Here is a 72,089-nt window from a genome sequence, read left to right as displayed (position 1 = left end):
GGAGTCACAGAGATCTCCAGGCAGCCCTGAGGGCTGCTTAGCCCCAGACCAGCCCATTTCTCCTGAGGCGTTGATCTTAACGAGGGTGCAGAGCAGGGCCATCCCACGTCTCACCCAGAATCTGGCAAGGCTGTCAGCCCTGCTGGGAGAGGGGTAATAGATCAGACTGTAGAAAGCATACATGCTTGGGAAGCATCCTAGTTCAGGACATGCACAAGGTACACGAGGGACATACAATCCTGGACGCTTTGAGATTACTCAATACTCAAGAGTGAAAACCATATTAAAGTACCTAAATTAGTGTCCTGATTTCCAGAGGTGCTGTGTCTCTCACTGAGGACATCAGTTTTAGAGTTTAAGTGATGGAAAATCTACCCCATCCTGAGGCAAATTGCTCCAATGGTCAATTACCCTCACTGTTAAATACATGCCACTTAGTTCTAAGCTGAATTTGTCCACTTTCAGCTGTCAGCCATGGGTTCTCAGTACTGTTCTTCTCTGCTTAAAAAGCTGCCCGCCATCAGAAAGCGCTTTCCCATGTGCACATGGAGACAGTGATGAAGCCACCTCTTCAACAGATGAAATAGATTGTACTGTCTCACTCTAAGGCATGTTTTACAGACCTTATGTGATGCTTATAGCTTTTTTCAAAACCAGGCATGCACAAACAGGGGTCATGACCCCTCAGAGGGACATGGGGTTTTTATGTGGACAGGTCACGGTCTATCTTCCTTTACCCACAAAACCCACTTCACCACCAGCATTTATAATAGTGATAAATATTTTAAAGGTGTTTTTAATTTATAAATGGAGACATGCTCAGACATGCTATGTTCAAGGGGTCACCAGTGTAAATATTTGAGAACCACTGTTCTATACTGTTTCCAATTTTTCAACACCCTTTTCCAAGTTTGGAGGCAGGATTCAAGTACTGGTCCTACCAACATGATATATGGCAGTAAAGCAATCATGTAGCACTTTAAAGACAAACAAAATAATTTATTAGGTAATGAGCTTTCATGGAACAGACCCACTTCTTCAGATCATAGCCATACCAGAACAGACTCAATATATAAAGCACAGAGGTCCAAAAATTGTTACCAAGGTTGGCAAATCAGAAGAGCAGAGGGACAGGGGTGGGAGGTGGGGTAGGGAAGTTAACAGCAAAGTATGTAAAACAGTCCTAATAATAAGTCAGGTAATTATTGTTCCTGTTCAAACCACATGTTAATGTGTTGAATTTTAGTATGAATGTTAGTTCTGAGCAGACGAATACCCAGAAACCAACTACTCCAAGATAGGCCCCACAAAGCCAATAACAGAACACCTACAGCCTCCAACTCAAACCAGTGCAACACATCATCAAAGACCTACAACCTATCCTAAATCATGATGCCACACTACAGAAGACCCTAGGTAACAGGCCTATTCTTTTCTACAGACAACCTCTCAATGTTATGAGGATTCTTACTAGCAACCACAGGCTGTACCACAGTAATAATAATCCTTGAATTTTGCCTTGCAACAAGCCCCATTGCCAACTTTGTCCACATATCTATTCTGGATATATCATCATTGGACCTAACCACGTTAATTACAGCGTCATGAGCACGTTCTCCTGTTCCTCAACTAATATCATATATGCCATCATGTGCCGACAATGCCCACACACCATGTATGTAGGACAGACTGCAAACACTCTATGACAAAGAATGAATAGACATAGAACAGACATCAAAAATCTCCAAATACACAAACCTGTCAGACAGCACTTTAGTGGACTGGGCCGTTCTGTTAAAGACCTGGAAGTCTGTGGTCTACTGAAAAGCGACTTTAACAACCATCTACAGAGGGAATGCTCAGAACTACCACTCGTATTCAAATTCAACACATCACCTCATGGTTTGAACAGGGATAGCAATTACCTGACCCATTATAAGACTCTTTTACATACTTTGATGTTTTATCTAACTCTTAACTTCCCCCCACAGCACCAACACCCCTCTCCCATCCCTCTGCTCTTCTGATTTGCCAACCTTGACAACAATTTTTCTGATTTGTCAACATTGATAACAATTTTTGGACCTCTGTGATTTCTATATTGAGTCTGTTCTGGTAAGGCTATGATCTGAAGAAGTGGATCTGTCCCACAAAAGCTCCTCATGTAATAAATTATTTTGTTAGTCTTTAAAGTGCTATATGACTGCTTTTTTGTTTTGAAAGAATACAGACTAACATGGCCCTCTCTCTGTTACTATATATACTGGTGATGCCCCTTCCCTGCTGCCAGTCAATCTGCCCCACTTATGATATTCCACTGATATTCAAGTCACCTATTTAAGGGCTGAGCTTTATGAACGCGAGTGTGACTGTTTCAGTTTTACTGCCTTTTGGGATTTGTGCAGATGTCATATTAAAGTAGCTACTGGTAATGTTCTATCAAAGTTGTATAAACCATGACTCATATCTGTTACCTCAGCTGACCACAAAATGGTAATTAACACAGGCTTAATCTCTCAGAAACATAAAAGCATACAAAAGCAAGAAAGGCTGGAATCCAGCCCCAGTGGAAGGATTATATAAGGAAGATGCTCTTCTGACCCTGTCTGCAACTCCACACTAGTGTCTTGAAAGAATTGTATATATGATAAATTGATTTGTGCCTTAATTATGCTCATGCCAAAGTATTCCTTCTACGAAGACTAAATAACCATTGTTCAAGATATGTAATCCATCGCCTCTACTGGATTCTCCATAAACGTTAGGCGTCTACTACTACTATTGGACTACGTCTACCCTATTGCTTATGTCGGCATGATGTATGTTGTTCAGGGATTTGAAACTCTCCCCCCCCCCCCGAGTGCCATAGTTACAGTGATATAAGCACCAATGAGGACACTGATATGTTGATCAGAGACCTTCCCCCAACAATACAGCTATTATCATTCATGGTGGCAGTTTTATTATGCCAGTGGGAGAGCTCTCTCCTGTTGGAATAGAATGACTCACCAGAGATGTTGCAGCTGCAGCACTGCAGCATTTCATGCATGGACATGTCCTGCCCAAGAAGGATTTACTTCTTTATCTTAAGAGGCACTGAGTTATATGATTTATTTACCGGAGGACAAGAGGTTTAATCTGCTCCCATGAGGATGCACCACAGCAGTCATTTGACATAGTATAAGATCCAACCAAAGCACCACATCCTGGCCCATACTCTCCTGTCCAGCAGCCCTGTGTCCCCCTCTTACAGGGCAGCACAAAACTGTAAATACAATGTGTTGCTTCAATTTCCACCGACCAGGGACAGCACGCTACAGGGCAGGCAAGCAGCCATCCCCATATCAGCAAAAGCACAATGGAAACATGAATTAATGATAGACAAAGAAGTTACAGTTGTCATGGCTTAATACAAGGTCCATGAGAAGACCATGACCTCACTCATATTTGATACAGGACGTTTGCATTGAATACAGGACACGCTTACAATTCAGTCAAGGAGACTCTAAGTTTCAGAAATGCTGAGCACATTGTGAGCACATGTACTGAGCACCACAACTCTGCCTGGACTTTCCCTGAAGTTTTGTGCATGCTCATTGTCTCTGAAAATCTGCTTTTAGGGGCCCTGCATGTGCTAAAGCTGTGCTCTTCCTGTGGCAGCACTCTTCAGAGTTCAGGAGCCAAATTAGCAATTAACAGTGCCTCAAAAAGCCACAGTCATATAAACAGACTGTTTCACTTACTATTGCACAACATTTCATATTGAAATAGTAGGATGGGAAATATTTAATGGGTCTATCATTTCATGGCAAAAATGATGGATAAAGTATTATTTTATCAACTACAATTGGTTAACAACAGCTTGATTGGTTGATAATTAAATCACATATTTTATTATCATCATGTTTTGCAAATAGATGCAGGAGACATATGTAAAAGCTATTTGCATCTCAAGAGCCAACGTACGAGTATCACTGGCCCTCATTCATGGGGTATAGATGCTTTTCAGCATGGGTGGAGAGGTTGATTATATTTTGCATTCATGGGCTTTGCACAAGGAATCAGGATTTGTCTACAAGGCAGTAAATCTATTTCTTTCTTTCTTTCCTTCCTAAATCTTTCACTATTTCGGTCTATTCAAGCAATAATGTAAGAGCATACAGTTTACAGGCCTTTAAGAAATTAGCTTGAGCACATTTTTATATTTAGTTAGGTGTGAGTATGTAGAAATTGTCACCCCTCGTAACCAGTATAGTTTAACTGCAAGGGAGTCAGCATGCTGACATAGAAGGCAACATTATCTTGTGTTATAAATGAAGGTACCAAAACCACAATGGTCCTGACATACTGGATGTCCTGATTTACCGTAAAGTAGGGGAGAGGTTCATCATGCGGTACTTCTTGGCAGTCGAAGCACAGATGCCCATTTTAGGAATTTGTCCACAAGGTCATGAGGTGATAATTCATGCATATTCAAAAGGATGTCTTAGTCTAATTCTCCAAACACATATATATACCTCAAAATCTTAGGATGCGGAAATCTAATTTTGGTTTTGAAAGGGCTGGCTGTAGAGACGCCAGAAGGCCTATGACACCCCACAGTAGAGAGTGTAAAGAGTAGAACAGTCAGTCTTCTTCCTCAAAGAGAAGATTTTCTTTCTCAAGCTCTTCTTTATCTTTTCTGGTAACAAGTACTAGTACAGGTTGAATGTCTTTCATCTGGCACCATCGGGACCTGACTGGTGCCAGGCAAGAGAACTGGCGAGACCACAGGAGGTCAATATTGCCTAGCACATTACCAACACTTCCACTGCTTACTGGGCTCTTAGAGTACTTTTACAGGTAAATTGCAGCTAAATAACAGAACACTGAGGGCCAGGACTGATAGCTGTAGACAAACTTTATGGGACCACAGGAAACTTGTCCACACCCATGAAAAGTGGTCGTCTGGCTAAATAAAATCATACCAGATTACAGATGTTGCCAGATGAGAGTATTCCGGATTAGAGAGGTTCAACCCGTACCTCTTCACATTTTTCTGTTTCCTCTGTTTTAACAATTTTTTGCCTATCACCATCAGTGGAGTGAGGCTGCTCCTTCAGCTCCTCGAGTCTTCAGCAGGGAGCACAACTCTAGTGTTATACTAGGCCTTTGCAGTTGTATGCTTAGGTTGCACTTATGCTACCAACAGCAGGGACTGGATCCATTTATGTGTTCATCCCCCTTGGCATACTATTGTGTGTAATTTTAATATGAAATGCAATAAAAATTGTACTGCACTTGTACCACTCACTATGTATGATTGCCACAGGTGTGAGACCTACCTCCCAACACAGCAGTCTTGTAACTCTTAATATCTGCAGTGCAGGGTGGAGGATGAACCAAGAGATTCTCAGGTCAGATTGGCAAGCCTTCACGTAAGGAAGGGAATGAGAGGAAGGCCTGTCAGTGCAGGGGTTAAACAGAGCCTGGTGGCCCAATTAGGCCCACCCCATTTCACCTGCAGCCAGTGTCAGGCCTGGAGGGAAGGTAAAAGGAGGGAAGTTAGCCCATTTCAGGGCTGATCTGCAAGGAGGCAGGAGCTGGCTCGGAAACCCACAGAGACTGAGCCGGAGCTGCCCCTGGGTTAGCCACAGGAGGACACATCCTCAAAACCCTCCCACAGGCTTCTAGGGGGAGAACCCCCTGTAAACGATCATCAAGAAACAGCACTTGCAACATACTCTAGGTGGGCCAAGACTTAGGCTCCTTGAGATGTTCACCCAACCTAGACTCAGCTAGTGAAAGACACAGGAAAAATATAATCTGGCTTTAAACATATTAGTTGTTCCCTGTGAATTCCCCCAACAAAGCAAGCAAAATGGGTGTGTGCATCATCATCAGCAGGTTCATAAGTAACCATATAGTATTCCAGAGCTTCTATAGTCTATTTGTTTGACATGATCACAACCTGAGCAAGCTTCTATTGTTGACCAGATGCCGTTTATATTTAGTTCAAATTGGCTTGGAATCTTTGAAAATATTAGATCGAACAGTGACCTGGCACAGTTCCAAGGTTGGCCCTCAAAAATTATCGTTCCTAATTTAAGTAAAAAAAAAGAATAGAGCTTGGTTTGCTTTCATGAACACTGAGAGAGCGTCTTTTGTATGTTACTTTATGGAAACTAAAATAAAGGATAGTAACAAAGAGGAAGCCGTGCTAGTCTATACGCTATCAAAACAAAAAGCAGTCAAGTAGCACTTGTTTTGCTAGTCTTTAAAATAAAGGAGCATCCTTAAATGAAATGGCTAGGCTGGTAAAATATATATATATATATATATATAGAGGGAGAGAGAGAGGGAGAGAGAGAGAGAGAGATTGTGTAAGGCGCAATCTAAGGGCGTTGGCTGCACTGGAGGGATTACTCTTGAAGATCCTTGCTTTGCTGTGTAAAGGGTTCATGAGAACAGTGAGCTCTAGGAGCAAGTTCGAACTTGTGTGCTGTAAAGCACAGGCCAAAAATCACAAAGAAGGGAAATGATTTGCAGAGCTGGGCAAATTTTTTAAACCAAAGCTCTTTTCAGTTTAAAATAATGTGCAGCAACACCAAAACATTTCAAGAATTCATGTGGCTTTCGTTAAAATTTGCACTTAAAAGTCTGATATAAGGTTGTCTTGATATTTTTGAAATGAAACTACTGGTTCCACCTCCCAAAACTGGAATTGTCTCGTTCAGCAGCATCCATAGCCCAGCATGACCATGGATGTCACTGAACCAAAGACCCAGGTTGGGAGACTATTATAGGAAGGGTCAGCCAGTACCTAGTGATAGGGCAGCCCAGCCACCCTGGACAGAGGAGCCCAGTAGGGCTTGTGTCTCTGGCCAGAGCCTGTCTCTGGGGGACTGGGGCCACACCAGCTGCCTGACCCTGGTGTCCACTGGGCTGTGGCTGTGCTGACAGTCCAATCAGGGTCACAGTCCTCTCCAGTGGCCAGGATAGGGCTGGAGTTGGTACCCTGGTCGGAGCTGGAACTGGCCTCAACAGCGTCAGGGCTGGAGCTGCACCAGTGGCACGCACAGAGCTATGGCCATGGCTATGACTAGTACCCATGGGGCCAGGGTCACACTGGCAGCCCAGGTAGGGTCAGAAAAAGCCTCCAGGTCTGGATCCAGTGCTTGCATGGCTGGTAAACCCAGCAGGGCTTGTTTCACAACCAAAGTCAGCCTCCATAGGGCTGTGGCCACACCAGCAGCCTGGCCAGAACTGACCTGGTGCCTGCTGGGCCAGGATTATGTCGGCAGTTCAACTGGGGTATAGCCAGCTCCAGTGGCTGGGCTGGGGCTGGAGCCAGTGCCTCAGACAGGGCTGGATCTGACTTCCCCTGGGCTGAAGCCAGGGCTGCACTGGCAGTGGCCATGGGCTGGGGCTGTGCCAGAAGTCCAGTTGGGACCAAAGTCCGGCCATAGCTAGTTTCCACAGGCCAGGGCCAGAGCCAGCAACTGTGGGGCTGTGGCCATGTCAGACACTAGTGGGTTCAGGGCTGGAGCCAGCAGCAGTGCCAGCAAGGCCATGTCCAGCAGCTGGGCTGGAGTCAGCCTCCATCACCCCAAGCTTGAGCTGGGTGGTGTGAGTCAGCCTAAGGTCTGGGCAGGAGGTAAGGGGGCCATGGGGCTGGAATGGGAGAGCAAAAGTGGAACCAGCAGCAGGGAGGAGCAAATTCCCTCATTTGGGATCAGTCAGGTCCTAAGGATGCCGGCTGAGGGAGCTGCAACCTGTATTTGATTTTTTGTTTGTTTGTTTGAGATTATTTTTTGTGCCAAAGTTTCCTCTTTTGTTGTTGTTTTAACTTTTTATTCTGGCAGAGTTGTAATAAAACATGAGCATATTACACCACCCACTACTTATTACATATTCAGGCTCAGATAACATTTAAGTTTGAATCTGAGCTAATCTTTTCTGCCTAACATACTCCTCCTCTGATTATGATGAAAAGGGTGACCAAGTTTCTTGATGCTTATCCCATTTTTGCCACTTTTCTTGTGCATATTCTTGGTATGAAAGCTTTGCTGTTATCAGGACGTCCATATTTTATTACACTACAATTTCATGGGAGGAGAAGTCACATTTATCAAGGATGATAAGGCAATCGCAGAGAAACTAAATGATTTCTTTGCATCAGTCTTCACAGCTGAGGATGTGAGGGAGATTCCCAAACCTGAAGAATTCTTTTCAGGTAACAAATCTGATAAACTATCTCAAATTGAGGTGTCATTAAAAGAGGTATTGGAACAAATTGATAAACGAAACAGTAAATAAGTCACCAGAGCCAGATGGTATTCAACCAAGAGTTCTGAAGGAACTCAAAAGTAAAATTGCAGAATTACTAACTAGTTTGTAACCTGTCATTTAAATCAGCTTCTGTTCCAGATGACTGGAAGATAGCTAATGTGACGCCAATCTTTAAAAAGGGCTCCAGAGGTGATCCTGGCAACTACAGGCCAGTCAGTCTGACTTCAATACCAAGCAAACTGGTTGAAATTCTAGTAAGGAATAGAATTGTCAGACACATTGATGAACATAATTTGTTGGGGAAGAGTCAACATGGCTTTTGTAAAGTGAAGTTGTGCCTCACCAGTCTATAAGAATTTTTTGAAAGAGTCTATAAGCATGTGGACAGGGGTATCCTGTGGATGTAGTGTACTTAGATTTTCAGAAAGCCTTTCACAAGGTCACTTATCAAAGGCTCTGAAGCAACTACTGTAATGGGATAAGAGGGAAGGTCCTCTCTTGGATTGATAACTGGTTAAAAGATTGGAAATAAAGGGTAGGAATAAATGGTCAGTTTTCAGAATGGAGAGATGTAAATAGTGGTGTCCCCCAGGGGTCTGTGCTGGGACCAGTCCTGTTCAAAATATTTATAAATGATCTTCAAAAAGGGAGAAAGGGTAAGGTGGCAAAATTTGAAGATGACACAAAACTACTTCAAATAGTTAGGTCCCAAGCAGACTGTGAAGAGCTACAAAAGGATCTTAATAAATTGGGTGGTTGGGCAACAAAATGGCAGATGAAAATTCAATGTTCATAAATACAAAGTAATGCACTTTGGAAAATATAATCCCAGTTATACATATAAAATGATGGGGTCTGATTTCGCTGTTTCCACTCAAGAAAGAGATATTGGAGTCATTGTGGATAGTTCTCTGAAGACATACGCTCAGTGTGCAGTGGCAGTCAAAAAAGCTAACAAAATGTTGGGAAATATTAAGAAAGGAATAGATAATAAGACAGAAAATGTCATATTAACTTTACATAAATCTCTAGTACGTCCACATCTAACCATGTACAAATGTGGTTGCACCATCTCAGAAAAAATATATTGGAATTGGAAAAGGTTCAGAAAAGGGCAACCAAAATGATTAGGGGTATGGAGCCTCTGCCATATGAGGAGAGATTATTAAGATTGGGACTTTTTTAGCTTGGAAAAAAGACAAGGGGGAATATGATGGAGGTATATAAAATCATGACTGGAGTGGAGAAAATAGATAAGGAATTATTATTTACTCCTTCTCACAACACAAGAACTAGGGGTCACCAAATGAAATTAATAGGCAGCAGGTTTAAAACAAACAATAGGAAATATTTTTTTCACACAACGCATAGTTAACCTGTGGAACTCCTTGCCAGAGAATGTTGTGAAGGCCAAAACTATAGTAAAGTTCAACAAAGAACTAGATAAATTAATGGGGGTTAGGTCCATCAATGGTTATTAGCCAGGATGGGCATGGAGGGTGTCCCTAGCCTCTGTTTGCAGAAGACTGACAATGGGCGACAGGAAATTGATCACTTGATGATTAGCTGTTCTGTTCATTCCCTCTGGGGCACCTGGCATTGGCCACTGTCAGAAAAAAGGATACTGGGCTTGATGGGCCTATGGTCTGACCCAATATGGCTGTTCTTATGTTCTTCTTATCTACTAATGTGCAGTGAAAACTCTAGATACTAAAAGTAAAAATGAAATTTCTTGGCTGTTCTGTTTACAATGTACGTCCTTTACTGAAACACTTACTAGGCAGATCAGGGATCTCAGAGAAGCCAGCATTTTGCTAGAATATGAATCCCTTCATAGTTTTCTCCCAACATTGTCTAAGTTGTGAAAGTAGTCACCACATGTTCCAGTATATTTCTGCTTTTGCCTCATTCCCTCCAACGGACAGGTCCTGACTACCAGCAAAAATATGATTCATCTTAACTGAGTAAATATGGTTGAAATTGAAATAAATCATTTTGCTTACATCAAAACACTTCATTTGACTTTAAAAAATATTTCTGACTTTCAAAATGCTGAAAATTTCACTTTATTTTTGAAAATGGACACACACACACTCACACAAATTCCAGTTCCACATATTTGCTTAATGCAAAGGTTTGTGTTAGTGTGGAGGACACTACACATATCTTGTTCAAAATTAAAATGAAAAGGCTATAGAGATAAAGAGCTTAGTCATGCAAGCCTAAGAATTCTTTTGAAACATAAGAGAACAATTTTTAAAAGGTGATAGAAGGCTCCTTAGTCGCCGTCCCTGCCTACTGTCAGGCATGCGCTAACTACATGGAATATCCAAGAGTCAGGGGAACATGTGTGTCAAAGAGCATTGGAGCATTTTAGAGACTTTTTATATAGTATATGAAGGGCTGGATTCAGCAAGGGAAGAGCAAAAAGAAAAAGAGAGAGAGAGAGAAAAAAAAACAAAATATCTAACTTCCACAATGCAGGCACCCAAATAGAAATTGAGTATATCAAATTATTCAGGACCCCACAGCTTTGTTTAGGCTTCTGTATGGAAGCCAGCCATGGATTTTTGTTAAATCTGTCTCAAAATATTGAAGGTATCTTATTTTTCTCAGTTTGATATATTACACATCTTTTTGTAAGTGCCTCTCTCTGCTTACCATGCATTATAAACACAGGCTGCATCAACCATGGAAACATATTTCCTATAAGGTGCTTGCTGTAGTTTAGAGGCTTTACTTTAGCAAAGGGGAACTAATACTTCTTATAACTGCTGCAGCCCAATTAATGCTTCTTGTTCACACGAGGGAATATCATGTATATAATGAGCATTTACCATCCTCAAACGTCTGTACTGTTAGGGTAAAATTTTTGTTGTTTAGTGGTTACAGTATTTGAGCAGTCAGGGTTTTGTGGCTGATTTTGGCTGCTGCTGGACACAGCACAAAGCTCACCCTGGAACGCCTCCGTGTAGTCTGTCCAGGAAGAGTGGACACACTTTTGGCATGTGCTGTCATGGCTGAATGTGGTGTGAGAGCTCTGGTTATGACCCCCAACCGACAGTCACTCCACAGGGATTGTGTCCTTCTTTCCACCCAACTTAGTTTTTCTGGCCAATCATACTTCATTCCATCCCTTCAAGCATACCAGGAGGTCCAGCTGCTTCCCAATTCTCAGCCCCATGGTTCTCATACCTTTCCAGCAGAGCTTTAAATCTCCCTTATCCCCTTATGTTATGAGGCAGTGCATCACCTTCCCAGTAGCTAGTAGGGGACTACAAGCTCTTCTGCTGCACTGGGCTCCAGCTCAGGGACTCTACAATAGGCAACTGAAGTCTGTCCCATCAGACACCATGCTGCTGCCTCTTAGATTTGTTCCTACCATTAGCCTTTCCTCAGGCCTTTCCTCCAGCAGCCTCTTCCTGGACTCTTTGTAAGTCTCAATGCTACCCAGGCTTCTGCCCCAGAAACCCGCTCCTGACTTTGTGTTAGGTTTCATCCCATAGGTCATTTCAATGCTGTGCCTTACAGCTATCCTCACCCCTAGTGGCTACCTCCTCCTTGTTTCCACCACGTCTCTGCACTCTCTGCTCCCCAGACAGCAAGGGAAGAGTTTGTGCCTCTGTTCCTGCAGCCCACTCATGTCCCAGACTTCCTCTTTGTAGCATCACCCAGAGCCTCCCAAATGGGGCTTTATCTCTAACTAAGCCAAGCCTATCTGTCAGGTGTGGCCAGGTGTTTTAATTGCCCTCTCAGGCCCCACTGACTCTTTCATCACCTCTGTGTGTGCAAATACACCACCACAACATGCAGACTCCAAGTAATCAAAAATCTGGAGTCCAGCCCCCCAAATGATCAGTGATTGGTTTGAAAATCATGTGCTTGTTAAAAAAACCTATACTTGAATTTATTTTGTCCATCTTCTGATTTCCAGGGTCTGTCATTTCCCTCCACACCTGTTTCCAAATTCTTCTCTGCAGACGTAGGAAGCTAGAAACATTAATTTAAAAAAACACAGAGCAGCAAAGATTCCTAAGAGCCCCTTGCACCAAACAACAGGGGCTTTAGGCCAAAGCTGGTGATCACCCATTGCAGATTCCTCAGCAAGTTTACTTTGGGGGCAGGAGCCAACAGGAGAGGTGAAGGGAGCAACTGACCTGGGGCCCCATGATTCAAAAGGGTCTGGGGTGCCCAGCCGCTTATACCACTGCCAGAGGTCCACATGATGCACTCTGGAGAAGCTAGTTCCAGACAGCCCCATTCTGCCTGAGGCTCTGCCTCATCAAGGGGCATGGAAACACCCCCCACATCACCTTGCCCAGGGGCCCAGCAAGCCATCTGACACCACTCAGGGCCCCAAACACACATAATACAGGTTGAATGTCTCTGGTCTAGCATAGTCTATGGTCTGGCAGGATTTTGGTTATCTGGATGTCCACTTATCATGGACATGGCCAAGCTTTCTGCAGTCCCATCAAATTTATTTACAGGAAGGAGTCCTGGCTCTCAGTGTTCAATGCTGTAATTTAGCCCTAATTTATCCCTAAATGTCTTCTGTGAGCCCAGTAACAAGTGAAAGTGTTGGTAGTGTTGCTAGACTAGCCACCTCACTTGACCTGAGCAGGACCTTGAGCAATTGTTGAGTCTGCTTATATCTGGTGCCATCTCTGCTTTATCACACACCAAATATAGTTGGACTCATGATGAACTCATGAGAGCTGGCATCACAGAACTGCCTTTCACCTCTTCCTTCAGCAGTAACTGAAAGGGGATAATCAGAGCTTTCACTTACCAGTTAGGAATGTCCAGATATTTTCACTTGTAGGCAGAATTTTCTACAAGTGAAAACTGCAGATCAGGAGGCAGATTGTCTGGTCTGGTTCCACTATGCTGGACGCAGGATGGACCATGGAGCCAGCTTTATATATTCTAATGTTCATAGAGACCACAGCAGCGCCCAGCAGACTTATCCCTGACAGATTTGGTTGGTGAAATAATATCAACATGTGGTTGAAGGCCACAGTAGCCAGCAGGGGCTGGCATTAGAAACCACCCAGGACAGGGCTGTCCTCATGAAGAAAAGTTAGGGATGAGGGCTCAGCTACTGGAATGGTTGACGCTTTTCACCAGCCCTAACTTAATCCCTCTTTTAAAAAAATAAAAAATAACATACTGAAATAATGACTGAGCACAGTCATTGACTGTGCTGTCAGCAATGCAGAAGGGACTGAAGGAATGACACTAACCATTATGACTTTCCAAAGAAGCCAGGTCTTAGATTAAAACATACCAGGAAGATGAGAGTCCTGTAATGTTTCTCCAGCCTCTGTAATCTGGGAACTGAGGAAATACACAATGTTCTCTATACAAAAGGAGGGAATCCTACAATGTTTCATGTTTCCTGCCTGACTGGTAATTGGGTTCTGGCAGACACAGAGGCAAGTTAAAGAATCTGATTACACTCTCATCAGACATCTACATTACTACAAAACACACCAAAGAGGTTGTGTGTTAGAAAATAGCTTCCTAGTCACAACAAGAACAAGTTAAGGAACACGGGGCATTTTGTAAAGGAGTTCAGTATTAAAGGACACCAAAAGGAAGAGAAAAATGTTGTCTTAAACCTTAAGGAACTGCACACCACTTCATCACATACTGATGGCTGGCTTGCTGACAGGAAGGTAAAATCTCCAGATGGAGAAGGTGGGAGGAAATTAAACAGAGTGGTCCAGCTCACCCATTTCTTAAATCCTTGGTGGCACTTCATTCATGGTTTTTATCATTTCCTTTCACTTTCCATAAGCACAACTATCCGCTGCTATAAGAAGCTGAACCTTATAAATCTCAGTGTTAAAACAAAACAGAGTTCCATATTTCTTCTCCACTCTCATTTTCAGCTCAATTAGGATCCAATCCAAGTTCTTACAAACATCCTCCTGGTCTGCCATGACCTTTGGACAAAGCCCTCTCTGGACAATGAAGGGTAAATCAGAAAGATGAAAATCAGTTTCCTTCCAGAGTAAAATCTCCAAAGCACAAATGAAAATTAAAGGAGAGCCAACACCAGGAGGTTCTGAGTCCCTCCAATTGCTCTGAACTTGCACAGTGAAGTTCTCTTATTACAACAGGCTCATAGTTCTCCAACGAGCCTTCCCCCTGGCATCAGACCCCCAACAGTCACAGGTTCATCCCCCACAACCTCACTTTTCCACTCCCTTCTTCCAAGATCACTCCTGTGTGAAGGAGACTGAAGAGAATCTAACAGAGATGCAAATCCTAAAATCATTTCTCATCAAGGTGCAAAGACTCCCAAACCCATTGTAATAAATGGGCAACATCATGTGAGGCATTAATGAGAACCACTGTGGATGAAATTTCATTGCCCTACTGGGGGAATGCTGCCTAGCATGGGACCAGCTACGTAATTCAATACTGTGAGCACAAATGGACCTGGGGAGGAGGATTGATTTTAATGTAATACCATTTACTAATCAAAAGGAGCAAAGGATTAGGTTTGCTAGGAGACGTCTGCACATGCTTTCCCTGTTTATTGATAAAGATAGCTTTGTTTTAATTAAGATACAAAACGCTGATTCCAGGCCTAATATTGGCTACGTCTACACGTGCACCCAACTTCGAAATAGCTGATTTCGATGTTGCGACATCAAAATAGGCTATTTCGATGAATAACGTCTACACGTCCTCCAGGGCTGGCAACGTCGATGTTCAACTTCGACGTTGCTCAGCCCAACATCGAAATAGGCACAGCGAGGGAACGTCTACACGCCAAAGTAGCACACATCGAAATAAGGGAGCCAGGCACAGCTGCAGACAGGGTCACGGGGCGGACTCAACAGCAAGTCGCTCCCTTAAAGGGCCCCTCCCAGACACACTTTCATTAAACAGTGCAAGATACACAGAGCCAACAACTAGTTGCAGACCCTGTATATGCAGCACGGACCCCCAGCTGCAGCAGCAGCAGCCAGAAGCCCTGGGCTAAGGGCTGCTGCCCACGGTGACCACAGAGCCCCGCAAGGGCTGGAGAGAGAGTATCTCTCAACCCCCCAGCTGATGGCCGCCATGGAGGACCCCGCTATTTCGATGTTGCGGGACGCGGATCGTCTACACATCCCTACTTCGATGTTGAACGTCGAAGTAGGGCGCTATTCCCATCCCCTCATGGGGTTAGCGACTTCGACGTCTCGCCGCCTAACGTCGAAGTTAACTTCGAAATAGCGCCCGACGCGTGTAGACGCGACGGGCGCTATTTCGAAGTTGGTGCCGCTACTTCGAAGTAGCGTGCACGTGTAGACGCAGCCATTGGCTGCAAACAATCAGTTACTGACAGTGTACGGCAAAAGTTTTAATTCCCTTTCTGCAGCTCTCATTTCTCCAAACAGTCCAGTAGGAATGCCTTTCTCTCATATGTTCACCCATCTCATCCTGTGGCTCATGCCAAGCTGGAGATAAGTAGCGCAGAGGTGTACTATGATGATTTAGATGCCAAAGGATGAAATTTCAGTTTCTAGACCCGGGGGTTATTTGTGTGCCGTATATAGGGATGAAAGTTCCTTCATGCCTATCTTAGCTACAACTCATTCTGCCACTTAAGATCAGGATGCAAACATATTCTGAGGCACGGTACAGTCCTGATGCTAACCCAAAGACACAGACCAGACTCATAACCAATATAAAAAAAAATCACAAGGCAACAGCAGTTTTAAAAAGAAATACAACCTCGTCAACTGAGCAGTAAAAGCAGAAGCTGGATTCTGGCTCTCCTTTGAGATTTGGCTATAGAAGGGTTAATTCTGAGCCCTGCTGATGAAGTTAAATAACCAACACACCACCACCCCCCCACCCACCACCACCACACACACACACACACACACAACCTACAAAACTAACCCTGGTCTGTGCATGCAAGTTTTCAGACTCAGTCTCCAGCACAGAGCCCTCACACAGCACTTAAGCTGCTGGGGTGGTCACATGCCGGCACGAGAAAATGATCTGGATTCCCTCAGGCGAGAGCAGCACATGACACAGAAGTGGTTTGGCCCAGGAATCTCTCTCACTTTCCCAGGATGTTTACCAACATTTTCCCACAATAAGGTTAAATCAGTCCTGACTCATGGCCCCCCATCTTCTCCCTGGGCCACAGTTTCCTGCCACCACTCCTTGCATTGCTGGACTACGGTCACCCTGATTATCAAGCATTGTACATAGTGTAAAACTGTCACAGCAAGACAAAACTACCATACATATCTAGAGCTGGCTGGTGTTTCCAATGCCCAACCCTCACAAGCATAGAAGAGTGGAGTATAGGGAAGAGAAAGTCCTGACTGCACTGCACCAGATCTGTACCGCAAGAGTTTCAATGGGATTTGAGAGGGATGAGGATAGTTTTTGGACTCTGTGGGAAGACTTTCAAAGACCCAAAGAGCAACTGGATGCCCAAGTCCCACTTACATCAAACAGTGTGGTGGGGGGGGCACCATTTTGTGTGTGTCATGAATGAATGTCTGTAACGGGTTAAAACCAGAAATAATGGGTTTTCTTTTGGCAAGCAGCCAGGTGAGCCAATGGGAAGAAAGAGGGTGGTTTTGAACTGAAGCAGTTATCTGCTGGGAGACTGCAGACATAGACATGGTTTAAGCCTGAGACAGGCTTGGAGAATTCAATAAATATCCAAGCCTCAAAGTAATCTGGGCATACAGATATGTAAGCAGAAAGGAAATCTTTAGTCAGACACAGTTGGGTTATTTATGATTCAGGATTTGCTGTGGGACTTCTCAGGCTGCCTCATGTATCACCCTGAACCCTGTAACTTCGATACTGAATACCAGGGAAGTAATTCTCCCTGCTTTAATTAACCTGTTTTTAGTTGCTTTGTAACACCTAGCAGCCAAGTACGCTTTATCACATAGTCTTTTTGTTTTGTTAATAAACCACTTATTTCCAAGGCAATGATTTGATTCCTGTGTCCTGGAGAAGGGGCTGTGTATATCCAGGCCTAAGAATGAAAGGTCAGCTATCAGACTGCAGCTTAGCTTCCTCCTTTTTTCATTTTCAAGATCTCTGCTAAGGGAGGGTTAAGAGCTTGGGGTTACCCCATAGGGAGACATCCCAAGTGTGTCTTCCTGGGTTCGAAAGAGGGGTTTTCTCACTTGGGTGGTACTAGCTACCTCCCAAGTTCAGGAAATCTGTGACCTTGGAAGCTTTTAAGCAGAACCCTATAGTGGCAAGGTATTTTAAGGTCTCTTTCAGGACCCGATCTTCTACACCCAGCATGTCAAGAGTAGGGAACAGCCTTGACAGTGTGTCCTTCTCAGGCCTTGCATTCCTTGGAAGAAACTCTCAATGTGACTAGCCTCTATAGCCTTGTGCAATCATAGGTCTTCTGACCTCTTTGTGCCCCTGTGCTGGGCTAGCTGTAGTTTCAGCCATATGGGCGTTTATGTGTAATATTCCTGATACATGCATGTGTATTGTCTATGATGCATGCATGAAGAGAAAGGTACACACATGGCTTGTGAAGAATGGGTCCCTTGTGGGACAAAACATGGTACTATAAATCCCACACAATTGTGCAGGACGTGAACATCAAAAACATAGAAAAGGAAGTAGTATCTATACGGAATGCTCACGTTAGTACGGAAGAGAAGCTGAAGGAGTGGGACTTGGTTCTTAGTCATTAATAAATAACCCTGAAGGACACAGAGTGGCATAGAGAGCTCAGCCCATAAAGTGTAGAACAGGGGTTAGCAATGTCTCTGAGGCAGAGTACTGAAATTTGACCTTTTGACCTCTATGCATGGGCTGAGTGCCAGTAGTGTTTTTTAAAGTCATTAATAGTCCTACTTCCAACAGCTTCATTAATAAATTAAGATGCGGAGCTTTGCCATTTAGTTGGTGGTTAGAAGCATTAATTGGTCTTTTGTTAGTCCATAGGTGACATGGCTTTGAGCAAGCTCCCAGCGGCATGGGGGGACGAGGGGAAGGGCTGAGCTCCCATCTTGTATGCCAAAGAAAATTGGCTCACATGCCACTCCTGGCACCCGGTGTGCTGGGGGTTGCTGACACCTGGTGTAGAACATGCTATTGGTATTCGATTGGAAATCTGTAGCACCTTCCACCCGGGTGTCTCAAAATTCTTCACAAAAAATTAAGGAAGTCTCTCAATACCCCAGTAAAGTAAATGAGCACCATTATCCCTGCTTTACCAAAGGGGAAACTGAGTCTCAGAGAGGATGAGTGTCAGATCATGTGCCATGAGTCAGTGACCTAGACCAAGATCTTTCATGCTCCATGCTCACACCCCCAGGCCAAGCTCTCTTGCCTAATAGAAGTGCCCAGAAACATTAATCCTGTAAATCCTTTTGGCTGCACGCATCTGGATGGCCCTATCTCTTTCAAAAACACACCAGAGGCAGAAATATTTCCAGCAACCTGTTTAGTACTGATCAGCATCCACCTCCATCAAAATCGTTGCAAGATAAGTCAGCCAAGCACGTCATTTCTCCTAGATGATCTGAAAACAACTGCATGTATATATATCCCACCTTCACTCCAATAACTCTAGTTCCATGGCAGATAGCCTCCATTCAGTTCAGAGAAACAGCTGCATATAAACAATGGTTCTGCTTCTCTGGAGTACGTAAACTATTTTTTCTCCATTTCAACCACTGGGGGCTCTCACCCTGTATCTACATGTGATTCACTTTGGATCTTAGTGTTCATATTGAACTTAAATGGGGTAACAGTCACAACTAAACAGTTTCAGAGAAAACCCAATACAAAACCAATGAATTCTGCAAGGTTTTTGATAGAGACAGGTCCAAACTAAGACAGTGGATCAAACCCCAGCAAACTTGAGACCCAGATTCACATTCAAATCTGAATTTCACATCTTGGGTCTCTGTCTCTAAAGGACTAAAATGAAGAATGAATCCACAAGCTCATACTTTGGGATAACTCCAATTCCAGCTGCAAACACTGCTACTTGAATCAGTTTCTGGACTTGCTCTGAACTTTGTGCAGTTCCACTTGAAACATGCACATTCAGGAGCTGAAGCACAAACCAAGGAGTTATTCATTCTATTCTCCATGCAGTAAACTGGGTTGCTGAGCAGCCTAATTCATCCACTGAGGGTCTCATTCCAACACTAAATTTTTGTTTTTAAAAAAGAGACAGCTAACATTTTTATTGCATTGATAATCACCAAATCTGCCTGCTTCTCACTACTGCAAAGCTCTGAATTCAGACTTACCTGAGTTCACTGCGAGTGCCTGCTGGTAGCTCTGTATTCATACCTTCCCAATACAAAGTGCAAGCACTGTGCCCCTCCTACACACTCATTTGCAATCAGCCAGTAGAACCTATGACTCACCAGCTTCTAACACAGACTTCAGAGACCAGTTCAAAGAGATTATTAGCTGCACTCCCGGAAGCTGCAGCCCTCAAAATTAGTTAATACTATAAAGGTATCTATTTTCAAGACCATTTACTCCCTTCTCCTACCTTACTGTGGTAGAGAAGAGTCAGGCCACTTCCTAGTCCATACAGCAGACTGTTGAGATTCGGTCCTATCTGGGGGCCTTCTCCTAAATGCATGATGCAGCCAAAACAACAGAACCCCTGTGGTACCTTATAGACTAACAGACGTTTTTGAGCATAAGCTTTTGTGGGCAAAGACCCGCTTCATCAGACTGCATTGCATTGCATCTAACAAAGCAGGTCTTTGCCCACAGAAGCTTATGCTCAAAAATATCTCTTAATCTATAAAATGCTACAGGACTTCTTGTTGTTTTTGCAGATACATACTAACATGGCTACCCCTCTGATACTGGGCAGCCAAAGATTCCATACAAGTAGCCAGCCAGGAGACAGCTGGACAGGAAGAAGACTACCCAACTCTCAAGGAGGTGACTAGGTGCAGCAGGGGGTCAGGAATGACTCTTTGTAGGATGGAAGGAAGTGCAACTTGGCTGTAGGGAACAAACCCATTTAACTGAAAGGACAAAGTTGATGGGTTCCTCCTCCCCATCAGACCAACCCACTTTTCCCAGGTTCACAAAGTTTAGCAAGTCTTCAATCCCAGTTCTAGTCAAAATCCAGCTGTTTCACTGGTAACAGAGAACAAGGAATGTTGTCTGTCTGGTAATTCCACCCACGTCCAGGGATCCAATCATCCATCAAACACTAGGCAAGATGAGGCTACAAGTAGTGTTTGATTTCAGGTTCACTTTCCAGATACAGGCTAGGGAAAAAAGAGTGGGAAAGAACAGTCTATATAAGGTGGGTCCTGTGCAAGACTATAGCGTATGTTACAGATCCCCATGGTACACAGCACAAACAATTAAGCACAACATTAGCAATTATAAAACAGGAATGTAGCAGTCTCAAGTGGAGGACTTGCACCAACTAGGGGACAGGAAGAAGGCAAACCAAGCAGGAAGTCAGAAGCGGGTAAAGGGCAGCATGTGACCAAGAATTTAGAGATCAAAGGACCAATCATAAGAAGTTCCAAATGCCTCCAGAGGTTTACCAGGAACCCTGAACTCCCATTGTACTGTGGGGCTCCTCTATTTGCAGGGACATACCTAGATGAATTTTCATGAAAAATAATAATGGAAGTGCAATACTTTAGAATTAAAACTGATATCAACTCCCTGTAAACATGTCAGCATTTCAGTGATACTTTGCTCTATTTGCATCTGAAGGTAAGGACAGTCCCCTAGTCCACTTGAGGGAGAGAGGCTTTTACACATTTGTGGATGTTCTTTCAGACAGTCTAGTCACTTTCTAACAAGCTCAGGGAATACACAAACTAAAGGATAGAAGGGAGTGTAAATAACAGAGATAATTCTAAGCTGAAAGCAAGAGGAAAGAACAGTATTGAAAGAGGTTCTGCTGTAATGTACTTCCTGGGTTCCAGCTAAATTTATAAATATTGTGGATCTTAGCAGATTAGCTTTCAGGACCAGAAATAAGCACTTGTAAAGATAGAGTTGGTGCCAACTCAACTGTGTCATGATGGGAATTTGTCATACAAAACACTAATTTATTGTATGTTAACCTACAAAAAATATGTAGATTGATATTCCTTTGAGCCTCTAAAGAATGGTATCCTTAATTTTCTGCTTATCTGAAGTTTCCATATGGCAAAGTATAGGACAAATATGCCCCCAACGGGCTTTGTATTGTGTCACAGATTTCTTATTTAAGAAATGGATGGAGTAAACTCAATCATAACTCAGATGTAACATAGTCCTCCTTAGAAACAGAATGCTTTCCACTGAAAGGTCAGCCATGATTATCATTGTATCCATATACCAGGATTCAGTGTTTTACTACTTAATGATTTCCTTTTTCATAGGATAGAAAGTTCCATGCTTAGCTACTGGTATTTTCTTCTTTCACTGGGCACATGAAATTCCCATCACAGTCACAATAATGCAGAGGATATAACAGATTCAGTCATATCAAAAGCTAATTAACTTATTTTCTGAGACACAACTGCTGAAGACAGAATACCAAAAACTTGTCTGTCCAGTTTCTGATCCTTTTCAACAAGGATCACACCGTGCTATTAAAGACAGACAGGCACACACACACACACACACACACATAAACACGAAATCTATGTCCATACTAGAGAGTTTTGTTGACAGAATCCCAGTTTTATTGACAAAATTTGTGGAGCATCCACACTAAAAAATAAGTTCAGTCTGCAGTAAATCAACTGAACATGGCACTTTAGTCATCAGGCTTTTGCCTCTTCCCCACAAGGCAAAACGCCTTTCTCAATGTACTCTGTCAATAAAAAGCTATGTGGATGCTCTGGAGGGCCCTCTGTCAACAGACAGGGCTTCCGGGTCCCTGGGCAGCCCCATCTGCTATGTTTCCATTTGGCCATTCTGTCAAGAGAGAGGCTAGCCAGTCCAGCCACTCTCTGTTGACAGAGTAGATTGCTTTTTCAATCTGCTTTCATGTGCTGCCCCAATCTGTAAACAGAAATTTTGTTGGAAGATATCTTCCAACAGTAACTTCTGTCATCGGATCACTGTAGTGTAGACATAGCCAAAACGTATCACTTAAAGTACAGGTAAGGCCTTACCAAAATCAGGGTCAATTTTGGTCAATTTTGTAGTCATAGGCGTCTTAAAATGGTAAATTTCATAAATTCATCTATTTAAATCTGAAAAGTACTGGTGTTTTAATTGTAGGGGTCTGGGCCCACAAAGAAGCTGTGTGAGGGTCACAAGGCTATTGTAGGGAGTCTTGTGGCACTGGTTTCAGAGATGGGCAGCTAGAAAACCATTGCTGTTGGCTGAAAGTCCAACTCAGAAGGTTGAGCTATGGCCAGCAGCAGTGCAAATGTAAGGATGGCATGGGATAATATTGGCAGCTTTATTTCCTCATTGCTCCCTGTAGCTCTGGGACCTTATTCAGCAGCTGCCATGCTCAGGATGCCCAGCTCTGAAAGCAGCAGTACAGAAATAAGGAAGACAGAAATAAGAAACACTGCTACTGGTGCAGTGCTGCCTCCAGAGCTGGGCACCTGGCCACCATTACAGCCACTGCTCTCCAGTTGCCCAGCTCTGACAGCAGTGCAGAAGTAGGGGTGGGAATACCACATCCTTCTTAAAATACCCTTGTTGTCCCCCTGCTACACCCTTTTGGGTTAGTACCATCAATCCGAGAAATGCTGGCCTCCCAGTGAAACCTGTGAAAGGGTAAAAACACACAAAAGGACACATTTCATGGGAGTTCACCAGATGTTATGGCACTTAATGCACTTTGCATTGCTTGAGTTTGGTAGGACACTAAGCATAGCCTAACAAGGTCCCAAGTCACGCAAAGCAGAAGCCTCACAAACACAAATTAAGATGGATTATTGACCAAGGGGCAAAGAGAAATCAAAGATGACTTCAAGGCTGAGGAACGAAACAAAAAACACAGGCGGTATCGTGCTGTGACAGACCAATGGTCCATCAAGTCAAGGATCCTAGTAGCTGGACATCTCAAAGATACAAGTAGTTCAGCAATGGGCAACTATGGAATAGCCTTTCCCAGTAGACAAGTTTCTTTGTGCTTCCATTCTTCATGGCTTGATCCAAAGCCTACTGACGCTGAATGGGAGTCTTTCCAATCATTTCAACAAGCTTGGCATCAGGACTTCAATATTTGGTTTATGTGCAAAAGTTGAAAAGTTTTGTTCTCTTATCTTGGAAATTGCTTCTGTTTTTATTATCCATCACACTCCATGTCAACTATTTTTTTCCAAAATGAAATAAGCTAAATCGACATGTTCCTGCAGAACATTTGATTTTGACAAAACAATGTCAGGCAGAAAAACGTTTCACAGGAAATTTTTCTGTATTATCCTTCATCACAGACCTTACACAGCCTCAAATTCTGTTTGTGCTTTGAGCAGGAGCCGCCTAACAGTTTTACTGAGCTGACCTAACAAGATAGCAGATCTTTTCCCTGTGGGGTGACAGTTTATTTAGAACTTTGCAATGGGGATGAGTCATTCCATAAATCCTTCTAGTGTGCATTACCTTGCATTTGTTGATAATGAATTTCACTGTTGTTTACCCAGCTTTATTAGATCCCACCAACCTTGATGGAACAATATAAGTGTGTGTCATCTGATAAATCTGTCACCTTCCTGTTCTCACTCCTCCTTTCCACATAATTAACTCATAGATTAAACATTGTGTTTGGTCTCTTGCTAGATATGTTGATCTCTGATAAAACTGACCAGCAAATATTCTAGGAGATGCACAGTTTAAGACAATTAAAAGAGAAAAATCTTTTTTTGTAATCCCTTTCCCCTCCTCCCACCAACCAGGTTTCTAATGGAAACAAACCCGCAAGGCCCTAAAATTAGCTAACCACTGAAGTCAAACAGGATAACATATTGGGAGCCTATAAGCACATCTATGCACACACTATTTAAACATTACTACAACCATGAAGATATAATACTTCTCTACAGAATGTGATACTGAATTTTTCTTAACATCTGTGAATAACAGATCCTTCTTATACTATGTGCATTACATTAAGGGACTTTTTCCCATTGTCTTTCCTGTGGAATTACACCAAAAAAACCTAAGCCCAAGAAACCCAAGCAGCGTGGCAAGTTTACACATAAGTTGATCACTGCGGACCAGTTGTCACGCCATGCCAACAGCCAGAGAGGAGAAGAAACCTGAAAGAAAAATGCCAGAGGCCGCCATATTAAAGAGCCACTGAATACAAGTTACACTTCTCCCGCAGGATGGTTCATCATCCTAAGCATCTCAAGCATATGTCCAGACAGCAAATAGCGGGGCCCAGGATTGCCTGCCCTACCCAGCTTCTACCCACACAGCACAGGTAAGAACAACAGAGAAGAGAGTAGGCTACAGGCATCAGAGTAGGCAGGGCTAGCTTGGCAGTGATGCTAGGAATGTTCCTGGCTTGCCAACTTGCTTTGAAGCCTGCAGTGCTTCCTTTCATGATGATTGCTAGCCATGAATTCTAGATTCAAACTAACTTATGTGGGTGGCCCCATGCATAATTTTGTTGGGTACATGTACCCTATGGAAGTCCACACGAGAGGAAGCAGTGAATAAGAGCTGCAACTTATACCACTGAGGAAGACAGGAGCTGAACCTTAACAGTCTGTAAAAGATCCTGAAGGCTAACACAGAGATGAAAAACTCATCATACAAGCCAACAACACTAAGGCAAAGAGTTTAAATCATAGAATCATAGAACACTAGGACTGGAAGGGACCTCAAGAGGCCATCGAGTCCAGCCCCCTATCCCAATGGCAGAGCCAAGTACTATCTAAACCATCCCTGATAGACATCTATCTAACCTGTTCTTAAATATCTCCAGCGATGGAGATTCCACAACCTCCCTTGGCAATTTTTTCCACTGTTTGACCGCCCTGACAGTTAGGAACTTTTTCCTAATGTCCAACCTAAACCTCCCTTGCTGCAGTTTAAGCCCATTGCCTCTTGTTCTGTCCTCAGAGGCCAAGAAGGACAAGTTTTCTCCTTCCTCCTTACAACTCCCTTTTAGATACCTGAAGACCACTATCATGTCTCCTCTCAATCTTCTTTTTTCCAAACTAAACGAGCCCAATTCTTTTAACCTTTTTTCATAGGTCACATTCTCTAGACCTTTAATCATTCTTGTCGCTCTTCTCTGGACCCTCTCCAGTTTCTCCACATCTTTTTTGAAGTGCGGTGCCCAAAACTGGACACAATACTCCAGCTGAGGCCTAACCAGTGCAGAGTAGAGCGGAAGAATGACTTCTCGTGTCTTGTTCACAACACACCTGTTAATGCATCCCAGAATCATGTTTGCTTTTTTTGCAACAGCATCACACTGTTGACTCATATTTAGCTTGTGGTCCACTATAACCCCTAGATCCCTTTCTGCTGTACTCATTCCTAGGCAGTCCTTTCGCATTCTGTATGTGTGACACTGATTGTTCCTTCCTAAGTGGAGCACTTTGCATTTGTCCTTATTAAACTTCATCCTGTTTACCTCAGCCCATTTCTCCAGTTTATCCAGATCCTTTTGAATTATGACCCTATCCTCCAAAGAAGTTGCAAACCCTCCCAGCTTGGTATCATCTGCAAACTTAATAAGTGTACTTTCCATGTCAATATCTAAATCGTTAATGAAGATATAGAACAGAACCAGTCCTAAAAGAGACCCCATGTGGAACCTCACTAGTTATACTTTTCCAGCAGGATTGAAAACCATTAATAACTACTCTCTGGGTACAGTTATCCAGCCAGTTGTTCACCCACCTTATGGTAGCCCCATCTAAGTTGTATCTGAGTAGTTTATTGATAAGTATATTAAGCGAGACCGTGTCAAATGCTTTACTGAAGTCTAGGTATACCACATCCACCGCTTCTCCCTTATCCACAAGGCTCATTATTCTATCAAAGAAAGGTATTAGATTGGTTTGACATGATCTCTTTTTAACAAAACCACGCTGCCTGTTCGCTATCACCTCACCACCTTCCAACTGCTTGCAGATGATTTCTTTAATGACCTGCTCCATTATCTTTGCTGGCACAGAAGTTAAGCTGACTGGCCTGTAGTTTCCCGGGTTATTCTTGTTCCCCTTTTTATAAATGGGTACTATATTTGCCCTTTTCCAGTCTTCTGGAATCTCTCCCGTCTCCCATGATTTTCCAAAAATGATTGCTAAAGGCTCAGATACCTCTTCTATCAGCTCCTTGAGGATTCTAGGATGCGTTTCATCAGGCCCTGGTGATTTGCAGGCATCTAATTCTTCTAAGTAAATTTTAATTTGTTCTTTTTGTATTTCAACTTCTAAACCTACCCCTTTTTCATTAGCATTCTGTATGTCAGGCATTCCTTCAGATTTCTCAGTGAAGACCGAAACAAAGAAATCATTAAACATCTCTGCCATTTCCAAATTCCCTGTTACTGTTTCTCCCTCGTCACTGACCAATGGCCCTACCCTCTCCTTGGTCTTCCTCTTGTTACCAATGTATTTGTAAAAAGCCTTCTTGTTTCCCTTTATGCTTGTAGCTAGCTTGAGCTCATTTTGTGCCTTAGCCTTTCTAATCTTGCTCCTGCATTCTTGTGTTGTTTGCCTATATTCATCCTCTGTAATTTTTCCTTGTTTCCATTTTTTATACAATTCTTTTTTTATTTTGAGATCGTGCAAGATCTCCTGGTTAAGCCAAGGTGGTCTTTTTCCACATTTTCTATCTTTCCTACACAGCGGGATAGCTTGCCTTTGGGCCCTTAATAATGTCCCTTTGAAAAACTGCCAACTCTCCTCAGCTGTTTTTCCCCTCAGCTTTGCTTCCCATGGGACCTTACCTACCAGCTCTCTGAGTTTATCAAAATCTGCCCTCCTGAAACCCACTATCTCTATTTTGCTGTTTTCTGTTGTACCCTTCCTTAGGATTGTGAACTCTATGATTTCATGATCACTTTCACCCAAGCTGCCTTCCACCTTCAAGTTCTCTACCAATTCCTCCCTATTTGTTAAAATCAAATCTAAAACAGGTTCCCCCATGGTAGCTTTTTCAACCTTTTGGAATAAAAAATTGTCTCCAATACAATCCAAGAACCTACTGGATAGCCTGTGCTCCGCTGTATTAGTTTCCCAACATATATCTAGATAGTTGAAGTCCCCCATCACCACCAAATCTGGGGCCCTGGTTGACCTTGTTAGTTGTTTAAAAAAAAGTCTCATCCACCTCTTCCACCTGGCTAGGCGGCTTGTAGTAGATGCCTATCAGGACATCACCCTTGTTTTTTACCCCTCTTAGTCTAACCCAGAGACTCTCAACATGTCCATCTCCTACGTCCATCTCCACCTCAGTCCAAGTGTGTACATTTTTAATATATAAGGCAACATCTCCCCACTTTCTTCCCTGTCTATCCTTCCTAAGCAGGCTGTACCCTTCAATACCAGCATTCCAGTCATGTATATTATCCCACCAAGTTTCTGTGATGCCAACTATGTCATAGTTATATTTATTTACTTGCACTTCCAGTACTTACTGCTTATTACCCATACTTCTTGCATTTGTATATAGGCATCTAAGACATTGATTTGATCTTGCCTCCCTGTTTTGCCCTGACCCTCTTTTTACTCTGACGTTGCCCATGCTGCCTCCCATTTCTGACCCATCACCCATGTTTCCATGTTCTCCACTCACCTGTGGGCTTGGCTCCCTTGCCCCCGTCAAATCTAGTTTAAAGACCTCCTCACTAGGTTAGCCAGTCTGTGTCCAAATACGGTGTTTCCCCTCCTCAAAAGGTGAACATCATGCCTGCCCATCAGTCCTTCCTGGAATAGCATCCCGTGGTCAAGGAAGCCAAAGCCTTCCTGGCAAAACCATCTTCGAAGTCAGGCATTCGCCTCTAGGATGCATCTGTATCTGCCTGGGCCCCTACCACTGACAGGCAGGATTGAGGAAAATACCACCTGTGCCCCAAACTCCTTCACCCATGCCCCCAGAGCCCTGAAGTCACTCTTGACCTGCTCAGCATCATACCTCACAGTATCATTAGTGCCCCCATGGATGAGAAGCATGGGATAGTAGTCAGAGGGCCTGATGATCCTCGACAACGCCTCCATAACGTCTCAGATACAGGCCCCAGGCAGGCAGCATACCTCCTGAGTTGAAATGTCAGGGCAACAGATGGGCGCCTCTGTCCCCCTCAGAAGAGAGTCCCTGACCACCACTACTCTACGTTTCCTCCTCGCAGTGGTGGCAGCACACTTCCCAGCCTTGGGGGTACGTGGCTTCTCCTCTGCTGTACGGGGTGATTCTTTGTCTCCTGTATCAAGTACAGCATAATGGTTTCCCAGTACCACAGTGGGAGGGTTCTGAGCAGGGGTGGAACACTGCCTGCTTCCATAAGTAACCAGCGGCCAGTGTCCACCCTGATCTATCTCCTCCTCCACCAGTGGTTTATTAGCTGTCCTGTGTACTGGGACATTCACCTCAGCTGTCTCCACATGAATGCTATCCAGGAACTGCTCATGGAGTCGGATACTCCTCAACCTGGCCACCTCATCCTGTAGCTCCTCTACCTGTCGCCTGAGAGATTCCACCAGCAGGCACCTTTCACACTGGATGGTCCCCCCAGCCTGGATATCAGTGAGTGGGAATTGCAAGCTACAGTCCCTGCAAAGCCACACCAGGATCTGGGTAGAGGCATCCATGGTCAGGCAGTCTGTCTGGCTACAGGCACAGGTGGAGGAGACAGAAGCAGTGCTGGCACAGGTGTTGCGGGTCTTCCTAACCATCGTAGGCCTCCCTCTGTCAACCTCCCTCTTAAACTCCCCTGTCTGCTTCGCTCCCTGGTCACCCTTGCCTCTGGCTTTTAAAGCCTCCTGGCCTGGGTCAGATCCTCCCCCTGTGAGTCACACAGGGGAAGGCCAATCAGGGGAACAAAGGTCAGTCAGGCAGTCCCAGCTGCCACAGAAACTGAAACTGAAACTGAAACTGACCCACCTGAAATCAAAATGGCAGTTCAAATTCAAACAGATTCAGTTAAGCACACTCACTCACACCAAAAGCCAGACGAATGACCAGATGAAACAAGACTGACAGTCAGAAAAACTCGCAACACAATTGAAACTATTCAGAAATAATCAACCCTCTCGCTCACTACAGAGCTATAGATACAATGTACAATGAGATGAGACTGGATGGCTATGTCTACACTTACACAAAACTTCGAAATGGCCATGCTGATGACCAAATCGAAGAATATTAATAAGATGCTGAAATGCATATTCAGCACCTGATTAGCATGCCGCTGGCCATAGCACTTTGAAATTGCCGCTTTTCGCTCCTGCGTGGCTTGTCCAGATATGAGTCCTTTTCGAAAGGACCCTGCCAACTTCGAAATCCCCTTATTCCGATCAACAAATAGGGTTCAGCAGATAGGAATAAGGGGATTTCAAAGTTGGTGGGGTCCTTTTGAAAAGGACCCCCGACTTGACAAGCTGTGTGCAAGTGAAAAGCGGCAATTTCGAAGTGCCACGGCCAGCGGCACGCTAATGAGGCACTGAATATGCATTTCAGCACCTCATTAGCATTCTTTGAAATGGCCATTAGCATGGCTATTTCAAAGTTTTCTCCAAGTGTACACATGGCTGATAAGTTTTAGGACAGAAAAAATATTGCTCTTTGTAGCTCCAGAGTCAGGGTGAACTAGAATTCCATTGCCAGAGAGGGCATACATAGATAGTATAAAGTGACACTGGTACATTCAAAGCATATCTTTTCAATTTCCCTCAAGCTGTGTCTACGTGACAGCATGCTTTCGAAAGGTGAATTTTTAGAGGGCACCATCTGAATGATCGCCTTTCAAAGAATGTGGCTACACACTAAAATATCTCGTGTCTGCGATCCGCTGTTTGGAAAGAGGGCATCTACACAGCCACAGGTGCTCTTTCAAAAGAGCAGAGGAGGAAATGCCATGAATGGGGTTGGGGTACATAGCTCATAAGCTCTTCTGAAGATTGCAGCCAGCCGCTCCCTTAAAGGGCTGCTTCCAAGCACCCTCACTTTGCACACACTGAGGCCTGCAGAGCCATTACAAGCCCTTCGGAGCCCAATGATGCCTGGAAGCCTGTCCCCATGGATGTCCAGCAGCAGCTTCTCCTCACTGAGCTGGCCATTCTCGACACAGTGCTCAGCCACCTGACCATGGTGCTAACAGCTGCCCTCCACCTGCTCCTGGGGGTGATTCCCCCCACCAGTGCTCTGGAGCCCCTCGAGCCAGGATCCCACTGCCCCCCCCCCAGAGTGCCTGATTGCCTCTGGAGGTACCCCAGAGCACAGACAGAGGGGAGCGGCTGGTGCTGGAGAACTGGGACACTGCCAAGTATGTGCAGAATTTCTGCATGAGCAGGCGGACCTTCCAAGAGCTCTGCCCCTGGCTTGCCCCTGCCCTGAGACACTGGGACACACACATTGGGCCGGCCATCTCCCTCGAAAAGAGGATGACCATCTCCATCTGGAAGCTGGCCACTCCAGTTACCTGTCTGTGGGGCACCAACGGGGGTCAGCCAGGCCACCATCAGGGCTGTCATCATGGACGTAGGCATGCTTGGTCATGCACCCACCACACAGATGGGGTAGGGGGCTCCCGGGCCAGGGGGAACCTCAGCGGCTTGGGGCAGGGGCAGGAGGCATGGGGGAGAGGACACAGAGGAGGGGGCAGGGCACACTCCACCATGCCCTCATGAGAGTGCACATCCTTCTTCCCATGTAGGTTGTGTGCACCATGAGTTCCATGCTGCTGGACAGGGTTGTCTGCATGGGGAATGTGACTGCAGCAGTTGTGGGATTCACTGTACTCAGCTTCTGGAACTGCTTCAGTGCCTTGGATGGCATACACATCCCCATCCATCCCCACGAACACAGTGCTGGCACCTACATAAACCACAAGGGCTACCACTTAGTAGTGCTCCAGGTGCTGGTGGACCCAAGAGGATGCTTCTGGGACATTTCTGTGGGCTGGGTGGGCTGGACACGACACTCAGGTGTTCCAGAATTCTGGGCTCTGCTACTGCATGGAGGCCAGGACATATGGCCCACTGCAGGAGCTCCAGGTTGGGGACATCCTCATGCCCCTTTGCATGGTGGCACATGCCACCTATCCCCTGCAGCCTTGGTTATTGCAGCCCTATATTGGCCATCCCAACCCCACCCAGGAGCTTTTTAACATGCGCCTGAGCCAGGTCCGCCATGTGGTGGAGCAGGCCTTCAGGCACCTGATGAGCAAGGGCCAGGCATTCCTCCTGGGGTGGGAGGGCAAGTCCAGCCCTAGCTTTGAACAGACAGTCCCCACCCCAATCTGCCAGGCCTACCTGGATGGGGTCCACATTCAGGAGGCACTCAGGGTGACCCTTGCACTTGGGCCCCAGTGATCCCCATCCACAGACACCCCACACATATCCACCCCCACCATCCCCCCAACAAGAGCAGAAGAGACCAGGACAGTGCAAAACTAAAATTTTAACTATTACTATAAACTTCATGATGTCTAACAATATCACAACAGAACTACCTACACCAGAGAGTGGGAGCAAACTATGTACAATGGGGGGGATGGGCAAGGGGGAGGTGGCATAAGCAGGGGTGGACCTCAACTGGGAGGGGAGAAAAGGGTTCCTCAACTTGGAGGTGGGAGGGAGGACCTCAGTCTGGAGCAGGGGCAGGAGTAGGGGCCAAGGTGAGCTCAGCAGAGCTCAGGAGGTGAGCAGGAGGGTCAGGAGCCCCGAGTACTCCCGCAGGACTGTGGTCATCTCCTGCAGATGGTCCAGCAGATCATTCCATGTGGTCCTCTGCCATATGTGTTGTTCTGGGTTGCACTTCTCATTGGAGACCTCAGTGGCTGTTCCACCAGGTGATGGGTGGCGTCATCCTTGATGGCCCACCATTGTGTCCTTCTGCTCTGAGACCCTTGTGGTGCTGCTGGGGGTTGGTGGCCATCCCCCTCCTCCACTGGGGTGTCTGGGACCACAGAGGGGTCTGGGCTTTCCCAGCCCTCCTGCTGCACTGCTGCAGGAATGGAGAGTAAGACATGGTCAGTCCTATGTTATAACATGGGGGACGTGCCTCCCACCCACTTGGGGGCACCAGCCCCCATCCAGTGGCAGGTGTCCATGGGGTATCATTCATGCTGCAGGTGTCTCTGGACATGGGGGGCAGTCCCTGGTCATGGTCCAGCCCCAACCAGCCACGCCCTGCATGTGCAACTTGCAGTGCTGTCCAAGGGGTGGGTGTTGGAAGTTGCTGGTGGCCATTGCAGCACACTGGGAGCCTTGGAGAACTGGGTTGTGTCCAGTCCAGGTCTCTGCTGGGTGTGTGGGAGGCCTGCTGGCAGCTGTGATGCCCCCACCCCATGAGCCAGGTGATGTGTGCCTCACCAGGTACTTACCAGAGGTTCCCTCACCAAGGTACAGCGATGCCCTGCTGGCCATCACCTGGGTCAACAACTGGGATGGAAACTCAATCACCAGGTTCCCATCCTCACTGGAGACCTCAGTGGCTGGTTCTGGCTCTGGGTGCATGGGGCAGTCTTCAGATCTGGCCTCCTTCTCAGCCCTGGAGTGTAGCTCATCTGCTGTGATGTCCAGGAGGAATGGTGAGGGGAGCTGTCCCAGGGCCCCACAAGGCTGCAGATCTCCCTCTAGTAGGGGCAGGTCATGGGAGCTACCTCTGAGTGGAAGGCAGAGTCCCAGGCCTGGGCACCTTACACCTTCACCTTACTCCATACCTGGTCGGGGGTGTGGGCAGGGTGTCCTAAGGTTCCCAGGCTTTGGACAGGCAGGTGAAGGCAGCCGCTTTCTGCCACTTGCTCCCCATCTCCTTTAGGACCTCCTCCTCTTTCCAGATTCCCAGCATGTCCCTCAGCTCTGCGTCCATCCAGGAAGGCACCCTTTTTTGAGGAACCTGGCTGGCTGACATCCCGCGAGTCTTGTGAGGGCTCTCAGAAAGGTGCCTGGGGCTCCTGGGGTGGCTGGCTGCTGGCCATTGCTGCTCTGATGCTGTTCATAGGATGTGTTGCAGAAGGTTGTGCTTTGGTTGCTCCTAGGACACTCTCAGCTTCCTGCAACAGGGTGTTTTGAGTCTATGGGGCTTAAAATATGGTCAGATGGAGATACCATAGAGCACTTCTGCTACCAACCAAGGTGTCTTCACGCACCAGCTGGCCACCACCATGGAGGACTGCTCCTACAGAACAGCAGACTGGAATGTCCACACTTTTTCTTTCAAAATAATCTTTTGAATTAAGTCACTCTTTCTACTATGGGACTGGAGGAACACTTTTGAAAACAGCACGTCGTTCTTTCGAATTACTCCCAAAGAAGCATTTTTTGGGTGCAGATGATCCGTGTGCTCTTTCGAAAGAAGGCCAGATGTTCCAAAAGTACTTGCAAGTGCAGATGAAGCTTTGATGTTTAACCTGTCAGAAGAATTAGGGAGACCATCCCAGTTCTTTGTTCCATGCAGTCCTGATATAGTCACAGCTTTTTAGGCATCCCAAATTGAGAGTAATCTGAATAATAATAATAATAAATAAATAATAAGAGCTAAGTTAATTTCGCATATGGTCTCAAAAATGACACCAGTCTTTGCGAGCCATCTGAGAACTTCTGTATTTCCATGCACCAAAATTTGTCATCTTTGTTCTCTCCTGGAAAATGTGTAATGGTTTTAAATTCTGCTTACTGCACATCTACATTGGGGAGAGAGAAATCTCTTATTACTGACCAGCTGCATTCTTTGAAATGGCTTTTTGGTTTTTTTTGGCTGAAGAGGTCACCTTGACACATTGTACACCTGGCATAGTCCATGCCTGAAGATCCCTTTGTCATGAAGAAAATCAACACCAAAATAGGAGAGGAGAACAGCAACTGAACACAATTACTGCTATGCCCTTTGACTTTACTGGAAGTATTTCCACTTCTTCCAACCTAAGAGAAATTCTTCTTACAGCTTATATTACTTCAACAATTCATTATGCATTATATTGCTATGGAAGCATCTAACCCCAAAGATCCCCCACTCCCCCAGTGCTAAATGGAAACAGGGTCTACTCCTTAGGTTGCATCTACACAACAAGATAAATTCAAATTTAAGACAGTTATCACAGTAATGCCACATGACTGTCCCCATTGTAAATACCATTAGCTTGATTTAGGGTGCACGAATACTGAGTTTACAAAATCACAGTTACCTGACATATAGCATCAAGCTCAAATTCAGAAGTTCAATTAAAGGCCAGGATGAAAGCACCACATCTCAAAATGGGGATTTATTAGCCTCCACAAGAGTCCTGTATGCATCCCACAAAGCTATTAATTGCACCCAAGCTGCAGGGACCCAGTGGCTCCCAGCTCCCCACTACAGTAAAATCTCGATGTTATGGACCCTGATTTAGTGGACTTCAGAAACAACGGACATCCCCCATTGTTCCTGAAGTCTGCTAAATAGGGGTCAGTAAAATCTTAAAAGTCCCACCCACCCAAAAATGAAGGGACTTCCCTGCTACAGCCAGAGAAGCCTCTGCTGCAGCCACCTCCTTTACCAAAGCAAGACCAGGCACCCTGCAGCCAGGGAGCTTCAGCCACACAGGGCCAGGTCCCCCGCAGCAAGCTGCTGAGCGGAGCCAGGCCCCTTGTGGCCAGACAGCTCCAGCTGTGCAGGGTCAGGCACCCTACAGCCAGGCAGCTCCAGCTGTGGGAAGTGCAGGTGGCTGCAGGCATGTGGAGCCAGGCACCCTGCAGCCAGGTGACTCCTGCCACACAAGCTGCAGGTTGCTCCTGCCGCATGGCCAGGTGCCCCATGGCCAGGCATCCCATGGCCAGACGCCCTGGGCAGGCCCCCACCCTGTAGGTGCCCTTGGCCACCTGCAACCAGGTGCCCCCAGCCATCAGGCTCCAGCAGTTCTCCCTCTGGAGCTCATGAGTGCCAGGGGTTTGGGGTTTTTTGGAGAGGTTTTTTTTTGGGGGGGGTGTTTTTGGGGTTTGTTTTAGGGAAGTTATTTTTGAGAGGGAATTTGGGGTGGGACTGGGGCTGGGGGAGCCTTCAGGGAGAGGCAGTAAACCTTCATGTTTAATGGACTATCAGGAAGGGGGTACAGCCCTTCCCCCATTAGTCCATTAAACGAAGGATTTACTGTACTAGTGGGAGCCAGGAAACTGACCCAGGCTGCCGTGCTCTCAGTTTCCTGGGTCTCCCAAGCTGCGAGACCAGGAAACTGACAGAATGAGGGACTGAGGGAACTGTGGGATAGGTTCACACAACGCACTGATGCAACAGTCAGTGTTTGGTGATTTCAACATGGAAGCAATAAGTCGAATTTGTTTGGTGCCTGTGGGAAGTGTGGATACTCAAAATCCAAGTTAAAAAACTGGCATTATAAAATCAATTTTAATACATCCTAATTTATCTGGTAGAATAGACGTAGCCCTTGTCACGTGGTTGGTTCTCACATTTATTTCCAATACTCCTTTGGACTGTGGTTCTGAACAAGATACTCATCAGATGAATGGCAGGTAGTACCACCTATTACTTATGTTATCCAACACTTTACCTTACAAGATCCTATTATCAGATGCTTATAACTATACTGAATTTTAGCTGTTCCCAAACCACTGAAATTTGTTACGCTCAGTGTTTGTGCAAGTCAGATTTTTCTAAGTAGTTTCAGTCAAAATGATTCAGTTGTTTCTTTGAACAAGAATATGAAAACTATGCTGTTTTGCACTATTACAAAGAAATATAGCAACCATTTATTTGACGTGCTCTAGTACCCCATTTTTTTGGAATGAGGACTTGAAATGTGGCAGAGCTATCCTGGGCTTCACAGACATATGCCTTTTGCCAATATGAAAGTCTGCCAAAATCTGGAGAAGTTACACATCTTTGAAAACAAATCAGTTTATAATTGCTCGGCTTAGCCTTTTCCAATTTAAACAGCTGGAATCTTTGAAGAGTCGGTGTGCTCTGAGCATGCCCCATCATGAAAATCTTAATTCTGGCATTTCCTAATTTTAGTACTTGACTTTAAGATAAATGGACACCACTTAAGTTAGTGTATGTGTTTGTGATACACAAATAGGACGAAATCTTGACCTCCACGATCTGAAAAGGAGTTTTGCCATCAAAGTCAGTGAGGCCAGGAACCCACTGATGAATAGAATGTACTTCATCTGCCTCTGAAATGCCACTGCTTCTGAGATGGAATATGGCAGCTATTTTAACAGTGCCCCTTGACCCAAGAAATGCATAAGATGAATTATCCAAATGGAAACTGCAGAGAATCTGATACAAAATCTGAATTTCACTAGTTGGACACAAGGCCAATTATCTGTTCTGCAACAGAATGTAGAAACCCCAATGAGAGCCATCAGACTTCCATTGTACTAGGCATAGTAAAAATTACCTACAACTGACCTGCACCAAAGCATTTATAGTCCAGGCCTATACACCGGCCATCATGAGGAAAGACAGGCCGAGACTGAAGTAACTGAGTACAGTAAGACTAAGGGTATATCTAAGCTTATGGGGGTGGGGGTCAGCATGCCATGACTGATCTTCTGAAGATCAATTTTGCTGTGTGTGTGAAGATGCAGAAAAATCAATCTCTCTAGGCTTAGCCAACAACCCTGGTACTCCACGCTGACGCACAGAGTGAGGGATATCGGCACAAGCCTGACTATCTCTGGTCTATACCAGGAACAAAGTTGATCCTGATACATAGATTCTAGGTATGCAAATAGCATGACTAAAATTGTGTACCTGTAATCAACTTTGATCCCTAGTGGAGACCAGGCCTAACGATTTGTCTGTTTGCTGGGGTAATGTGCTCTCCGGAAGTGGGATTTCTTAAGCATGCAAACATGTTGCATGTTAATTCGGTCATGCAGACCCCGCAGACATGCTTTTACATAGCACTTGTTGAAACAGCTTTATACGAAATGTCGGTAGGGAACCCGTAGTTTGCACCAGCAGGGTGTACACGGACCTATTAACATGCCACAACTATCCACTAACTTGGTGCAATGAACCAACAAGAATAAAACAAAGCAGCAGAAATGTTGCACTTTAAAGACTACCAAAATGATTTATTCGGTGGTGATGAGACGCTGGAGGACATACCGAAGAAAGATGTGTTAATCATCAGAGGAGATTGGAATGCGAAGGTTGGAACAGATAATGAAGGTTAGGAGAGAGTCATGAGAAGGTTTGGTTATGGAGAAAGAAACAAACAAGGTGAGAAACTGTTAGAGTTTGCTATAGAGCATGAGATGGTGATTTGCAACTTGAGATTCCAATAAAAGAACTGTGGAAAGTGGACATGGCGATTGAATGATGGGAAGTCCAAAAATATGATAGATATGATTTTGATACGAAGAAGATGGATAACATCAGTACAGCAGTGCTGAACTTTCCAAGGAGCGGATATAGACTCAGAACACAGTCTAGTGATCGCAAACATCAAGATAAAACTCAAAAGAAAATGTAAGACACAGTTTAAGAAAAGAAGACATCTGGGCTACGTCTACACATGAAGCCTACATCGAAGTAGCCTATTTTGATGTGGCGACATCGAAATAGGCTATTTCGATGAATAACGTCTACACGTCCTCCAGGGCTGGCAACGTCGATGTTCAACATCGACGTTGTGCAGCACCACATCGAAATAGGCGCTGCGAGGGAACATGTACACGCCAAAGTAGCACACATCGAAATAAGGGTGCCAGGCACAGCTGCAGACAGAGTCACAGGGCGGACTCAACAGCAAGCCGCTCCCTTAAAGGGCCCCTCCCAGACACAGTTGCACTAAACAACACAAGATCCACAGAGCCAACAACTGGTTGCAGACCCTGTGCATGCAGCATGGATCCCCAGCTGCCTCAACAGCAGCCAGAAGCCCTGGGCTAAGGGCTGCTGCACACGGTGACCATAGAGCCCCGCAGGGGCTGGAGAGAGAGCGTCTCTCAACCCCTCAGCTGATGGCCGCCATGGCGGACCCCGCTATTTCGATGTTGCGGGACAAGCAATGACTATACGGTCCCTACTTCGACATTCAACTTCAAAGTAGGGCGCTATTCCCATCCCCTCATGGGGTTAGCAGCTTTGACATCTCGCCGCCTAACGTCGATGTTAACATCGAAATAGCGCCCAACACGTGTAGCCATGATGGGCGCTATTTCGAAGTTAGTGCCACTACTTAGAAGTAGCGTGCACGTGTAGACACGGCTGTGGTGAGTCTATGTGAGGAAGAAACAGGAAATGTATACAGAACAGCACTCAAAGAGAAGATTAAGAATATCATCACAGAGAAAGACCTAGATAAGACAGTCGTAGGGATAGCCATTGCTATAGAAGAGGCAATTGAGAAGAGTGTTCCAGAAGAAGAAAAGATCAATAAGAAGCGGATTACCCAGAAGACACTGAAGTTGGTTCAAGAGAAAAAAGCATTGAAGATCAGAAGAGATGTTTCTGAGATGGCAGAACAGCAATATAGGATGAAATGCAATTAGGTAATGAAAGCAGCCCAAAAGGATAAGGAGAAATGGTTAGAGGAACAATGTGAAGATATTGAGAGGTATTATGGTGAATGTAAGACCAGGGAGGTGTATAAGACAATTAGGAATATTAATAAGAAATGGCAACCAAAGCAGATGGCGATCAAAGATGAGAATGAAAAAGTGCTCATGAACAGGGAGAAGATTGTGCAGTGATGGATGAGATATTGCACCAATCTACATAAAGCACAGTTGGACCCGCATGTCTCAGAGAGACTGATTGAAGAATTAAAAGAGATATCCCCCCTGAGCATCAAGAGCGAGACTGATATTTCAAGGGAGGAAGTAGAAAAAACAGTGAAACGACTAAAGAACAACAAGAGCCTTGGAAATGATAAGATCACGGGAGAGATGATCAAATATGGCAGAGAAAGCATGACTCAGGAAATACACCAACTATGTAATATAGCATGGAAAGAAGGGAAGGCACCTAACGAATGGACAAGATCTGTGCCAGTGACAATACCCAAGAAAGGAAGTACATTGGAGTGCAAGAACTACAGAACAATTGCCCTAACGAGTCACCTAGGTAAGGTGCTGATGATGATACTGACTGAAAGATTAAGATTGCAGATAGAAGAACATATAGCAGACGAGCAAGCAGGGTTCAGAAAAGATAGATTTACCATATAGCAGATATTGGCACTAAGACTGATAGCGGAGAAAGCCCGACGAAAGAACAAAAACGTATACACTTGCTTCGTCGATTTTCAAAAGGCATTTGACAGTATAGATCAGAAAGTGACTTAGACGGTGTTGGAGTCATACGCAGTGGATAGCAGACTAATACGGTTGTTGAAAGATATCAATGATAATGTGGAGGCAGTGGTGAGAACATGCAGGGAGTTGGGGAGTTGGTTTAAAACAAGTAGAGGTACGAGATAAGGAGATCCAATATCACCAAGTATCTTTATCACACATCTAGAGAGAGCGATGGACAAGATCAAGGAAGAGGTAGAAGAGATATCTGTGTACGGGAAAAGAATTAACAACTTGAGGTTTGCGGATGATATAGTTATCATTGAGGAAGGTGAGGAGAAGCTAGCAAAAATGGTGTGGGTGTTAAACGAAGAAGGGAAGCGGTACGGATGGATTATGAACATCGATAAAACAAAAACAATGGTATTTGGAGATAAGGAAATAGGAAGGAAGATCAGTGTGAATGGTATTGAACTCGAAAATGTAGAGAAGTTCACATATCTGGAAAGCAACATGACATGATCTAGACTGTAAGAAGGAAATGGCGACTAGAATAGTGAACGCAAGAGTGAGTTTGAAGGCAATGGATAAGATCTGGAAAAGCAAAGCAATTAGCTTAAGAACAAAGCTGGGCATCTTGGAAACGTATTCAGCAGCATGTTGTACGGATGTGAGACTCAGGTGATAACGAAAGATTCAAAAAGAAGAATATTGGCGTTCAGAAAGTGTTGTTATAGAAAGATTCTGAGAAGAGGACGGATGCAGAAGGTCACCAATGAGGAATTATATAGGAAGATACAGCCGAAAGAGAACCTGCTGCAGAAGGTTATAAAACGGAAGCTACAACTCTTTGGACATATTTGCAGAATGAATGACGAACAAAAAATCAAGACCCTGGTATTCGGCAGAATGGATGGTTTGAATAGGAGAGGCAGACCCCACAGAGAATGGATAGAAGATGTAGTAGATTGGTGTGGAGCTAGTCTACAGAAACTAAGCCACTCTGCATTGGATAGGGAAAGATGGAAGGAAATAGTGACAGAGGCATCAGACACCAATGGGCTGCTGAGCCCACAGTTATTGATGATGATGATGATAATGATGAGCTGCTAATCACTGAATAAATCATTCTGGTAGTCTTTAAAGTGCTGCATTTCTTCTGCTTTGTTTTGTTGGAGTACAGACAAACATGGCTACCTCTCTGCTACTATTCGCCAAGAATAAGGGAGTCGCCTCTTAGAAGGTGCATTGTGATATAAGCAGTACAAGCCTAGTCTAGTGTCACAGCTATAACCAAACCACAAGAGAAGACATTCCACTAACACACACTCCATCTCTGTCCAAAGGAAAAAAGCCACACAATAAAAAGACTGCTCTTAAAAGGACCACTCCACCTTGGTTCTAGCCAAGATGTCACTGTGATGCTCAACTTCATCTCCCCTTATGTGCTTCACATCACCTACCTCTGAGGATTTTTCTGCTGGTTTTATAGCTCGTTCTGAGATAAAGTCTCTTATCCTCAGATTCACATAATTTCTGACTACACAAACGTTCTCATGTATCTCAACCCTCTCTCCTCGCATACTCTCCTCAGGGCTCCCATCCATACCTATCTTGCACACAGGTAATCAGCACTTAGAGACCAATTCCGATACTCAAGGAAGTCAATGGAAGTTGTTTCTTCCCTGAGGTAGGGGGTGAGATACAGAATGGCCTTCTCGTGTGTGTGCTCATGCTGGCTGAGGGCACAAAAGCCCAAACTGCTGGCTTTGATTCTTTGCTTTTCTGCAGCAGAAGCAGCTCAGTTTAACTGCACTGGAGGCATGTGTGCCAATAGAAACCAGCCCTGTGTCTTGCACAGCCTGGGCCACACACTGAGCCCAGTTACTTCAACGGATATAAGAGCAGGTCCCATAGGGTCAACTGTCTCCAGTCGAAAAGTTGCATACAGAGCGGGACGTGTTTGGTGGGAAATGTTGGGGAGAAGGAAGAGCAGTGTCACAGAATGGACATACTTCAGATTCGCATCTATAAACAGCTCCGCCAGCAACCACCATCTTTAATACTGTAGGATGTTGCAGAAACAAAAAAAACAAATCCAATTTTGGGTTGCATAAAGTGTGGCACAACATGCAAGTCACAGAAGGGGATATGTGCTTGAAGCTGAGGCCTAACCAGCACTGCGGAGAGTGGTAATGTGTCCCATTTCTATCACTGCTGTATAGAATACATAGAGTAACTGGGAAGCATCCACAGGTGCAAGAAAGATGACCAAGGGATGGAATGCAAGCCATATAAGCAAAGACTGAAGCAACTGGGTATAGTCCAATTTGGAAAAGAGGAGAGTGAGGGTGGACATGGTAGTGGTCTTCCAATACTTGAAAGACTGCCATTAAAAAGATGAAAAAGGTTGTTCTCTTGCCACGGACAGAAGGACATGAGGCAACTGGTTCAAACTACAGCATGGTAGTTTTAGATTAAAACTTAGGAAAAGCTTCCTGACTGGAAGAGTAGTGAGACAATGAAAGAGACTGCCTTAGGTGATTGTGGAAGCTTTGTCATGGAAGGATTGGAAAAGGGGGCTGAATAGATGTCTACCTTGGGTGATTTAGACACAGCAATTCCTGCATCTCGTCAGAGTGGTAAACTAGAAAATCTTTCCAGTCCCTTCAAACACTATGGTGCTGTTCTCAGACAGGAGGAAGGCTTCTTCCCTAAATACAGTACCGTAGGTAACAGGGTTCACACAGGCACAGCCATGAGACGCTGCACAACCACAGAGGGATCTGACTGCCTCCCCAAAAGTTCAAACTGCAGTTTGTGTGGTTTACTGGAGCCCTATCCTTTTCCCAATACTCCCCAGTACACAGGGCACCCGGTGGGGGGGAACTTACTGAGTAACTAGGGAAGACACCAGCTGTAGTTGCGAAGCATATGCTGGAAAAGTGAGCATCTCCTTCCTAACCAAGCAGCCTACACCCTGCCTCAGCCACATGTCCCTGTAGGTGTTAGGGTTATACAGTTATATATTTTTAGTTCCTCTAGCAGTGTCTATTTCTGAATTGTGAATTATGATGCAATTTATCCCACTTTCTGTTTCTCATTTGGAGGGTTATTATTAGCTGAGCTGAGACAATGCATTCAGCACTGTATATTTGTTAAAGCACTAATGTCATTCTTTACCACCGTGAGTCATCCAATGTAAGAGAGTGTTCTCTTACAGAGCTACTGGTAAAATCATGAGTGTTGCTGATGGTTTCCCAGCAGTATATTCCAAAAAGGATCTTATTTTTCCCATAAGATGAAAATACATTTGTCTCCTAGTCCAGACAGGGGTTATGTCCCCTTTTTTGTCTTGGAAAATTTACAAACACCAAAAGCTGCTGAGACTATTACTGTACTCTCTTTGGGCCAATCATCCAATCCCTTATCACCAAACATAACCCCACTGAAGTCACTTCATCCTAAATTGCTGACCTCTGAAACACATTCCTAGCCTATTCATCCAGTCTCTTCTTCACTGCTCTTCTCTGTACACACCTGTGGAACTCATTGTCAGGGGTCACAGCGATGACCAAAAGTCAGCTTGGAAAAATTATGTTTAAGGGAGGATATGACAGAGGTCGATAAAATCAAGGCCGGTGTGGAGAAAGTAAATAAAGAAAAGTTATTTATTCCTTCCCATACAACATGAATTAGTGATCATCAAATGAACGTAATAGGCAGTAGGCTTAAAACAAACACAAGCAAATATTTCTTCACCTACGGCAGCCAACCTGTGGAATTTCGTGCCAGAGGGTGTTCTGAAGTTCAAAAATTCAACAGGGTTCAAAAAAAAATAGATAAATTCACAGAGGATCAGTGCATCAATGGTTATTAGCTAGGATGGGGAGGGAATGGCATCCTAGCCCCTGTTTCATCGGGGCTGGGAACTGGTGACAGGGGAATGATTGCTTGATGATTGCCAGTTCTGTTCATTCCCTCTGGGGCATGTGGCATTGTCATCTGTCAGAAGACAGGATACTGGGCTAGACAGATGTTCTAAAGTGTAACTGGGATTAAAAAAAAACATTAGAAAACCTCATGGAGACGGAGATCTTTCAATGGCTATTAGCTCGATGGTCAGGAGCACAGTCCCTTGTTCCAGCTGTCTCTAAATCTCAAACTTCCAAAAGCTGCCACTGCATGACAGGGAATGGATCACACCTAATCACTGTGTTCTGGTAAGTCCCTCTGAAGTACTGGGCAATGGCCACTGTCAGATGACAGGATGCTGGGATAGATGGACTATTGGTCTGGATACTATAGCTGTTCTTATGTCACTCTAGCATTCATGCTGCACTATGTTTGTGATCTTTCTCCATAACTTCCTTCTTGTCTGGGCTCCGTGGAAAGGGTATGGATGCATTGGAGCAGGTTCAGCGGAGGGCAACGAAAATGATTAGGAGCTGCAGCACTTGACCTATGAGGAGAGGCTGAAGGATCTGGAATTATTTAGTTTGAAGAAGAGACAAGTGAGGGGCAAATTGATAGCAACCTTCAATTTTCTGAAAGGGGGTTCTAAAGAGGATGGAGAGAGGCTGTTCTCAGTAGTGACAGATGACGGAACAACGAGCAATGGTCTGAAGTTACAGAAGGAGAGGTATAGGTTGGATATCAGGAAACATTATTTTACCAGGAGGGTGGTGAAGCATCGGAATGCATTGCCTAGAGTGGTGGTGGAATCTCCATCCCTAAAGGTTTTTAAGCCCTAGTTTGACAAAGTTCTGGATGGGATGATTTAATTGGGGTTGATCCAGCTTTAAGCAGGGAGTTGGACTCAAGGACCTTCTGAGGTCCCTTCCAGCTTAAGGATTCTATGATTCTGTGATGAAGTCAACAGATTCCACTGCGGTGGAATCCATTGTCTTGACAGGCTTTGCATTAGGCTCTCTGAAATACAAAGTCACTCGTCTATCTTCCCTTGGATTATCTTCCTTGAAAAACCTTTTGCAATACCGGGTTTGAGGCTACACCTATGCAAAGCAATGTCCAGTGTGCTACTAATGTCAGTTGAACAGGGTAATGCCAAACATGCATAAAAGTAACTATGAAACACAATGGAACATTATTGTTTGTATCATCTACCCTGCAGAGTGCACTCTGACACAGGATTTAGCTTCAACACAGCTGCAGATGGAAAGCGAAATGAAAAGGGAAACAATGGGGAAATATGAACAAAAGGGATGTTTTCATTTGAGAGGGAGAGATAAAGGAAATAAATGGGGATGTATTTCTCTTGTTGTGAAATAAACTGAGAAAGTAATATGGGGCACAAACTGCCCTTAGCCCTTCTACTGACACATAGCCCCAGATAGCTCTGTGTACCAATGCTGTTCAGCTCACTTAAAGCTGATAATCCCGGTCAGCTGCACAGGTCAGAGGTGATTCTGTATGACTTTGTATAATGGAGGGCCCCATCCAATAATAAAAAAGGGTGCTATGGAAGTGAATGAGATATACAAGAGTAACAGACTACTCTGTGCATGTTACATATGTCTGATCCACCAACGATGGGAGTCTGCAATCGCCCCAGCTACATAGCCTGGCTTTAGAACTCAAGCTACAGCAGTTTCATCTCTTCTCTAGCTTAAGTGCTGAAGATCTGTGATTTGAGCCACATGTCATTCAAAGTGGCAGCCATTACACAGGTCCACCCCAAAACTACAGTGTATGTAAAGAGCTGTAACCCCCCACAGTACAGGAGAACTTCAGACTTATGAACTGAGCAGTCAACCACACACCTCATTTAAAACCAGAGGTACACAAAAAGGAAATTGGAAGGCAATGGACAGCAAGCTAAATATGAGTCAAAACTTTGACACTGTTGCCAAAAAAAAAGCAAACATGATTCTGGGATGCATTAACAGGAGTGTTGTGAGTAAGGCACAAGAAATAATTCTTCCACTCTACTCTACCCTCATTAGGCATCAGTTTGAATATTATGTCCATATCTGGGCACCACACTTCAGGAAAGACATGGAGAAATTAGGGAGGGTCCAGAGAAGAGCAAAACAAAATGATTAAAGGTCTAGAAAACATGACCTATGAAGGAAGACTAAAAGAACTGGGTTTGTTTAGCTTGAAAAACAGAAGACTGAGAAGGGATATGATATTAAATTTCAAGTACCTGCAAGGGTATTACAAGCAGGCGAGAGACTAAATGTTCTCCTTGACCTCTGAGGATAGGACAAAAAGCAATGGGCTTAAATTGAAGCAAAGGACTTTGTTGGACTTTAGGAACAATTTCTTAACCTTAAGGGTGATTAAACACTGGAATAATATGCCTGGGGAGGTTTTGGGATCTCCACCATCAGAGCTATTTAAGAGCAGATTAATAAGAAGCCATTGGGTATGATCTGAATGGTGCTTGGTCATGCCAGGAGAGCAGAGGACTGAACTTGATGACCTCTCAAGGTCCCTTCCAATTCCACTATTCTATAATTCTATGAATCAGTCAGCAGAAGAGACAGAATAAAAGGCCAAGGTTAAACATAATCTACTAAAAATGAAGGGAAAGTAGCACTGTTTTCTTCCATATGGGAAAGCTTTGAAGACCTATTAGTCAATATTCACTTCAACAATTTTGAAAGACCAAGCCCCATTTTGTTCAGAGTTGTGACCAACCTCCATTCCCAAAATGCTTCTAACCCCCAATGTTACTCTAAGGCTGCATCAATACTACAAAATAAATTCAAATTTATTTATATTAATTTTCTAATTTTGGAATTTATAAATTCTAGTTTGACCATCCTCACTTCACACCTGGCTCCCCACAAAGTCGAGCCTTTGCTGCCACACACATATTGGCTAATAATGACTGTTGCAGTAGTGCATTTTGGGAAGCTGTTCCACAGTTCCCTCATCCCTGTAGCATTCTGGGTATGCTCACTGGACTTGAAGTCATCTTCCCCAATTGCATTTTCATCATTTTCCTTCCAATCCCTGAAAATATGTCAATCCATTGGAAATAATGAAGAAGACACTCAAAAGCCGCGTCTACACGTGCCGGCTACTTCGAAGTAGCTGCGCCAACTTCGAAATAGCACCTGCCACGTCTACATGTGGCGAGCGTTATTTCGAAGTTGACATCGACATAAGGCGGCGAGACATCGAAGTTGCTATCCTCATGAGGAGATGGGAATAGCGCCCTACTTCGACGTTGAATGTTGAAGTAGGGCATGTGTAGCCGATCCGCATCCCGCAACATCGAAATAGCGGGGTCCGCCATGGCGGCCATCAGCTGAGGGGTTGAAAGATGCTCTTTCCAGCCCCTGAGCTCTATGGTCGCCACGTGCAGTGGCCCCTTAAAGCTCCCCACCCCTTGCCTTCCTGTGCAGGAAGCTGAGAGAGTGTGCAGGCAGCAGCACAGCCACGCCTGCCTGCCTGCATGCCTCCCTGCAGCCCAGAGACATCCCCCCCACTGCAATGGCCGCCCGCCAGCCCCCCAAGCGCCCCCAGGGCACCCCCCCCAAGAGGAGCCAGGGCTCTCAGGCTGGCAGCCAGCCAGGGAAGAGGCAGCGGGGTCCCTCCTGGACGGAGGCTGAGATCCGGGACCTGCTGGGGCTCTGGAGCGAGGAGGAGGTGCTCCAGGTAATGGGGAGCAAGAGGCGGAACACGGATGCATTCACTCAGCTGGCCGAGGGCCTGGCCGCCCTGGGTCACCCTGCCCGCACTCCTGACCACATCAGGAGTAAGGTCAAGGAGCTGCGGCAGGGTTATGCCTGGGCCCGGGATGCGGCCAGCCGATCTGGGGCCACCCCCGTCACTTGCCCCTTTTACAGGGAGCTCAGGGAAATCCTGGGCCCCTGGCACACCTCCTCCCTGCCGGCCACTCTTGACACCTCTGCTGATGAGCCCCAGCAGGCCCTGGAGGTGGAGTCTGCTGGGTGGACCTCTGGCTGCTGCTGCTGCTGCTGGGGGTCCATAACTGCTTCGCCAAGGTGTGCGTGCCTATGGCTCTGCAAACCGCGTGCTGTGCAGGCTGAGTGTGTCTGGGAGGGGCCCTTTAAGGGAGTGGCTAGCTGTTGCCCCGGAAGTGCTAGTCCACCCTGTGACTCTGTCTGCAGCTGTGCCTGGCACCCTTATTTCGATGTGTGCCTCTTTGGCGTGTAGACACTCCCCTGCAGCGCCTACTTCGATGTGGTGCTGCCCAACGTCAACGTTGAACATCGACGGCACCAGCCCTGGAGGACATGTAGACGTTATTCATCGAAATAGCTTATTTCGATGCCGCTATATCTAAATAAGCTATTTTGATGTAGCACACACATGTAGACGTAGCCAAAATTACAAGAAAGAATTTTTGGTTTCCCCACACATTACACTGCCAACACAGGTGCAGTGACCGTATTCTCAACTGGCCATCCATCCCACCTCCCATCATCCCAAAAAAAGGGAACTGTTGGTTTTCTCCCAGAGGTAGCAAGCCCAGGTATGGGCCAAGGGTGGTGGGAGGATGTCTCTGGATGACCAGCTGAAGTATTCTCCCCCACCGGCAGCAAGCCCTTTGGCTGCCAGGGGAGACTTTTCCCCGGTAGCAGTAGCAAGCCCAAGTATGGGCCGCGGGGGTGGTGTGGTGTCACTGGATGTCCAGTGAGCTGTTCCTTCCCCATGGCAACAGCAAAGCCCTCAATATCTTAACTGCCAGGGGGGACTTCCCCACGGCAGCAGCACATCCCTCTCTTTCCCACACAACTGGAAGCATTTCCAGCACCAAATGGCAGGCACATCATTTTATTGGGTTGGGTTGGAGGTTACCCATGTGATGTGCCTTAGCCTTTGTGGTGCCTGTGGGGGAGGGAAGGGGGTTTGCACATAAATGTAAACCACTGAGAAGAAGATTCTTGGCATATTATGCAAGCATGTCCCCCATCACAGCCTTGTTGATATGCGGTACAGCAGGGAAGGGGCTGGTGCCAGGCAACGCAAAAAAAAATAGCAAGCATACAGACAGTTGCAAACACCTTGCAGGGGCTATTTGAATGGGTAGATGCACGCACCCTGCTAACAGCATAGAAAAAAAGAAGCCATTTCTCAGGCTGTCATAAACTAACATCAGCCCACAGCTAAAAGCTCGCTGCTCCCCCTTGGAAAATAAGGCTTTTCTTGTTACTGGAGAGCAGTGGCCAGACAGTGTCAGTGAGGGGGCATTGTCAGTTACATATGGGACACCTCTGGAGGCTAATAAATTTGATTTTAAGACATGGCACTTCCACATTGGCCTTTAATGGAACTTTTGAATTCCATCTTGCTGCTATACCCATCAGGTAACTGCGATTTTGTAATCTCGAGATTAGTGCACCCAAAATTGAGTTAATGGTCTTTACAGTGAAGACAGTCATGTGGTAAAATAGAGCTAGCTGAATTAAATTCTAATTTATCTCCTAGTGTAGACTCAGCCTAATAAGTGTGAGCTGTGTCTCCAATACTTCGAAGAGTCCCCTTCAGGGCAAGCCCCTGGTGATCCCTTCTAACCCTGAAGTTCAAAGAGTCTTACCACTGAAGCACCTGCTAGGAGAAAATACTATATCCCCTGGCGGTATCTCCTTTTTTGGGAACTCCACTGTGGGGAACAATAGAAGTCCTTTTGACCTGCCCAGCTTACAGAACCCCTCTCCCAAACTATCCATTCTCCGCCGATCTCTACCCCAAAATGCAGCTATCTACAGGGCCCTGCAAAAGTTGATGACACCCCACTCCTCACAGAGGAGAGCTTGGGCCCATAGTTTGTGTCTTCACCCTTCTTCTTTCACTATTGTGCTACAAATAATTCATTGAAATAAGAGGTCTCATGATGGGATCCCCTACTTAAAAATGTACATCGGTGCACACATCACAAATCAACAGGAAGGCCCATTTATGTAAAGAGAGGTAGATTCATTGGATCCAAAACAACATTCCTTGATCCAGACACAGTATTTAAAATGGGATTTAACCCAGGACTTTCCAGTAACTATTTGTGAGGAAGCAAACGCCACTTTGTGAACTCATGTTTATTGGGCCGAAAGCTAAACCAATTTAACGGGAAAACCCCCATGAACCCAGTGGGATCATTCCTCATACACCATTCCAGTTATATTATGATATATATTGGAGTAGAAACCTGGACCTTTTGATCAGAAATAAGGGACTGATTGTATCCCAGGCACTTTACCCACCTGCAGGAAAAAGTCAGCCCCTGGCACAAAGAAACATCAGCACTTATAGAGAGATGACAGATGAATGTAAACAAGCACAGAGAGGCTAAATGTCTTCACAGGAGGACATGACTGTAGTCAGAGTCCAGAACTTGCAGTCGGCCCATACAGACTTTTTGCCTATGAGAAGCCAAGCTTATAAGATCTTTTAGTAATAAGGAACATTCTGCTTGTAGAAGACTGACCTCTGTAACTTTGCTCTCACCCACAATTATTTCTGATTTAGGGACAATTTATACCTCCAGATTAGTGGAACTGCTATGGACACCCGCATGGCCCCACAATATGCTGATATATTTATGGCTGACCTGAAACAATGATTTCTCAGCTCTCGTCCCCTATTACCCCCCTCTACTTAAGATACATTGATGACATTTTTATGATTTGGATCCATGGTATAGAGACTCTAGACTTACACAGAGACTTTAACAATCTGACCCCACGATCAACTTATGCCTTGATTACTCCATGCAAGAGATACATTTCCTGGACACTACAGCACAAATCAAGGATGGCGCGATCTGTACCACACTGTACGAGAAACCCACTGATTGCTATACTTACCTACACCCTTCTAGCTTCTATCCTGCACACATAACTAGATCCACTGTTTACAGTCAAGCCCTTAGGTACAATCACATTTGCTCTGATCCAACTGACAGAGACCAAAAACTACAAGATCTCTACCAAATATTCATAAACTTGAATTACCCACCAGGAGAAATAAACAAATCGACAGGGCCAGACGAATACCCAGAGACCAGCTACTCCAAGACAGGCCCAAAAAAGCCAAGAACAGAACATCACTGGTCATCACGTAGAGCCCCCAACTCAAATCAATACAATGAATTATTAAAGACCTACAACCTACCCTTAATCAGGATGCCACACTCCAGAAGGCCCTAGGTGACATGCTTGTTCTCTCCTACAGACAAACTCCCAACCTTATTCTAACCAACAGCCACAGTTTATACCGCAGGAACACCAGGCCTGGGACTTTTCCTTGTAACAAAGCCCACTGCCAGCTTTGTCCACATATCTAGTCTGGCGATACCATCGCTGGACCTAACCAGGTTATTCACAGAATCACAGGCACATTCTCATGTTCCTCAACATTAACATCATATATGCCATCATATGCCAAGAATGTCCAGATGCTTTATATATTGGACAGACTTCAAACTCTCTCAAACAGTTAATGGGCACAAAACAGACATCACAACATTCCTGAACCACAAACCAGTTACTCTACATTTTAATGGAGTGGACCATTCTGTTAATGACTTAAGAATATTATTGAAGAAGAATTTTCAGTCTGCTTTGGAAAGAGAAGCTGCTGAACTATCTTTCATATTCAAATTCGACACATTAACACGTGGTTTGAACCAGGATGCAAATTTTCTGGGACATTATAGGGGTTCTTTTGCATACTTGGCTTAATCTAATTATTGACTCCCCCCACAGCCCTTCTGCTCTCTGATTTGCTCATCTTGATAATTTTTTTTCTGATTTGTCAACCTTGCTTACTGTTTTTGGTTCTCTATGCCTTAAATATCGAGTCTTTTCTGGTCTGGCTATGGTCCGAAGAAGTGGGTCTGTCCCACGAAAGCTCACCTAATAAATTATTTTTTTAGTCTTTAAAGTGCTACTTGACCGCTTTTTTGTTTTGTTGGAGCAGATTGTGGTAGGACACACAGCCTCCAGCAGGAGTTTACTGAAAACTAGCCCAGAGGGTGCTGTGGGCTGATCCAGAAGCAGGGTTACAGATGGTAACAAGGGCCCAGTACATGCAGTCATAAGAACAAAGTTTTACATTGTGTTAGCATGAGCTACTTTGTGTTTTGGATTCATGCTTTATATTTAGTGGGGAACAATATTGCTAGGGAGAAGGCTAAGAGGACATAGAATCATAGAAGAGTAGGACTGGAAGGGACCTCGAGAGGCCATCGAGTCCAGCCCCCTGCCCTCATGGCAGGACCAACCACTTTCTAGACCATCCCTGAAAGCCATCTATCTAACTTCTTCTTAAATATCTCCAGTGATGGAGATTCTACCACCTCCCTTGGCAATTCGTTCCAGTGTTTGATCACCCTGACAGTTAGGAACTTTTTCCTAATGTCCAACCTGAACCTCTCCTGCTGCAATTTAAGTCCATTGCCTCTTGTTCTATCCTCAGAGGCAAGGAAGAACAAGTTCCCTCCCTCTGCCTTATGACACCCTTTTAGATACCTGAAAACTGCTATCATGTCGCCCCTCAATCTTCTCTTTTCCAAACTAAACAAGCCCAATTCTTTCAGCCTTTCTTCATAGGTCATGTTCTCTAGACCTTTGATCATTCTCGTCGCTCTCCTCTGGACCCTCTCCAATTTCTCCACATCCTTCCTGAACTGTGGTGCCCAGAACTGGACACAATACTCCAGCTGAGGCCTAACCAGTGCAGGGTAGAGCGGGAGAATGACTTCTCGTGTCTTGTTCACAACACACCTGTTAATGCATCCTAGAATCATGTTTGCTTTTTTTGCAACAGCATCACACTGTTGACTCATATTTAGCTTGTGGTCCACTATAACCCCTAGATCCCTTTCTGCTGTACTCATTCCTTGATCTCATGATCCCTTGAGTTGCTGAGACCCAATACTTCCCCTTAATTCCAAAGGGAACACAGTAGCTATTTGCTTCACTTCTCTGAAGGTATTACCGTGAACAGCAGCAGCAACTGTTGGTGCAGGCCCCAGGTTAAGATGGGAGGGGGTCCTGGTTGTGTGCCCTGGAAGGGTTGTGGCCAAGAGAAGAAGGGGTGGATCCAATGGCAGTTACCTCTTAGTGCCGCCCAGACCACAGTGCTGACCCCCTTAGTTCCCCTCTCTCTGAGAGCTGCTGCAGTGTCTCAAAGGAGCCTGGAACTCTGGACACTGAGACTGGTACTTCGGTGTTGGCTAGAGCTCTGGGCCCTTTGAAATGCTGGGCACAGGGGCAACTGCCTCATTTGCCCCCACCCCCGCTGGGGGCCTGACCCTAGATTAACTTCCAATTATTTGCAATGACTAATTTCAGTGTCTATTTGATTTTTTTTAAATGATTTTAGCTACTGAAAAGGACATATCTCATTTTAAAAAATGGCACAGGAAAAAATAAAGGGGAAAATTAATGTGAGTAAAAACAATTTCCCCCCAAAGCCTCTAAATAAAAGGAAGATTTTTTCTAATCAAACAACATCAGGTGTGTTGTTCATCAGGAATGAAAAAACACTTGCCAAATAATATTGCACAGAGGCATCTGGAACCTGGCACTTTCTCCTACAGTCATAGGAGGAAATTGGCTGCTTTGTAAAGTAAACATACTGAAGTGTTAGGTACTTTCTCTCAGAATGCGGGAGCTAGTGGTCACCAAACAAAACTAACAGGCAGCAGGTTAAAACAAGCGAAAGGAAGTGTTTCTTCACACACCATCCAATCACCTGTGGAACTATTTATCAGAAAATGTTGCAAAAGCCAAGACTGTAAGACAGTTCAAAATACAACCAAGTACATTCGTGGACGCCACATCCATCAATGGCTTTAGCCTAGATGTGCAGGGATGGTGTCTCTAGCTTCTGTTTGCCAGAAGCTGGGAATGGCAAGATTGGATGGATCACTTGATGGTTCCGGTTCTATTCATTCCCACTGAAGCACCAAGCAGTGACCAATGTCAGAAGACAGGATACTTGGCTAAATAGCCATTCTGATCTTCTCAAATTACTGCGGCAGCTTGCTGGCAAAAGTTGATTTTTAATGATAGCTCCAAATGAGCCTGACTTTGTTCTCAGCCCCATTAAGGCACGATAGCAGATAGAAAAAAAGAAAAGGAACTGAATTTTTAAAAGTCACTTAATATCTTTAGATACTAAAATAGCATTTCCCACTCTAGAATAATTCTAGATACCAATGCTAGGTGGTCAAGAGTCCAACCATTAATTGCCAAGCACAGAATAAAACAGATTGTGCTCTTCCACATTAGCATAACATTACAATACTTGACCACAAGCTGTTTGATAAAAGAAAAATCCTCTACCAAGTTTCTAGTTTGAGTAAGTGAGAGGATGAAGGGGTAATGACTGTCAGCTGGAGGTGCTGGCTGGCCCTAAATATTAAAAATCAATCTTGCTACGGCACATCTAAGCAGTGATAAGTCCCCCCCACAAAAAAAAAAACATACACATTAATTTCTCTTTCTGCAGCCTGACCCTGCAAACACAATTCACCTGACCCTAGCCAGACACACTTTTTTTAATCACCGTTTAGACATATCCAACACGCCTCACACCCTCTCTACATTTACACAGATACAAACACTAAATACTAGAATGACTCTCCATAAACCAAAAGCATTTTCTATTTCTCAACACACTGTGATTTTTTCGGCACATTGGTTTGCTATGAACATACTGATTTCCAACCTTTCCTAGAGCTGGTTTTTAAGAGAAGTTTGGCAGCTCCCTACTAAGCAGGAGTCAGCATGTATATTGTGCTGATTTCTGTGTAATCATACATCTACAGCTAGCAGCAAAGTAATAATTCAGAATAATATTTTGAGGACATTGTGTGTAATCTCAAAGCCTCTTGACCTTTAATCATTTGTTTGCACTGATGAAACGTTGACTCTGCTTCATTCTTTACAGTGCTCTCTCTTGATTAGGTGTAACCCTGCAACACGTATAAAACTGATTAAAATGTTGCATTGATTTCTCATCATCATAAACACTCAGGTTCAGGTTCCTATTACAGTACTGTACTGCATTTTTCTTCCCTGACCCAACCTCTCCAAGCCAGATCATTGCAAAAGAGGGTTCCCAAAAATCACAATATTCTCTAGCCTTGAAACAGGAAATCAAATGCATATTGTACCCCCATTCAGGATAGCCTAATGTACGTCATCCTGGGAGCTATGGTTCCACAGTACACAGATTTAATTAGAACAAGGACCAGAAATCAGCCCCTCTAATTATAGCCGGCTATTTTAAAATACTTTTATTAATAAGGCTTGCATTCCCTTATGGAGAAGTCCTAGAGATTTTAGAGACAATAATGCCAACAGGGACCTCTAGGATTCCGAATGGTAACCTGCATACAGGTTTTTTTAACCCGGTCTAAAGAATTCCACAGCAGGGGTGTAATTCTCTGTTAATTTCTATAGACTTTATCCATCAGGGTGTGCTGGTTTATTCTGTGCTTCACAACAGCTTGTGTAAGTAACGTGTTGATGTCAATGAGCTTTGCAAGACTGGGAACAATATGTTCATTCGTATCATTGTTCCAAGTGAAGACAGGTGCTGTTTTGCCTTGGCTACCTCTGCTGGTGTTGCTCACCCCAAAAGCATAACTATGAAGTACAGTTCTAATTTTTGGCATTTTATGGGCATAGCTTTGCAAATGTCTGGCTCCTTTTTATTGAAATGCTGATTGTCGTTAAAGCTAAGTACATTTCCAACCAGGCAGGCAGTGATAACGGGGGTGGAGAGAGGAGGAGGTAGCTCTGACGTCTCTATCTCTCCTTACTGCTGCAAAAATATTAGTTACGTGTAAGTAGGAAAAGCTCTCTGCAGTCCTTACATAGCAAACAGTTACCACTTGGCTTTAACTTACTTCTACCTCTTCCACAAATGCACACACACTCACTCTCTGTCTCAGCATGACACAAGTTTGCATACAGGCACTGCATGGCATTTTTATTTGTGTGTGTGTTTTAAATGAGGATTAATTTCCATACTCACTTTCACCCCTTTGCTGATCTTTACTCTTTTTAAATGCACTGAATTTACATTTTTTCTATATACAGATCCAGTGAGTTTCCCATATTTCTTCCTCACTAAACAGGAACATTACTAGAGATTTTCCTTTTTTAAATATAGGAAGAACTGAACATTTTGATAAGTATATTTTGTTTTAAAAATTATTAATGACCTTTGCATTATTGTAATTATTTAATTTCATTTCAAAGCACAACACAACCTTTTCAGTTTCCTTTCCAGGTTTCTCTCCAGCCCATACATCCACCTCTATATTTTAGACTATTTGATCTGAAGCATTTATTCTGTGGCATGAGGAGAAGAATAAGCATGGTTGCCTGGATTATTTGTTTCAGAGAGTTATTAATTGCTATGTCGACCTTTGCTTCTTTACAACCCTTCACTTTTATTCTGAAGCACACAGCTCAAGTCGTTCATACTCGGATCACGTTGCGTTCCCTGATCATCCCATTTCTAACCTGTCTTACTGGAATATCACAGAGATTTATTATTTTTCATGTACTAGGGGTTTGGAGGGAGAAGGTCTTGGGGGGCAAAGAGAGCAAAACATGCTTGGGAAAACATGCTTGTTTGAAATGTCATTAAAAGCCTCTGAAACCAGGGAGCCAATAAGCTAGAAATATTCATACATACGCAAAACTGCACAGATCCAGGGGAGAGTTTGCAAGCATCACAGCTCATCTTACCTGGGTCTTTGCAGGGTTTTGCCTCCACACACTCCCTCCTTCTCCCAGAAGGAAGCAAGGTTGTGGCTTCTGTTGCTGTCGTCGTTGGAGCAGGTACAGAAAGACAGTTAGATGACTGCCGTCCCTGCTGCTGGGCTCTGGCTCCTGTCAGAGCTGCTGCTCTGGCTCCTGGTACTGATGATGCTAAGGAGGAGGAGAATGAGTGAGGAGGAGGAGGATGGTGATGGTGCTGATGCTGTTACTATGGTTACCGAACTCAGCGGCAGCACTACTCAGCGCAACAGCTGCTCCAGTTCCTGGTTCTTTTAGACACAGGCTGTGGTGGAGCTGGGAACCACAATAATAATAAATGCACTCTCTCCTCCTGTACTCACTTTTTCCTGTGCCTTTGATTCTGCTGCTGCTGCTTGTACCAGTGTGAAGCAGTGTCCAGCTGTCTGGCTCTGTGATCCATTTTACAACTGCAATACCTGGGTGATCCCATCTCTCAGTATCAGGCTGGAGGCAGGTCAAAGGGATACAAGCAGGAGCAGCAGAGAAAAATTATTGGAGAGAACGAGATTTAGAAGAAGGGCCTGAGAAGGACATCCCAGGACATATCCCCAACCAGCTTCTAGAAGGGCAGTGAGAGTGGAGAATAACAGAGACAATGCCATAGAGGCTGGCTTATAAGCTGCAGAAAGTGGGTTTACCTGAGAAGAAAGAAGTGGTGCCCAGAAGTGCCAGAAATACTGCAACAGAATGTGAAACCTCTTAGAATTGGTGGTGTGGCATTCTGAGCTGGCTTGAGTCAGTTATCAGTTTGGCACTGACTTATGTGAGGCAAGGGATTTGCTCGGGGGGGTGGGAGGGTGGTCTGCATTTTTGTAATAAGCTCCCAAAAAGGACACTTTTCAAATGTTTATTTTCATGCAGAAAGAGGACAGTTTTCCAGATAAAAACATGCCCACTTTCAAGGAAAATGCTGTTAGAAGCTGGACGTTTTTTTCCTTTGAATAAAAATGGGGTTTAGATAGAAAATTATAAGTTCCTACTGAAAAGGTTAGTTTCTTCCTTCCCCAGAGCTGACTAAAATAATTTTTCGGGAAGACATCCATGCAGAATTCCATTAGAGAAAATGGAGTTTGCCCTGCTTTGGGACTCTGCAGGGCAAGGAGGAAGAGAACTGAAAGGAATAGGCTGACTACTAGAGACTATACTGGTAAGAAGTAGGACACATAAGCTGTGTCTACACGTGCACGCTACTTCGAAGTAGCGGCACTAACTTCGAAATAGCGCCCGTCACGGCTACACGCGTTGGGCGCTATTTCGAAGTTAACTTCGACGTTATGCGGCGAGACGTCGAAGTCGCTAACCTCATGAGGGCTACGTCTACACGTGCACCCAACTTCGAAATAGCTTATTTCGATGTTGCGACATCGAAATAGGCTATTTCGATGAATAACGTCTACACGTCCTCCAGGGCCGGCAACGTCGATGTTCAACTTCGACGTTGCTCAGCCCAACATCGAAATAGGCACAGCGAGGGAACGTCTACACGCCAAAGTAGCACACATCGAAATAAGGGAGCCAGGCACAGCTGCAGACAGGGTCACGGGGCGGACTCAACAGCAAGTCGCTCCCTTAAAGGGCCCCTCCCACACACACTTTCATTAAACAGTGCAAGATACACAGAGCCAACAACTAGTTGCAGACCCTGTATATGCAGCACGGACCCCCAGCTGCAGCAGCAGCAGCCAGAAGCCCTGGGCTAAGGGCTGCTGCCCACGGTGACCACAGAGCCCCGCAAGGGCTGGAGAGAGAGTATCTCTCAACCCCCCAGCTGATGGCCGCCATGGAGGACCCCGCTATTTCGATGTTGCGGGACGCGGATCGTCTACACGTCCCTACTTCGATGTTGAACGTCGAAGTAGGGCGCTATTCCCATCCGCTCATGGGGTTAGCGACTTCGACGTCTCGCCGCCTAACGTCGATTTCAACTTCGAAATAGCGCCCAACACGTGTAGACGTGACGGGTGCTATTTCGAAGTTACTGCCGCTACTTCGAAGTAGCGTGCACGTGTAGACGCAGCCGAGGAGATAGGAATAGCGCCCTACTTCGACGTTCAACGTCGAAGTAGGGACCGTGTAGACGATCCGCGTCCCGCAACGTCGAAATTGCTGGGTCCTCCATGGCGGCCATCAGCTGGGGGGTTGAGAGATGCTCTCTCTCCAGCCCCTGCGGGGCTCTATGGTCACCGTGGGCAGCAGCCCTTAGCCCAGGGCTTCTGGATGCTGCTGCAGCAGCTGGGGATCCATGCTGCAGGCACAGGGTCTGCAACCAGTTGTCGGCTCTGTGTATCTTGTGTTGTTTAGTGCAACTGTGTGTGGGAGGGGCCCTTTAAGGGAGCGGCTGGCTGTTGAGTCCGCCCTGTGACCCTGTCTGCAGCTGTGCCTGGCATCCCTATTTCGATGTGTGCTACCTTGACGTGTAGACGTTCCCTCGCTGCGCCTATTTCGATGTTGGGCTGAGCAATGTCGAAGTTGAACATCGACGTTGCCGGCCCTGGAGGACGTGTAGACGTTATTCATCGAAATAGACTATTTCGATGTCGCAACATCGAAATAAGCTATTTCGATGTTGGCTGCACGTGTAGACGTAGCCATACTGCAAGGGGATGGGTTTACATGATGCTTGGTTCGGGCATGAGTGCCAGGGACCAGACTTGATGAGCTTCCAAGGTTCCTTCCAGTTCTAGTATTCTATGAATCTATGACTGCTGCGCATTCGGAATTAAGAAGCATTTCTTTCCAAATACAGTACAACACAGAACAGAGCGTACAGACTGTAATCATCTGGAGTTGTACTCCAGCCCAGCTTTAGCCAATGTTTTGCTTTCGAAGAAATACCCATTTTAGGCTCACGTTTGCCAAGCTTCATTTTTGACCCAGGTACAATTTTTGAGAAGTTTGAACAAAAAAGTCCTTCTCTGAGCTATGGGACAAGGAGGGGAGAGAAGATACATGGTTTATGATCTTTTGTTTTAAAGAAAGGTATGCACACATTTGAACAATACCAGATTACTCATGTTTGCAAGCTGACATTCAGTGGGGATGTGATGAGAAACAGAAATTTGGTCGGGATCAGTGTCTTCTCATGCCCTGGAAAATCAATTGAATTAAAATGTTCTGTGACTTGCTAACTTTGCTAGCTAATCACCTGCAAAGCAAGGGGTATGTTTCAACAGTTTACTCATCATTATAGACCAATAGGCCAAATGGATGAAATTGCTTTAATTTGTATTACTTGTATTCATTTTGTTACTATGCTTTACTTTAGATGAATAAAAAGAAATTGCTTCATTCTGCTAGCTGTTAAAGTGGGATTGTTTAGTTCTGTTCTGATCTGTTAAAAGTTCTGCTCTTGAAATCTTTGAGTTGTTCTGTGTATGAGGAGTACAAGGAGATCTGGAATAAGGCTTCAACACAAATAGGTCTGTTTACATCACAAGTGGAGTCAAAAAGAGGTCTCCAGGAGACTTCTGGCATTTTTATCCTAATGGCCAAAGATTGCAGGTTGTTGAGAGGGTGTCCAATGCTACCACATTTAAATTGCCCAGTCACATCGGTGAGGATGTTGATAGTGTTTGGGTGTTAATGCACAAGAGCAAAGAATCACACATATGTCTTGATGTTTGTTCATCAAAAACCCATGGAATAAAAACATTAGCAGAAAAAGAGCATTTGATCCCATAATTAAAGGTTGGCTCACAGCAGTACATACAGGCTACATGGTCAACCTTGACTGACCTTGGTATGTTTATTTGTGCATTCTGAACACTGCATTTTTCTTTTGCATTAAATATATACAAAGGAGAGACAGTGACTCTTCAGTGATAGAGTTTACAATGTTGCAAGTCCTTGCCTTCCTCTGAGAGAGACCACTCTGAAATGAATTGCTTCCAAAACTGAAGAAATAGACTAGGAGAGGACTATTTTAAGAGCAAAACAAATGTAGATCTCGTGGATCAAATCATTTGGACTCAGGACAGTTAACAAGCCAAAAAATGCATGCCTCCTTCTTGGAAGAGTGGAAGAATCCATGTTCAGTTCCTGGTTCTGCCACAGAGCCCCTGCATGACTTGGCACAAGATGGTACAAATCCTCACAAGCATTCAGTCCCCTACTACCTTGAGATCAATGGAAGTTGAAGCTCATATACCTTGGAGGATATCAGCCTCTGCCTCTGTGCCCCAGTTCCTTATTTGTAAAGTGGACATAATCTTTTCATTCAGCCTTTGTCTATATATACTACAAGCTCTCACTATGGCCAGATACTCAAAAGTATTGAGGTGCCTAACTCCCAAGGATTTCAGTGAAATTATTGGCTTGTATACCTTTGAGAATCTGGATCTGCCTGCACAGCCTCTTGCACCATGAGGTCTCGATCCCAGTTGGGTCTGCTAGTTCTTGTTGTAACACAAATAACACCACCACTATGTTGCGGTCACAGAGGCTATGTCTACACGAGCCCCAAACTTCGAAATGGCCACGCAAATGGCCATTTCGAAGTTTACTAATGAAGCACTGAAATGCATATTCAGCGCTTCATTAGCATGCAGGCGACCGCGGCACTTCGAAATTGACGCGCCTCGTCGCCGCGCGGCTCGTCCCGAAGGGGCTCCTTTTCAAAAGGACCCTGCCTACTTCGAAGTCCCCTTATTCCCATCAGCTCATGGGAACAAGGTGACTTCGAAGTAGGCGGGGTCTTTCGAAAAGGAGCCCCATGGGGACAAGACGTGTGGCGCCGAGGCGCGTCAATTTCGAAGTGCCGCGGCCGCCCGCAAGCTAATAAAGCGCTGAATATGCATTTCAGCGCTTCATTAGGAAACTTCGAAATGGCCATTTGCGTGGCCATTTCGAAATCTGGGGCTCGTGTAGACACGGCCAGAGAATTTAAAGTGGTGGAAGCCTTTTTGCAATGCATGATTATTAATTTCTGTGGAAGTATATTACAATCCCCTGTATTGTGTAAATAGGTAATTTGTAATACAGAGAAACAACATATAGTCTCTGCCCCCAATTTAATTTCACACATGATGCTACAAAAGGGCAATTAAACAGTGGGCAAGAGGAGGACAGATAGGGGTCACAGCAATTAGATTACACAGTTTCTCAGAAAACGTGAATGTGTGTTCAATCTGACTGAAGGCAATACAGCTGATTCACTTCTTTTAGGTCACTGTGGTAAAAGTGGCTGTTTAAAAGCATTTGACAGACTTGACAGTTAGAGGGAAGAGAAAAAAGTGAAGTGTGTCAGGAAAAAACAAAAACAAACAAAAACCAGCCAACCAACCAAAAACAAAACACTAATTCATTGTTTTTATATTGTTATTACTACATATATATATATATATATATATATAAAGCAAATGTAATAATATATATATAAAAATATTAGCCACAACAAACTAAACTAAAATAACATAATTAAGCACTTGATAGCAAAAACAAGCCTTTACAATTTAGGAGCCTTAATTCAGACCCCCTATCCCACGTATGCATGTTATGATAGACATTCGTATACACATGCCTGAGGTACATATTTCACATCAAATGGCAAGATTTCATCAGAGATGAGGAGCTTTGTAACAGAGCAGGAGAAGAACCAATTGACATTGAAATCAAGAGAAGAAAGTGGGGATGTCTAGGCCACGTTCTCAGAAAACCATCATCCAGCATAGTCCATCAAGCTCTCACATGGAACCCACAAGGAAGACCTCGGACAATGTGGAGAACATCTACTGATATAGAAGGACAACTGGGGTACACCTGGGGTCAGCTAAAAGTTTTGGCCAGAGACAGAGTGAAATCGAGGAGACTTGTAGATGACCTATGCTCCACCTGGAAAGTAAGACAAGTCTTTAATTACAGGATTGTATCCCTTTTGCCAAATGGCACCCTGACTCATTCTGTGTACATGATGGAGGGTACTCACTTAATAAGAAACTAATTTCATATTTTGCCTTCTCCACATTGCTCAGACTGGCTATGTCTACACGTGCACGCTACATCGAAATAGCTTATTTCGATGTAGCAACTCTATTTCGATGAATAACGTCTACACGTCCTCCAGGGCGGGCAACGTCGATGTTCAACTTCGACGTTGGGCAGCACCACATCGAAATAGGCGCTGTGAGGGAACATCTACACACCAAAGTAGCACACATCGAAATAAGGGTGCCAGGAACAGCTGCAGACAGGGTCACAGGGCGGACTCAACAGCAAGCCGCTCCCTTAAAGGGCCCCTCCCAGACACACTTGCACTAAACAATGCAAGATCCACAGAGCCAACAACTGGTTGCAGACCCTGTGCATGCAGCATAGATCCCCAGCTGCCGCAGCAGCAGCCAGAAGCCCTGAGCTAAGGGCTGCTGCACACGGTGACCATAGAGCCCCGCAGGGGCTGGAGAGAGAGTGTTTCTCAACCCTTCAGCTGATGGCCGCCATGGCGGACCCCGCTATTTCGATGTTGCGGGACGCGGATCGTCTACACGTGCCCCACTTCAACGTTGAACGTCGAAGTAGGGCGCTATTCCCATCCCCTCATGGGGTTAGTGCCTTCAACGTCTCACCGCCTAACGTCGATTTCAACTTCGAAATAGTGCCCAACACATGTAGCCGTGATGGGCGTTATTTCAAAGTTGGCGCTGCTACTTCGAAGTAGCGTGCACGTGTAGACATGGCCACTGAGACTCAATGGCTTGTGGAAAGCACACTACCCAAGCCATGCCCTGAAGAGAGAATTCTCCATTTCCACCCAGCTTTTCTAGCTCATTCCTAACTACAGTAAAGGTGTGTCTACATGGCAAAGTTATTTCTGAATAACAGCTGCTATTCTGAAATAACTTTGTGAGCATCCACACAGCAGAACCACTATTTCAAAATAATTTCAAAATAGCAGAAGGCTTATTTTGAATTCTAAAATGAGGAATAGCTCCTATTCCAAACTAGATATTCCAAAATAACACTGCTGTGTAGATTTATAGAGTGCTTCCAGGGGCTTTAATCCAAAATAGACTCCATTATGTATAGAAGCGCTATTTTGAAATAAGTTTTGCTTATTCTGGGGCATCCCTGTAGTGTGGATGCATTATTCTGGAATAACAACTATGGAATAAGATATTCCACAATAATTCTATAATGTAGACATACCATAACTGAGTGTTCAGAAATTGATTGTCACAACAGGTCATGTGAGGCAGGCGTCTCATCCCCATTCTGCAGATGGGACACAGAAGCACAGATTTGTAAAAGTGTTGGGGCACGGCTCCACTCATCACTGAAAGCATTGGGAAACAGGCGCCTAAACAGCTATGATGATCTTGGTCTTTGTCACTAGGGCAGTTAAATCACATTTCCAGGATTGACACAGGCATTTAGCCAGATGTTTAAAAGTATTTAGGTACATAAGCGTGCAGCTTAATGGAATTATGAAGTGTGCCTGTGCATTTAATTCCCACCAAAATAGGATCTCTTCCTGGCTTCACTTTCTTCCTTTCCTGCACCCCAATGGTTCTCAGCCCTAATCTCCTTGTCCCGACATTTCCAGTCTCCCTACAGCTCCCACTTCAACATTTCTCTCCCCAGTCCTGCCACCTCTGAGCCCAGTTTCCCCAGTTCCCATGGCCCTTTATCCCAATCAGCTCTCCCTTTTCACCCCTTCTGGTTCTAGCCAGTACACCTATGGTACCCCAGAGAAATCAAACAAGCTCCTTCCTCATCCATACTGCCTTGGCATTGCAGGGGGTCATTGAGAACACAGGAGATGCAGGATACCTTCTCTCACTTCAGGATGCTAGACTGGGACATCAGTAGCTCAGAACTGCAACTGCAGGGCAAGTTCTTCTCAGTCCCAATTTGGAACGTACCAGTGTGCATGAAATATTTGGGGGACTCTAACAGGTAAAGCTAAGAAGTTCATAACTTGGCTGGATTTAGACAGATTTTCATGGAGAGCAGCAGAAGGCACATCCCTAAAACAAAGGCAACTCTCCGCCAAATTTCAACTCTCTGCTCCATAGCACAAATGCTCTAGAGAGTTCAAAGAAAAGATTAGCAGCCATTTTAAAGAGGCACAAACTTGTTTTTCCCTGTTCACATTCATGAAAGTAGCTGAGTCATTTTGGCTAAAATTTCCTCCCTCCTTCCCCTAAATCACCTCAAATTTTTGTTACAACCCAGCACAGAAAATTTTAGCTTACATTATTATTACAGTTTGGCAGAGGTATAAGCAACTGAAAAGAGGGTCTTATAATGGAAAGTGGTGGGCAGCTTTAATAAATATTGCAACCAGTTCTACCTCTAATACAGATTAATTCATTACATAGCCAAGTGGGCTTGTTTCGTTATGTTTTTCTCCCAGTGATTCTTAAATGTCTTTTTTAAATGTTTGACAATGCAAAATGCTAGCTGGCATGTGTTATTACTTTGCTGTGAAAAAGAAGATTATGTATAAAGACTTAAAGAATACTTTGGGAAAATTACTTCCTTAATCCTTGTAACTCTCCTTCTGTCTCTCACTGCACCTACCTTCATAGATCTGTAACCAAATTAAAAATAAACCAAGAAATCAATTATCTACAAGTAGACACTCAGACACCACACAACATGCTCCAAGGAGAGAATCCAGGGATACACACTTTAACATAGTCAAAACCACATATACCAAATTAGAAAATTAGATGGCATCACGGAATAGTCTACCTAAATGCCCTACGAGAACCTGCTTCAATGCAGAAATAAAATCTCTTCCAAGCACACAACCACAGATACCACCTGCTAGCCCACATTAGAACCCATGTTCTCAGACAAGTGCAACTCATAGTCAATGGGACCCCATCCTAAAAGAACTCTTTCCTGAACGCCATCTCCTGGCCTTTAAACAACTAATGCAAGCTTCCCAAAGACCAAGACTCACCAACCATAAACAGCACCAGACCCTGCCAGAACAACCTACTCACAGATCTCCACTGCTATAATAATCATCAACCCCCATCACACACCTTTTAAGATCCATGGGTCTCACACTTGCCTATCACAACATATGGTGTACCTCATCCAGCGTGCTAAATGCTCTGATAGCAACTTTTGTGGTTGACACAGGACACTTACTTCACTCTTGAATTAAATGAAATGAAGGAAGGAAACATATTTCACAAAGCAATCACTATGTCTGTCCTCTTAGTCCTCCTCTGCAAAGAAAACCTGTGCAACACTTGCAAAAGACCAGCCTGTTTATTTAAATTCTTAACTTGGATAGAAACAAAACAACAACAACAACAACAACAAAGAACAGAGACAATGGATTTATGGAATATCACAACAACCTGTAGCCCACTAACAGCTCCTCCCACCTGCTTACCCCCTCTCCTTTCTTTTTTCCTCATGACTAGCACAGTGTTAACAAGACACTTCACTTTGAATGGTCCCTTGAAATGTGTTAATGGCTCATGCAAAACAATCTGTTCTACCTTTCCATCTTCTGTGTAAGATGGAAAACTTCTCCCTCACCAGCAGAAGTTGGTACAATAAAAGATATTACCTCCCCCACCTTTTCTCACTAATATTCTTGGAACAACATGGCTATGGCAATACTGAATATTTATCTCCAATTTAAGTGGGCTTTGGAGAGCTGTGGATGTACAGCCCTGCATAGCACCATGTCAGCTGAAAAATGCCATCATTGGAGCTTGTGGAGAAACGATTGATTACCAGTCCAGGAAATATCAGGACTGGTTGGATAAGAATGATGTGGAAATTGAATGTCTGACTGAGGCAAAAAGGAAAGTCTTTAGGGCCTGGCAAAGCGACATCAACTACACAACAAAGAGAGAAGCACATGCCAAGGCCAAGGCAGAAATCCAAAATAATCAAGGACTCTCAAAAGGTAGTAGTGGACTGAGAAGGCACGACAGCTCCAGAATCTCGCAGACATCAGTGGCACAAGAGGTTTCTTCAATGATACCAAAGCCGTTCATGGACTGAGAAACTATAGAATCAATGCCCTGAGATCAAAGGATGGTATCTAACTCTTGAAAGACAATGAAGCCGTTGCTTCTCACTGGAGGGAACACTATAATGAGCTCTTGAACTATTCCGTCACCATGGTCATAGAATCCCTGGAACAAATCCCTCAGCAACTGCCTAGAGACAGTCTTGAAACACTTCCTACCCTGAGTGAGATCCAGGCTGTCATCAAAGTGACAAAGTGCAACAAGGCAACCAGAACTCAGGCCAGAGCTCCGCAAACTACTCTGCTTCCTGATTCTCAAGGTTTGGTATAGGGAGCCGATGCCATGAGTTTTCAGAGATACTCTGATCATCAGTCTCTCCAAGGAAAATGAGGGCAGGGAAAATCTTAGCTCAAATCCTTCCAGACCAACTCCTGCCACTCTCAGAAGACATTCTCCCAGAATACTAGTATGGCTTCCAATCATCCTGAGGAACAAGTGACATGATCGTCACCACTGGGCAACTGCAAGAAAAATGCCGAGAAAGAAACCAATACTTATACATGAACTTCATTGACCCAACCAAAGCATTCGGCTCAGTTAATCATATCTCCCTGTTGACCATCCTCCCAAAGATTGTCTGCCCCAAAAAATTCATTAACATCTTGAGGCTGCTTCATGACATGACTGCCGCAGTATTGAGCAACACTGGATCCCAAAGTGACTTTTCTGAGGTCAAAATGGGAGTCAAACAAGGCTGGATCATTACCCCATCACTGTTCTTTCTACTAAAATTGACACAAGTGGAAATCCAGCATCATCTGAGCTGTGCAAGCTCTGCTTTTGCCTCTCTCAGATAAGGGGTCTTCAAGATCCAGGGGCATCTATCCCAAGCAAAATCCCCTTGTATACCATGCAGTGGTTGTTCCAATGCTATTGTATGCATGTGAAACCTGGACAACATACAAGCATAATTTGAAGGCACTTGCACAATATCATCAATGCTGCCTCAGGAGAATCCTAAATATCTCTTGGGAGGATAGGCACGTGAACTCTAGCATTGTGGAAGAGTCAGGCATGATCAGTACTGAAGCCATGATCATTCATCAATAATTTCGCTGGACTGGTCATGTGGTTTGGATGTCTGATCAGTACCTCCCAAAACAGATTCTGTTTTCTGAGATGGAGGAAGGACAGAAGCATGTTGGGGGCCAGTGGAAGCAACATAAGGACATGCAGAAGGCACACATGAAAACGTGCAGCATTGGTGTCAACCTTTAGGAGAACCTTGGCCAGGACCATCCCCCATGGAGAATGGTAATTTGTGAAGGGGTGGCACAATTTGAGAGGTCCCACCACAGTGCAGACAGGGAGAGGTGGAGAAAAGGAAAAGAACATCAAAAACTTCCCTGTACCCTTCCAACACCTACCAATACCTGCATTTCTGTGATAAGATCTGAAGCTCCAGAATCAAACTGATCTGCCATCAACGGACTCACAAATAGGAGGCTGATGTGAAGATGTCCTACTTGTTACCTAGTGACAGCCAAGATAGCCCTATATGGTGAGAGGAATGTGGTATGGCAGCATTTCATGGAAGCAAATGGGGACACTGTGATATGAGTCTGTCAGAATCATAGAATCCTAGGGCTGGAAGGGAACTTAGGAGGTCATCCTGAAGCAGGGTCAACCTCAACTAAATCATTCCAACCAGAACTTTGTCAAGCTGGGACGTAAAATCCTCCAGGGATGGACATTCCACCAACTCTCTAGGCAAAGCATTCCAGTGCTTCACCACCATCCTGTTGAAATATTTTTTCCTAATATTCAACCTACATATCTCCCTCTAACTTCAGACCATTGCTTCTTGTTCTGCTGTTCATCATGACTAAAAACAGCCTCTCTCCATCCTCTTTAGAACGCGCTTCAGAAAGTTGAAGGCTGATTCAGTTGATTCAGGAAATTGATCGAGAAAGTTGAATCACCCCTCACTCTTCTCTTCTGCAAGCTAATTAAGTCCAGATACCTCAGCCTCTCCTCATATAGCAAGTGCTCCAGCCCCCTAATAATTTTTATTGCCCTTTGCTGGACCCACTCCAACATGTCTATATGCTTTCTATACCAGGGGTCCAGAACTGGACATAATACTCCAGATAAGGCCTCACCAGTGCCGAATAGAATCATAGAATCATATAGAATCATAGAAGAGTAGGACTGGAAGGGACCTCGAGAGGCCATCGAGTCCAGCCCCCTGCCCTCATGGCAGGACCAACCACTTTCTAGACCATCCCTGAAAGCCATCTATCTAACCTCTTCTTAAATATCTCCAGTGATGGAGATTCTACCACCTCCCTTGACAATTCGTTCCAGTGTTTGATCACCCTGACAGTTAGGAACTTTTTCCTAATGTCCAACCTGAACCTCCCCTGCTGCAATTTAAGTCCATTGCCTCTTGTTTTATCCTCAGAAGCAAGGAAGAACAAGTTCCCTCCCTCTGCCTTATGACACCCTTTTAGATACCTGAAAACTGCTATCATGTCCCCCCTCAATCTTTTCTTTTCCAAACTAAACAAGCCCAGTTCTTTCAGCCTTTCTTCATAGGTCATGTTCTCTAGACCTTTGATCATTCTCGTTGCTCTCCTCCGGACCCTCTCCAATTTCTCCACATCCTTCCTGAACTGCGGTGCCCAGAACTGGACACAATACTCCAGCTGAGGCCTAACCAGCGCAGGGTAGAGCGGGAGAATGACTTCTCGTGTCTTGTTCACAACACACCTGTTAATGCATCCTAGAATCATGTTTGCTTTTTTTGCAACAGCATCACACTGTTGACTCATATTTAGCTTGTGGTCCACTATAACCCCTAGATCCCTTTCTGCTGTACTCATTCCTAGGCAGTCCTTTCCCATTCTGTATGTGTGACACTGATTGTTCCTTCCTAAGTGGAGCACTTTGCATTTGTTCTTATTAAACTTCTTCCTGTTTACCTCAGCCCATTTCTCCAGTTTATCCAGATCCTTTTGAATTATGACCCTATCCTCCAAAGAAGTTGCAACCCCTCCCAGCGTGGTATCATCTGCAAACTTAATAAGTGTACTTTCCATGTCAATATCTAAATCGTTGATGAAGATATTGAACAGAACCGGCCCTAAAACAGACCCCTGCAGAACCCCACTAGTTATACTTTTCCAGCAGGATTGAAAACCATTAATAACTACTCTCTGGGTATGGTTATCCAGCCAGTTGTTCACCCACCTTATAGTAGCCCCTTCTAAGTTGTATTTGCATAGTTTATTGATAAGTATATTATGTGACACCGTGTCAAATGCTTTACTGAAGTCTAGGTATACCACATCCACCGCTTCTCCCTTATCCACAAGGCTCATTATTCTATCAAAGAAAGGTATTAGATTGGTTTGACATGATCTGTTTTTAACAAAACCATGCTGCCTGTTCACTATCACCTTACCACCTTCCAACTGCTTGCAGATGATTTCTTTAATGACCTGCTCCATTATCTTTGCTGGCACAGAAGTTAAGCTGACTGGCCTATAGTTTCCCGGGTTATTCTTGTTCCCCTTTTTATAAATGGGTACTATATTTGCCCTTTTCCAGTCTTCTGGAATCTCTCCTGTCTCCCACGATTTTCCAAAAATGATTGCTAAAGGCTCAGATACCTCTTCTATCAGCTCCTTGAGGTTTCTAGGATGCATTTCATCAGGCCCTGGTGATTTGCAGACATCTAATTTTTCTAAGTAAATTTTAATTTGTTCTTTTCTTATTTCAACTTCCAAACCTACCCCTTTTTCACTAGCATTATCTATGTCAGACATTCCTTCAGATTTCTCAGTGAAGACCGAAACAAAGAAATCATTAAACATCTCTGCCATTTCCAAATTCCCTGTTACTGTTTCTCCCTCATCACTGACCAATGGCCCTACCCTCTCCTTGGTCTTCCTCTTGTTACCAATGAATTTGTAAAAAGCCTTCTTGTTTCCCTTTATTCTTGTAGCTAGTTTGAGTTCATTTTGTGCTTTAGCCTTTCTAATCTTGCTCCTGCATGCTCGTGTTGTTTGCCCATATTCGTCCTTTGTAATTTGTCCTAGTTTGCATTTCTTACACAATTCCTTTTTTATTTTGAGATCATGCAAGATCTCCTGGTTAAGCCAAGGCAGTCTTTTGCCATGTTTTCTATCTTTCCTACGCAGCGGGATAGCTTGCTTTTGGGCCCTTAATAATGTCCCTTTGAAAAACTGCCAACTCTCCTCAGCCATTTTTCCCCTCAGTTTAGCTTCCCATGGGACCTCACCTACCAGCTGTCTGAGTTTACCAAAATCTGCCTTCCTGAAATCCATTATCTCTATTGAACTGTTTTCCCTTCTACCCTTCCTTAGAATTGTGAACTCCATGATTTCATCATCACTTTCACCCAGGCATCCTTCCACTTTCAAATTCTCAATAATCTGCTGGAAATGTTTCACCTAATGCATGACAATATGTCATTAGCCTTCTTGGATATAAGGGCACACTGTTGACTGTTTTCATAGGTGATGTGTGGAGGGAGCACAGAGGCCACATGCTCATTCTAGTCTCAAGCCATGTTGCACCAGTGTGTGGGGATTGCACAGTGCTCACCAGAAATAGCATAGTGGTTTTGCAGGAAAAGGTGGGAGTGGAACAGGGCAGGAAGAGGGCAGGGCATGGGCAATGAAGGGTTGTGGCAGGGGCACATGTCTGATGCCTACCCAGAAATCCATGAACCAGTCACCTCTGTCCGTTTTAGTTCCTTCCCTTTTTTTGTTGTCTGTCTTCTTTTCCTTGAGTGACTGGTGTTGTCTGCCCCTCACTTTCTTCTGGTCAGGTGAGGACCAACTAGAAAGTTTATATATAGTTAACCCCTCCTGCCTGCACACTCGCGCCCGCACACACACACACACACACACACATTGAAAAAAAACCAAAAACAAAAAAAACCTGACAAAAGACAGTTTCTGGAATCTGAAGAAGTGAGTTAACTCACGAAAGCTCATGCTCCAAACTTTTCTGTTAGTCTATAAGGTGCCACAGGACCCTTCATTGCTGCTTCAGTTTCTGGAATGTAATTTGTCCTGGCTGTATGAAATTAAAAGAGGGTGGAGCCAACAGACAATAAAGCAAGACCCCAGCAACCAGGAATATCAGTTCAAGCTAAGATGGATAAGAGCTGAAGGCAAGTTGGAGCCTCTTCTAACCAAATTAAGTATTCAGAAGAGATAATCAAACTGGCTATTACTTGAATTTTAGCAAACTGGATCAATCCACCTTTATGGGGTTTCAGAGTGAGATAAATAGCCCCAATTTTTCATACTTCCTGATTTTGCTTCTCTAATTCCTTCCTCTCCATGAATGAAAAAAGTGCCAGCCGTACAATTCCCTTGCTACTGCTGTCATGCAGCAATTATGACATAATTACTATGTGTTTTAGTAAGTGCATACTGTGCAGCTCAAGGGAGAATCAGCCCCTGGGAATGAGATTCTAACAGCCTTCTATGCTGGCATTACACAATGGATGCTTGTTCAATTCAGGGGAGCCCTCTGTTTTATGACTTTGTACTTTGCAGAGTAGAAACAAGCATTTATAAAATCTCTCGGATGATTGGGATGGGGAGGTGGAGAAAATTCACTATTCTGCTGCAGAGGTGGAGTTTGGTATTATGCTGCACTAGAAAGCAATTAATGAAGCCAAAACCACTTGAACTGCAATGATATTTTTGAACTTCACTGTGACCATGCATGAGTACACA

This window comes from Carettochelys insculpta, chromosome 2 (assembly GCF_033958435.1).
Source record: "Carettochelys insculpta isolate YL-2023 chromosome 2, ASM3395843v1, whole genome shotgun sequence".
Classification (NCBI taxonomy): domain Eukaryota; kingdom Metazoa; phylum Chordata; order Testudines; family Carettochelyidae; genus Carettochelys; species Carettochelys insculpta.
The sequence above is the reverse complement of the archived record's forward strand: the minus strand, read 5'-3'. Positions refer to the sequence as shown.